Genomic DNA, 72089 nt, shown 5'->3' with positions numbered 1-72089 from the left:
TGACACCATGATCTCCATCATTGTGTCTCCATGAACTTGTCTCGCCAACTTATTACTTCTACTACTATGGCTACCGGTTAGCAATGAAGTAAAGTAATTACATGGTGTTGTTCAATGACACGCGGGTCATACAATAAATAAAGACAACTCCTATGGCTCCTGCCGGTTGTCATACTCATCGACATGCAAGTCGTGATTCCTATTACAAGAACATGATCAATCTCATACATCACATATCATTCATCACATTCTTCTTGGCCATATCACATCACATAGCATACCCTGCAAAAACAAGTTAGACATCCTCTAATTGTTGTTTGCATGTTTTACGTGGCTGCTATGGGTTTCTAGCAAGAACGTTTCTTACCTACGCAAAAACCACAACGTGATATGCCAATTGCTATTTACCCTTCATAAGGACCCTTTTCATCGAATCCGATCCGACTAAAGTGGGAGAGACAGACACCCGCTAGCCACCTTATGCAACTAGTACATGTCAGTCGGTGGAACCAGTCTCACGCAAGAGTACATGTAAGGTCGGTCCGGGCCGCTTCACCCCACAATGCCGCCGAATCAAGATTGGACTAGTAACGGTAAGAATATTGAACAAAATCAACGCCCACAACTACTTTGTGTTCTACTCGTGCATAGAAACTATGCATAGACCTAGATCATGATGCCACTGTTGGGGAACGTAGCAGAAATTCAAAATTTTCCTACGTGTCACCAAGATCTATCTATAGAGAAACCAGCAACGAGGGGAAGGAGAGTGCATCTACATACCCTTGTAGATCGCTAAGCGGAAGCGTTCAAGAGAACGGGGTTGAAGGAGTCGTACTCATCATGATCCAAATCACTGGAGATCCTAGTGCCGAACGGACGGCACCTCCGCGTTCAACACACGTACAGCCCGGTGACGTCTCCCATGCCTTGATCCAGCAAGGAGAGAGGGAGAGGTTGAGGAAGACTCCATCCAGCAGCAGCACAACGGCGTGGTGGTGGTGGAGGAGCGTGGTACTCCAGCAGGGCTTCGCCAAGCACCGCAAGAGATGAGGAGGGAGAGGGGTAGGGCTGCGCCAAGAAGGAGAGGAACTCGTGTGTCTTGGGCAGCCCAAACCTCAAGTATATATAGGGGGAGGGGAGGGGCTGTGCTCCCACCTAGGGTTCCCTTCCTAGGGGTGGCGGCAGCCCCCAGATCCCATCTGGGTGGCGGCCAGGTGGAGGGGAGAGGGAGGCGCACCGGGCATGGGCCCTAAGGCCCATCTTCCCTTAGGGTTTGCCCCCCCTCCTCCCCTTAGGCGCCTTGGGCCCTTGTGGTAGGGTGCACCAGCCCACCTGGGGCTGGTCCCCTCCCACACTTGGCCCATGCAGCCCTCCGGGGCCGGTGGCCCCACTTGGTGGACCCCCGGGACCCTCCTGGTAGTCCCGGTACGTTTCCGATAAAACCCGAAACTTTTCCGGTGACCAAAACAGGACTTCCCATATATAAATCTTTACCTCCGGACCATTCCGGAACTCCTCGTGACGTCCGGGATCTCATCCGGGACTCCGAACAACATTCGGTAACCACATACAAACTTCCTTTATAACCCTAGCATCATCGAACCTTAAGTGTGTAGACCCTACGGGTTCGGGAACCATGCAGAGATGACCGAGACAATTCTCCGGACAATAACCAACAGCGAGATCTGGATACCCATATTGGCTCCCACATGTTCCACGATGATCTCATCGGATGAACCACGATGTCGAGGATTCGATCAATCCCGTATACAATTCCCTTTGTCTAGCGGTATTGTACTTGCCCGAGATTCGATCGTCGGTATCCCGATACCTTGTTCAATCTCGTTACCGGCAAGTCTCTTTACTCGTTCCGTAACACATCATCCCGTGATCAACTCCTTGATCACATTGTGCACATTATGATGATGTCCCACCGAGTGGGCCCAGAGATACCTCTCCGTCACACGGAGTGACAAATCCCAGTCTCGATTCGTGCCAACCCAACAGACACTTTCGGAGATACCTGTAGTGTACCTTTATAGCCACCCAGTTACGTTGTGACGTTTGGCACACCCAAAGTATTCCTACGGTATCCGGGAGTTGCATAATCTCATGGTCTAAGGAAATGATACTTGACATTAGAAAAGCTTTAGCATGCAAACTACACGATCTTGTGCTATGCTTAGGATTGGGTCTTGTCCATCACATCATTCTTCTAATGATGTGATCCCGTTATCAATGACATCCAATGTCCATGGTCAGGAAACCGTAGCCATCTATTGATCAACGAGCTAGTCAACTAGAGGCTTACTAGGGACATGGTGTTGTCTATGTATCCACACATGTATCTGAGTTTCCTATCAATACAATTCTAGCATGGATAATAAACGATTATCATGAACAAGGAAATATAATAATAACTAATTTATTATTGCCTCTAGGGCATATTTCCAACACACCAGCCGTCGCCACAGTCGTTGAGCTAGAGGTCATAACCACGGTGGTCGTTGAGCCGAGCGTCGGCCACATACCGGCCTTGAAGATTGCCACCCTGTTCGGCGGCTCATAGGGGTCCAGAATACTGTTGTTGTGGGCCGTCCTGCAGTTGATACATTGAATTGGTCTCACCGGTTGATGATTCACCATCAGAGTAGATGGCCGTCTCACCACCAGACACAGATCCTTCCTCAAATTCCGCCCCATGGATGAAACCAACAAAGGCATGCTTCACAACGGCTTGAAACTTGGCGGGTCGTGCACGCTGAGCCGTCTCGATGATGTCGGTGCAAGTGTTTGGCTCAGGGTCCAATTCGCCGATCTTGCCGATGAAGACGTGGATTCCGCCAAAGGGACCCGGTACCCGTACTCAATTGAGCCGGCCTCGGGGCCCTAGCCTGCGTCGTCGATGTAGAGTTTGCCGCGACGACTCTTGGTCATCCGGCCCACAGCGTATCCCTTGATCCCTGGGAAGCTACCCTTCAAGAACTCGAAACCACCATGCACTGGCCCCACGGTGGGCGCCAACCGTTGTGGATTTAACACGGCAGATGCCCTAGCAAAAGGACTTAGATGTGGAGCCATCGCAACATAGTTAGTTTTAAGGGGTTAATCAGGGCAAAGGACATAAAGGGTTTATACTGGTTCAGCCCCTCGCAACGAGGTAAAGGCCTACTCCAGTTTGGGGTTGTATTGCTTGGGTTTCGATTACCAAGGAGCGAATACGCTTGACCTAGTTCTCGATCTCTAGTTTCTTGTTCTCAACCTGCCACCGGGTCACCCCTTTATATACACAGGTTGATGCCCGACGGCTTACAGAGTCCCGGCCGGCTCATACACAATGTGTCCGACTCGGCGACTAACTAAGCGTGTCTTACAATACAAGTTATACATATGGCGGCTCATCCTCTTGGGCCTCAAGTCGCCTCTGGGTCTTGGGCAGTCAATAAGCTTGCCATGACCCGCCATCTTCATCTGTAAGTTGCCAGTGGTACAACCCGGCCCCTCCTAGGCGGGTCATACCCAGTAGTTATATCCCCAAAACTTTGGCTTGCAGGATTTCTACTATGGTGTTGTTGGGGATATTACTACTGGATGTAAACCGGCCAGGTGTAGCCGGGTTAACTCCTTGAAGATTAGAAGCCCATGAAGATGCAAGGATGATGGCGCTTCACAAAGGCCCAAGGCCCAAAGGCGGGTTAAAGCCTGTAAATGTAAACCGACCTAGTCATGTAACTTGTATTGCAAGATAGGAAGAATAGAGACCGAACCGGACATGTTTATGATCCGGCTTCAGGACTCTGTAGCCCGGCAGGCGTCAACCTATGTATATAAAGGGACGACCAGGCAGCGGTTTAGGGAGAGACAACAACTCGAGAGCCAGACAAAGCGGATTCGTTCCCTGGCCTTCGAAACCCTAGCAATACCAATCACAACTAGACGTAGGCTTTTACCTTCCTTGAAGGGGTCGAACTAGTATAAAACTCCACGTGTCCCCTTGTCCGGTTTAACCCCTTTAAGCTAACCCGTAGCGATGGCTCCATGACTAAGTCCTTTCACAAGGACATCTGCCGTGACAAACCCATGACAGTTGGCGCCCACCGTGGGGCTATCGCACGATGGTTTTGAGTTCTTGAAGGGCAGCTTTGATGGACTTAAGGGATACGTTGTGGGCCGGATGACGAAGAGTCGTCGCGGCAAGCTCTACATCGACAATGCAGGATGGGGTCCCGAGGCCGATTCAATCAAGTACGGGTACCGGGTCCCCTTCGGTGGGATTCACGTCTTCATCGGCAAGATCGGCGAACCGACCCCTGAGCCGGACATCTGCACCGACATCATCGAAATGGCTCGGCGTGCAAGTTCTTCATCGGTTCAGCCCGTGACAAGGAATTTTTTTGTAGGTGTAATCCATGGAGCGAGATACGAGGACGGGCCGGTGTCCGATGGAGAGACTGTGGTCTGTTCTGATGACGAGTCTTCTGGAGAGACCGAATCGCTTTATCAATCGCAGGACGGCCGGATTGATGGAGGATCCGATGGCAACAGTATTCCGGATTCCCCTGATCTGCCAAACCGGGCCGCCATCTTCATGGCCGGCACACAATCAGCGCCTCATTCATCGGCTGCCACAGCAATACTCTCCTGTTCAACAACGGCCACACCAGCAGGGGTAGGAAGCTCTGCGCCGCCTCTAGCCCAAGTCCTATCTGATTTGTTCGACGCTTTGGCAACGTTGATGGCTGCAGAGGTGGATGCAGCAGCCAGGGATCAGCACAATGCGGAGATTGCAAGGGTGAAAGATCAGATAGCTCAGGCTAAAGCGGACCTGGCGACAGAGAACGCTAGGGTGGCTACAGAACGGGCTGAATTGGAAGCACAGGCCTACCGGATTAGGCTGGATCAGAATGCTTCCGAGGAAGTCATGATAAGAAGGTACCGATCGCGTCTCCCGTCGGTTTATGAGCCGCAAAATCTCTTCAACACACCAGGAGCAGGAGGTGGTAACCAACCCATACTAAATCGGGCGGAGGCACCGGGAACAGGAGCGCCGGTTCAACCGCGCACGATGGACCCGCCTCGCCAGAACAACGTTGTGCCACAGTATGTGCCAACACCGCCCGGGCATTATTCCAACCCGTTGGACAATATTGTGGCCGCCGCTTCACGCCTGGCAGCCCTCTCAACCGACGGCGAGTCACCAGTTGCGGTTGAAGCACGTCGGGCCAGGGATCTCCTTCAAACAGCGCTAAATCAATAGCAGGCATACTCACACAGCCATGAGAGGATTCATTCCACTCCCCGTCTAAGCCGGAGCTATAGCAGACACGTTGAGGACGAACCGGCTGTGTCCAGCAGTGCGCGTTGCCGAAATTCACGACGAGGAAACAACCCGGCAGGGGGAGGTGCTAATGCGCAGGATGTTGTGGACCATGGTCGTGCACGTCGGGAGGCCGAGTTAGCAGCTTGACATGGAGCACGACAACATACTCCGGTTCACCCTACCGCTTCAGTAGAGCCAGGTGTGGTGTTCAGTTCCTTAGGGGTGCCGTGTCTCACCCCGCTTTGCGTAATGTGAGACTGCCCAAGGACTTCAAGGGACCTCGTAAGGTACCAAATTACACCACCGATTTACAACCAGAGGCGTGGGTGGAAAGCTATGAGATGGCAATGGAGATGTTAGATGTGGATGAGGCAGTATGTGCTAAATATTTCACCATGATGTTGGAAGGAATAGCTCGTACTTGGTTGAAGAGCTTACCAACTAACTCTGTCGGATCATGGGCTGAATTGAAGCACCGGTTTATCCAGAACTTCAAAGATACTTGTAAGCAGCCAATGTCAATCATGGATCTGGCCGCTTGTGTCCAAGAGGAAGGGGAGTCCACAACCCATTAGGTCAAACGGGTCTCAGTGATTTTGCACTCGTCAGATCGTATCAATGCAGACACCGCAGTGTTAACATTAGAGGGCAATTGCCGTTCCTACCGCTCAAACAAAAATTAGGAAGGCTCAAACGTCACTGCAATGATATGTCGACGCTCATGGCCGCTTTGGTTAAGTACGCCAATTCATATAATACCAAGGACCCGGATTCAGAGGAGGACAAACCGGGGAAAGGGAAGAAGAACGGCAACGCCAAGGGTCAGCAGCATAATCCGGCTGGCCATGGGAACAACGGTAAGCGCAAGGCCAACAGCAGCTTGGACTTTGTTGCTAACACCAATGCCCAGGAGAATGGCCAGCACCGTAAGGGCAAGCAACCCCAGAGGGGTGGAGGTTCAGGCCCCAATTTGGAGCGCCTATTAAATCAGCCCTGTCCAAAGCATGGATCAAAGGAGAAGCCAGCATTGCATCTTTGGAAGGACTGTTATATCATGCGGGATTTCAAGAATTCCAATATGTTCCAGTATGATAACGGCCCGCCCGGCGGTTCAGGAGGTGGTTTCCATGGGCCGGGTTATGGAGGTGGTGGTTCCGGTTTAGGGTTTCAAGGCAACCAAACCGGACACATCAATCAAGGGCACCAAGGCAACCAGGGAGGCTACAACCATCAGGGGAATCAGCAGCAACAGCAGCAGTCAGGTTATCAGAGCAATCCCAAGCAGCTAAATAGCGGGCAATATCATGTTTTCACTACTAGTTTGTGTAAGCGTGATCAGAAGCTTCACAAAAGGGCGGTAAACTCGGTTGAACCGGCAATGCCTTAGTATTTACGCTGGTCAGAGCAACCCATTTTATGGAGTAGAGAGGATCACCCACCCCGGGTTGCTAATCTGGGTCACTTGGCCCTGGTGGTAGCCCCGCAAGTTGGGGGATACAAGTTTACTAAAATGCTCATGGATGGGGGAAGCAGTATCGACATTCTATATTATGACACATTCCGTCGTATGGGGTTGACAGATAAGAATCTTAAACCATCAAATACGGTCTTTCATGGTGTGGTGCGTGGTAAGTCTGCATATCCTGTTGGCAAGATAGCCTTAGAGGTAGCTTTTGGAGATGATTATGATTCAAGGTCAGAAACATTGATGTTTGAGGTGGTAAAGATCAAAAGTCCGTACCACGCCTTGTTTGGACGGCCGGCTTATGCTAAATTCATGGCGAGGCCATGTTATGTTTACCTACAGCTTAAAATGCCAGGTCATAAGGGTACTATCACAGTGCATGGAAGCAGAAAGATCACTTTGGAGTGTGAGGAAGGTGATGCGGCTTATGCTGAGTCGGTTTGTGCTACGGAAGAATTGAAATTCTATAAGGAGCAAGTTGATCCGGCAGATATGACCTCTTTGAAAAAGCTGACTACAGAGCATGATCCGGCGTTGAAGTTCAAATCAGCTACAGATACTAAAATGATTGATTTTGTTCCTGGTGACTCATCCAAGCAATTCAGCATCAGCGCTAACCTAGATCCCAAATAGGAAAGCGCGCTCATCGAGTTCATCCGTGAGAACCGGGACATCTTTGCATGGAAACCTTCTGACATGCCAGGTGTACCGAGGGAACTCGCTGAGCACACACTTAACATTGATCCTAAGTTTAAACCGGTCTGGTAGTTTCTCCGCCGCTTCAATGAAGAAAGGCGTAAGGCTATCGGGGAAGAGGTAGCTCGTTTGTTGGCCACCGGGTTTATTGTAGAGGTTTTTCATCCAGAGTGGTTGGCTAATCCGGTGCTGGTTCTCAAGAAAAACGGCACTTGGCGTATGTGTGTGGATTACATAGATTTAAACAAGGCTTGCCCTGCAGACTCCTTTGCTCTCCCTCGCATTGATTAGATAATTGATGCTACGGCAGGTTGTGACCGTCTATGTTTTCTGGATGCTTACTCTGGTTATCATCAGATCAAAATGGCAATTAAGGACCAGGAGAAGACAACTTTCATAACTCCCTTTGGAGCCTTCTGCTATGTCTCCATGCCCTTTGGACTCAAGAGTGCCCAGGCAACTTATCAGCGCTGTGTTTAGAATTGCCTTCATAAACAAATTGGCTGCAATGTTCATGCATATGTGGATGATATTGTGATAAAATCCAAAAAGGAGGAAACATTGATAGACGATATGCGAGAAACCTTTGACAACCTCCGGGTTTACAAGATGATGCTCAATCCGGAGAAGTGTGTATTTGGTGTCCCGGCAGGCAAGCTCTTGGGTTTTCTGGTGTCAAACAGAGGCATTGAGGCTAATCCGGAGAAGATTTCAGCAATCACATCCTTGGCTAAACCGGTGTGTATCAATGACGTTCAACGTCTGGCCGGCCGGATTACAGCCTTGAGCCGGTTTATCAGTCGCCTTGGAGAGAAGGCCATCCCTTTATATCAGATGCTCAAGAAAACAGATAACTTTGTCTCGAGCGAGGAAGCTGATAAAGCGTTCGAGGATCTGAAGAGGCAGCTAGCTGAACCGCCCGTGCTTGCAACACCAATCGATAAAGAGCCGTTATTACTATATGTGGCTGCTAATGCCTGGGCTTTTAGCGTAGCTATTGTGGTAGAGCGCAAGGAGCTTGGCAAGGAATATCTGGTTCAACGTCCGGTTTATTATATCAATGAGGTGCTCATTGAGTCAAAGCAGAGGTATCCGCATTGGCAGAAGCTGGTGTATGGAGTGTTTATGGCAAGCCGGAAGCTTAAACATTATTTCCAGGGCCATCCCATCACAGTGGTCAGTTCAGCTCCTCTGGGAGATATCATTCAAAACGGAGAAGCGACTGGCCGGATTGCCAAGTGGGCTATTGAGCTTGGACCTCATGGGCTCAAATATATACCCCGCACAGCGATCAAATCCCAGGCACTCGTGGACTTCATCAATGATTGGACAGAGTTACAGGCACCTGAAGAGAAACCAGATAATACATATTGGACTATTCATTTTGATGGGTCCAGACAGTTGGAGGGCTCGGGGGCTCGAGTCATACTAACTTCCCTACGAGGTGACAAGTTTTGTTATGTCCTCCGTTTAATGTGCCCTTGTACTAACAATGCAGCTGAATATGAGGCTTTGCTTCACGGTCTTCGGATGGCTAAGGAGATGAATTTAAGCCGAGTTAAGTGCTTTGGTGATTCAGATCTAGTGGCTCAACAGGTGTCTGGCACTTGGGATTCTAAGGACCCACTCATGGCTGCATATCGGCGAGAGGTGGATACAGTGGATGGTCACTTTAAGGGTTACCAGCTGGACCATATAGACCGACGGAAGAATGAAGTGGCGGACGCTTTAAGTCGTCTTGGTTCCCAGCATAAACCGGTCCTGCCAAATGTCTTTCTTGATGTATTGCATAATCCGTCAGTCAAGGTACCAACCGAAGAAGATTTGGCCATTCCTGATCCGGAGGCTCAATTGTTGGCAGCTTTGCATGCCATACCGGATTGGACAATCCCATATCTGGCATACATGAACCGGGGCGAGTTACCAGACGATGAAACGTTGGCTCGTTAGATAATCCAGCGTTCCAAGTCCATGACCATACTCAACGGGGAGTTACATCGCTATAGTGTTTCAGGAGCAATTCAGCGTTGCGTTTCTCCTCAAGAGGGTTGTGAGATTTTACGAGAAATCCATGAAGGGGATTGCAGTCACCATGCCGGTTCAAAGTCTTTGGTTGCTAAAACTTTTTGCCACGGCTTTTACTGGTTGACGGCACATGTAACACCCCGGATGTAATTTACCTTATATGTATCCCAACTCTTGCCGTTTCCGGCGCTAAGTTATTTTATTTTCCTCGGGTTCAGGTTTTTGTCTCCGTGTGTTTTTGCCTTTGTCATGCATCTCATATCATGTCATCATGTGCATTGCATTTGCATACGTGTTCGTCTCATGCATCCGAGCATTTTCCCCGTTGTCCGTTTTGCATTCCGGCGCTCCTATCTCCTCCGGTGGTCCTTTCTACCTCTTTTCGTGTGTGGGGATTAAACATTTCCGGAGTGGACCGGGACTTGTCATGCGGCCTTGGTTCACTACCGGTAGACCGCCTGTCAAGTTTCGTGCCATTTGGACTTCGTTTGATACTCCAACGGTTAACTGAGGGACCGAGAAGGCCTCGTGTGTGTTGCAGCCCAACACCCTTCCAATTTGGCCCAAAACCCACCAAAACCCTCTCCATCATCTAGAGCGTTCGATCACGATCGCGTGGCCAAAAACCGCACCTCATTTGGACTCTCCTAACTCCCTCTATGCCTATATATAGAACCCCCTCCGAAATTCCCGGGTCAAACCCTAACCCTCTCCCTCTCCTCGCGCGGCCGGACGAAATCTCGCCGGCCGGACGTGTCCAACTTGCAGCCGCCGCCACCCCGCGCCCAACCGCGAGCCGCCACGTGGGCAAGCCGCGCCCACATCGCCGCCGGCCCGCCCGAGCCCGCGGGAGGCCCTCCCAGCCCAGTTCGACCCCGCCGCCCGGCTCGCCCGCCTCCTCGCGCCCGAAGGCCGCCGCCTCCGCCGCCCAGCTCGTCGCCCCGCCGCGCTGCCCTGCCGTCCGGCCATCGCTGCCCACCGACTCCGGCCATCTGGAGCGCTGCCACGGCCACCAGAGCAGCGCCACTCACTGCCACGCCCTCCTTCTCTTCCGGATCCGGCAAGTCCCATCCCTCCGGCGAGCTCCTTCGACTCCGGCCACCTCATCCCGCTACTCCGGCGAGAAGCTCCGGCGAGCTCGAGCTCCTCCTCGGTTCACGTGCAGATCTGGATCCGCTGCTACAGTAACCCTAGGGGTTGACCTCGATTTTTCCCTAAGTCTGCATATTTTTTTGCATTGTTCATCGCACCGTAACTCCGCACCCGTAACTCCGTTTTGGGCGTGTAGCATATCAAAATATTCGCCTCAGAGAGTACATCATTTCATATCATTGCATCATTTTCATTTGAGCTCATCTTGATGCCCGAAATTCTGTTGTAAGAGAGCTATTTGAGATAATTGTCAGATCTGCTGCATCAAATAGCTATTTGTCATTTTTGCCATGATTAATGTGTGCATGATAGGCTCCTGAGCTCTACATGTGTTTTGTTATATGCCATGCCATCTTTACAAAGGTGCTATCCATGTATTTTTTTTGATATGTGTGGTGACTAGCACAAGCTTGCAAAGTAGTGCATTCGTTAATGCTGATTTCAGGGACTTAGAATTTCTCCAAGTCCTTGATCTGTTTTTATCAATATGCTATATGTTCATGTTGTTTCCTAGTGATCCGTGCCTCTTTTGAGGATGATAAGTAAGGATGATTTGTTAATATTGTGGTTCTCTATCCATCCATGTCTTTGTTTGCAATTATGGAGCACCCTAGCTGGAGTCAATCGAGCTCTACTTTTGCTATTTCGTGAATCCTGGCAGATTGTTGACTCGTTAGCGATTTTGCCGAGGATGTTGTTGTTGATCTTGCATGCTATGTTGTTGTTCTTGCCATGTCTAGCTTCTATGATATGTATTCTTGATGGGTGTATGCTTATGTTGTCATGCCATGGTTCGTAGTGAGTGCATCAAGCTCGTGAACATACCTACTCGTTAACAGATTTGCATGCTCCAGTTTTTCACTAAGTCTGTAATCTGATTATGTTTTTGCCATGTTCACATGCTTGCAATTGTATTTTCTGATCCCTTTTGGCTCAAGGTCACTAAGGGACTTTTGTTAAGTGCTTTGAGTAGCTTAATTTCATGCCTTGGTTTTCCATGTTAAGTTCCTGTAGCATATAGTTTTCATGCTCCAAAGTGTGCTACCTGATGTTAAATTCCAGACTTGTGTTAATTTCACTAAGTCTGAAACCTGTTTATCGTTTGCACTTTTGCCATGCTCGTTTGAACCTGTTAATAGATGAATTGGTTGTAGATCAGTGTTCATCTTTTGTCAAGCATCATGAGTGGATCCCTGCCATGTATTTTTGCAATGTTTGAGTGTTGTAGCATAATTATCTTGATGCATTTAGATGGCTACTTGCTGTTTATCGCAGACCGGTGCCATATTTGTTTTGCTTGCCATTTCCAAACCGTGCATCCGATTACGGTGATCTTTATATCGATTTCAACCAAAATCACCTCACCTTTCCAGTGGCACTCTTGGATTTCCAAGTTTAGGCCAGGTTCAATCATTCCTTGTCAAATCTTGCATATGCATCACATATCGCATTCCGCATAGCACACCATGTTTGCATCATGTTGTTCGAGATTTGCACGTGGTTGATTGTGTTCCTTTTGCTTGTTTGTCTTGTTTGGGTAGAGCCGGGAGACGAGTTCGCTAACGAGGAGCCCGTTGAGTTTGCTTACGAGGATCAAGTCAACTCTGACAACTTTGCAGGCAAGATGATCATACCCTCGAAATCACTTCTATCTTTGCTTGCTAGATGCTCGCTCTTTTGCTATGCCTATGCTACGATACCCGGATTTTTGCGTTCCTTACGCGGTTGGGTGATAATGGGAAACCCTTGACAGTTCGCCTTGAATAGAACTCCTCCAGCAATGACCAACCTTGGTTTTACCATTTGCCACCTAGCCTCTTTTCCCTTGGGTTTCCGGAGCTCAAGGGTCATCTTTATTTAAACCCCCCTGGGCCAGTGCTCCTCTGAGTGGTGGTCCGACCGAGCAGACTGCGGGGCCACCTCGGGGCAACTTGAGGGTTGGTTTTACTCGTAGGATGTCTCATCTGAGTGTGCCCTGAGAACGAGATATGTGCAGCTCCTATCGGGATTTGTCGGCACATTCGGGCGGTGTTTGCTGGATTTGTTTTACCATTGTCGAAGTTGTCTTGTAGAACCGGGATACCGAGTCTGATTGGAATGTCTCGGGAGAAGGTATATCCTTCGTTGACCGTGAGAGCTTGTTATGGGCTAAGTTGGGACTCCCCTGCAGGGATTTGAACTTTCCAAAGCCGTGCCCGCGGTTATGGGCAGATGGGAATTTGTTAATGTCCGATTGTGGACTACATGAACCTTAACTTAATTAAAATGAACCAACTGTGTGTTGTAACCGTGATGGTCTCTTCTCGGTGGAGTCCGGGAAGTGAACACGATGTTGGAGTAATGTTTGATGTAGGTTGTACTTTAGTTCTTTGTTCGTTCTTTGCCTTCTCTTCTCGCTCTCTTTTGCGAACAGGTTAGCCACCATATATGCTAGTCGCTTGCTGCAGCTCCACATATTACCTTGCCTTACCTATAAGCTTAAATAGTCTTGATCGCAAGGGTGCGAGATTGCTGAGTCCCCGTGACTCACAGATTACTTCCAAACCAGATGCAGGGACCGATGATTCCGTTCCAGATGATGCGCTTGAGCCCAAGTGGGAGTTCGACGAAGACTCACGCCGTTACTATGTGTCCTTCCCTGATGATCAGTAGTGGTGCCCAGTTGGGGCGATCGGGACCGTGTCGCATGTTGGGGTTGATCTTTGATTTTGGTACCGTAGTCGGACCATGAGTGTATTGGATGATTGTAATGTTATTCATGTATTTGTTTGACGTGGTGAGTGTAAGCCAACTATGTACCTTTTTCCCCTATTATCTATTTACATGTGTTATTGTGAAGATTACCTTACTTGCGACATTGCTTTCAATGCAGTTATGCCTCTAAGTCGTGCTTCGACACGTAGGAGATATAGCCGCATCGAGGGCGTTACAGCACATGCTGATGCAGAGGATTTAGTCAAGAGATGTGACGGGTGTCAAAAATTCGCCCGCCGTGCGCACATTCCAGCTCAAGAGTTGAGGATGATTCCAATAACGTGGCCGTTTGCGACTTGGGGGCTTCATATGGTTGGACCCTTCAAGCGATCCAAGGACAAAAAAACCCACCTGTTAGTAGCAGTTGATAAATTCACCAAATGGGTGGAAGCAGAGCCAGTCAGCAAGTGTGATGCAGCCACGGCGGTTCAATTCATCAAGAAGGTGATATTCTGGTTTGGTTTTCCACACAGCATTATAACTGATAATGATACTAACCTGTCAAAAGGGGAGATGGAAGAATTTTGTCAACGTGAGCACATCCGGCTCGATCTAGCATCGGTGGCTCACCCCCAGTCTGATGGTCAAGCAGAGAGAGCAAATCAAGAAATTCTACGAGGTATCAAACCTAGGCTTATGGTTCCTTTAAAGCGGACACCGGGTTGTTGAGTTGAGGAGCTACCTTCTGTGTTATGGAGCATCAACACCACGCCCAATAGGTCTACGGGTTACACACCTTTCTTCATGGTTTATGGAGTGGAGGCAGTTCTTCCTAGTGACATCCGTCACGACTCGCCCCGTGTGACAGCCTATGTTGAAGCTGATAATGAGAAGGCACGTCAAGATTCTCTGGACCTGTTGGATGAAGAGTGTGATCTTGCAGCAACACGATCGGCGATTTATCAGCAGGATCTCCGACGCTATCACAGCCACCGGGTTAAAACCAGAACCTTTCAAGAAGGCGATTTGGTGCTCCGGCTCATCCAGGATCAGACTGATATGCACAAGTTATCCCCACCTTGGGAAGGACCCTTTGTGGTCAGCAAAAATCTGCACAATGGGTCTTACTACCTCGTTGATGTTCGAGAGCACAAAGAGTCACGTCAATCGGAGGAGGAGACCAAGCGGCCATGGAACATAGCTCTCCTTCGGCCCTACTATACTTAAAGCCATAGGCTCTTCATCTGTACATATTTATGACAGTGTATATATCATATAATAAACCGAAGCCTCCGTTATAAGCGGGGTATCTGTTCTTTTTACATCCTGTGTGTGCTTATACGAGTTAATTGAGAAAGCGGAGTTTTTGTTAATCTGGTCTTCAGCAGCTGCACGGATATAAAGAAAATCACTAGGGGCTTGGTCATATTTGAACTACATCTACACCTCTTGATCGGTTTTGAAACCACGAAGGGATATCACTAGGGGGCTTGGTTGTTATCACACCATAGCTACACCTCTTGATAGGCATTTAAGCCACAAAAGAAACATATGTGGAGCCAAAGAGAGTGTTGCACAAAGCACAGACTCAAACATGGACACACACTGAGCACAGCTCACAAAGTTACTTGGGGGCTCTTTTTGCAAAGCAACAAATAGTTTGAAAGGACCCTTGTAATTGGCTATCAAGCCACGGCTTGGAAGCCTGGTGTATTCACCTAAAAACCCGGGTTAACCTGCCTTCATCAAGTAAGCCACTCCTGTCTAGGTAATCCTGGTATGACCCATCAAATGTTTGACATGTCAATCTTTTATAGACCCTGCACTTGTCAAAGTTAAAACGATGATTGGTTAATTGGAGGCGCGTCTTAAAAGGCTTTGTTAAATGGTTTAACTCAAAGGCCTGGCAGCCCATGAAAAGCCTCGATTTGGATCCTGGGAGCTCGTAAAAAGCCTTGCATATTTTCCTTTTTGAGTTTTATTTGTTGAAGTTCATAAGTATATTTTCATAATCCAGCGTCCTTGACCTGGCATGCTTTTCAACTACAAGTTGTCGGCACATGATCAGTTATAAACCGGTGTTTATTGACCCGGTCTGGTTTGACTAAATCACCAGTGTTATAAAGAAAACCCGGTAGTTATCCCGGTCTGGTTTAATATATAGACCGGCATTACAAAGATGGGGTTATCAATGTTCCGGATTGGTATTAACACCTTTGCCATATACACCGTTGGTCAATTAATGAGGTATGTTATGCACATTGCTTTTTGTACAAACACTTCGATTATTTCATCTATGTATTGTACACTTCCTAAGACATTATGACCCGTTTAGCGGTAAACCGCTAGATACTTTTAAGTTGTTGTACCCAGGAACACAACTCATCATGGGTTATGCATAAGTATATCCCAAAAAGTGGCACAAGTTTTCACGAGGCATTACATGCTCGATGGCATGGCAAATAACGGAGTTTTGGCTATCCTATTACAAGACGCTTTCAAAGCGGCTCCAATAGCATAATTGTTTTTCACAATATCGGCACATAGTGACCAGTAAACCGGCGACCGGTTTAGGATGCTTCGTCTGGACGGTTTGATGGTTGAGGGTCAGTTGGTGTGGGCATTTCTTCATCCCTCCCCAGACGATGGAAATCAACCGTCGACCAATCGATTCCAGTTAAAGCTTGAAATACTGCTTCCTCATGGATAAGATTGGAGGGGTTAATATCAGGAGCATAAGTGTGCTTACGAATCGGAGGCACAAGTTCTTCAACTTTGTGGATGTGAGTCGGCTGTCTTTTCCCTTCAGCGTCATAAACCGTTTGAAAATGGGACAAATCTATATCATCGGCCAGTTTGCTGGCTACTGGCCGCATCTGTTTGGTCAGCCGCCGGAGGTCATCGTTATCAAAGTTTGAACCGTCTTCCTTCACACCTGGGTATCCTTTAATGATATCATCCGCTTCAAGGTCTGGAATCCAGGCTTTGGCTCGAATAAGTGCGGTTAAAGCTCCTGACCTGGCAGCTGCCTTCTTCAATTCGGCAATACGGGCTGGTAACATGGCCAACTTCTCAAGTGTTTCTTTAATCAAAGTTGGGGCCGGTTTGTTGTAAGCTGCCGTGCAAATAGCCCGCTGAGACCCAGAGTACAACTGTTCAACCAATGTATATGCCGCTTTGAGCTTCATCCGCATGTCTGTACCAAGATGAGCGATCTGAGTGCCTGCCAAAGATTTTTATCAACGTTCTGGTCAGTGATAAGGTTCATTGACTTGCGCAAAACACATAAGCAGACACTTACCAAAGATAGCAGAAGTCATAGTGTTGATTTGCCGTTTCAAACCAGCTAGTTCATCTACAACTAGTTTCAGGGCTGCCTCGGCGTCTACAGCTCTTTTGGTTAACCCGAACTTTTCGGATTCCCAGTTAGCACGATCTTTGGTGAAAGTTTCCTTCAGCTTTTCCATTATGTCCAGGGCTTGGGTCAGCTCCTCTTTGGCTTTTGCAGCCTCTGCTTGTTGTGACTTTACATTCTCTTGCAAGTCAGAGTTTCAGGCATCTTTGCTTCTCAGTTCAGCCTGCAACATTGAAGGTATATTAAGCAACAGGTTATATATGTTCTAAGTATAAAGCGTATAACAAGTTATGCACTTCATACTTGGGGGCTAATGCATGTTCGCTCTAAAGTGCTGCATTTTATATAAGTCTCCAGAACAATACAAGCATTATCCTGGACACTTGGGGGCTAATGTGCGTCTGTTCTAAAGTGGATGCATGGATTAAAACCCGGATTAACTTGCCCAGTTAAACCGGCCTTTGGGGGCTATGCTACACAAAGTTATATGATTGTTAAAAGATGAGTCTTGGTTACAAAGACCCGGTTTATGATTAACATCATAAAACGGCCCTTGGGGGCTACTTGGGCTACTATCTCAGCTATGAATCAATAAACAAAGGGAGATGAAATTACCTCATATCGCTCTTTCATCAAATTCGCCAAACCGGCTTCATAGTCCCGGTTTGAGTGCAGACGGTTCAAGAAGCCAGAGTGAAGTTCTTCAGCGTTGAAATGAGCATAGCTTGATAAATCGCTGCTCCATTTGCCTTTTCCCCTAGCAGCTTGCTCTTCTTTGGCACTATGTTGAGCCAAGATGACGGGATGGCCGGGAGAGCTATGGCCCATTCCAGTAATGATAACATCGTCTCCTTGACCTTCGGTATGTTTGGCTGGTGACAATGGAGTATCAGCATTTCTCACCGGACTAGCCCAGTTTGGCTCTGCCGGTTCAACGTCAGGTGCAACAGGTTCAGCGTCAGCTGGTTCATTGGTGTTTTGGCCTTGAAGGGGCGGTTCGCCAGAGGCGGCTTCAGGATGAAGGCCCTCCGGTTCACAAGTTTGTTTCGGTTCACCTCTGGGTTCTTCTTCAAAAGGGGCCGGGTCTTCGGGCGGATTGGTGACCCGAGCTTTCTTGCTGGGTCTGGCTTTGGCCCTGCAAACAAAAATATAAAAGGGTTAATATCTTATTCAAGTTCTATGATGCATTGAAGGAAAAGGTTTTACAATTTACCCGGCCACAGTTTTCAGAGGAGGGAGTTGAGTTGCTGTCGACTCGCCAGATGATGTGGGAGGTGTCACCTGATAATTTGAATCAGACGGATTAAGAGGTTGTCTGAAATAACCTGCCTTGGGGTAAGAATGGTCAGAAGTAGGAGAGACCTCAGACCGGCGCTTCCGAACCGGGGTATCAGGTAAACCGGCTGAAGTGACCTGTTGGCTACTGTGCCGGGTTGTCCGGCGAGCTTCATGCTGCTGAGTCTTCAAAATAAATGTTGGATCCAAGTGAGCAAGAGGATGAGAAAAGCTTACTTTCCGGACTGCTTGGCGGGTTTTTTGTGTTGGCATAGAGTCTGAACCGGAGAAAAGGGTAATTACCTCTACATCATCAGCTTGACTGTCTTCTACGTCCTCCTGAGAAATATCATTGTTAATGAGCTTCATGCTGCTGAGTCTTCAAAATAAATGTTGGATCCAAGTGAGCAAGAGGATGAGAAAAGCTTACTTTCCGGACTGCTTGGCGGGTTTTTTGTGTTGGCATAGAGTCTGAACCGGAGAAAAGGGTAATTACCTCTACATCATCAGCTTGACTGTCTTCTACGTCCTCCTGAGGAATATCATTGTTAATGAGATGCATGAAAAGAGAGCCAGGTGAGTCAAGTTCTACCTCAACTTCCAGATCATCAGTGTCATCATCAAGCTCCATATTGATCCAGTCAGCCGTTTTCCGTTTTGACGTCCGTTTGACGGCTTTGGTTTTGGGGCGAGATGGTTTGACCGCTTTGTCCCCAGTTGGTTTTGCCGCTTTTTCTATGGTTTTCCGTTTCCAGAAGGGGTCATCACCCTATAAATACATACACAGAAGAAGGATTACAGGTTGCACAAGATAAAAATATTAGAGATGAAAAGGAAGTATAATGCTTACAGCAGGCGGTTTGTTCTTCACATAGAAGGGACTCAAACCGGTTTGACTACAGATCAGTTTCGATTCATTCAAAATCTTCTTTACGCCTTCAGTGACTTCTTCATCAGATATTTGAATGTTGCAATGGCGTTGAGGGTCTTCAACCTCACCGGTGTACTCACACATTAAACCGGGACGCCGGCTTAACGGCAAGATGCTCCAAGATATCCAATAGCGCACAAAATCCACACATGTTAAACCGTTGGCCATAAAGCCTTGGAGTTTGGCGAGTTGAGGGGCATATTTCGCCCTTTCTGTGGAACTTAAGCGTTGCGGCATCGGATGGGTGTTAGAAAGCCAGTGATCACGAAAGCCTGGGAGGGGATTTTCATCTTCAGGCAAAGTGTCTCTGCAATAGAACCAAGTTTGGTTCCATTCCTTTGGGTGTAGTCACAAAAGACCGGTTGATGATGACGGCGGCGCTCAGGTGCGGAGACGTCGCGAGGAAGAAGAAGGGATGAAAGGATAGCAGAAAGAAAAGAAAGGGGTCCTCTGCCCCTATTTATAAGGCGAAGCGATAAAACGGCAAGTGCGGGAATCGAGGAGCCCAAAAATGGATAAATTAATAAAGGTGTCGCCTCGGTGACTGAATACACATTAAATGAAGGTAATCTTCAGCATCAACGGATAGATGACGTCAGGGCGGTTTATCATAATCGAGAAGTATGACGTCACGGCGGTTTATAAGATCAAGGAGAAGATATGAGGGAGGAATTTTTCTAAGTGTTGAAGATTGACATGAACAAGTTCAAACCAATCTAGGGCCTAATGTTGGGGATATTACTACTGGATATAAACCGGCCAGGTGTAGCCGGGTTAACTCCTTGAAGATTAGAAGCCCATGAAGATGTAAGGATGATGGCGCTTCACGAAGGCCCAAGGCCCAAAGGCGGGTTAAAGCCTGTAAATGTAAACCGACCTAGTCATGTAACTTGTATTGTAAGATAGGAAGAATAGAGACCGAACCGAACACGTTTATGATCCGGCTTCGGGACTCTGTAGCCCGGCGGGTGTCAACCTATGTATATAAAGGGACGATCCGGCAACGGTTTAGGGAGAGACAACAACTCGAGAGCCAGACAAAGCGGATTCGTTCCCTGGCCTTCGAAACCCTAGCAATACCAATCACAACTAGACATAGGCTTTTACCTTCCTTGAAGGGGCCGAACTAGTATAAAACTCCACATGTCCCCTTGTCCGGTTTAACCCCTTTAAGCTAACCCGTAGCGATGGCTCCACGACTAAGTCCTTTCACAAGGACATCTGCCGTGACAAACCCATGACAGGTGTCATGATTCAGCATATCAAAAGCCTTTTCAAAGTCCAACTTCAAGAGTATGATTTCCTTTTTGTTCTAGTGACATTGGTGAATGTATTCATATGACCAGGCCAAACAATCCTGAATGCATATGTTATTGAGAAAACCATATTGATTCTTGTGTGCCATTCTTAGAATGTGCTTCTGCAATATGTTGGCCAATAATTTAGTAATAATCTTAAGAGTGCAATTGAGCAGTGAGATAGACCTGAATTCAGTTGGGCTTGATGTAGATTCCTTCTTGCGAATGAGGTTATGAAAGAGTAGTTAATACTCTGTATATTCACTTGGCCATAGTAAAAATCTTCAATAAGCTTATAGAAATATGTGGCAATGATATCCCAACAGCTTTTGAGAAAGGTTGCATTGAAACCATCTGGCCCAGGAGATTTATCTACAGGCATTTGTCTGATGACTCTGTAAATCTCTTCTTTAGTAAATGGGACTTCCAATTCAGATAGGTTTTCCAAAGGTTGCAACAGGTGTGCAACTGGAATGGGTTTGTAGTTGGTGCACATGCCCCCAATCTGTTCTTGAAGGATCTGTATAAAATTGTTGCCTTTGCATGGTGATCATGGTGCTCATGGTCAAGCTCATCTTTCAATGTTTCTATGCAGTTGTTTCCGAACTTAATTGTAACTTTGGCTTGAAATATTTGGTATTTGCTTCCTCCACTTTGATCTGCCTACTGGTTGCTCTTTGTTTCTAGTATTTCCTTTGGTGATCTAGAATGTTTTCTAGATGTGTCTTGAGGATGTCTCTGCCATTAGATTCCTCAACAGATAATGCCCTGAATTCCTCTATAATGTCATGGCATAGGATCATGAAGTTTGTGTCTGTTATAATCTTTTTTAGATCCGATAGTCCTTTTGCCCAATTTTTAAACCCTTCCTCGGCCTCTTGAATTTAATAGCAATTATCTTTGCACTGTTAATTTCATCAACTATTTGTGACCAAATTGATCTGACAACATCTTTGAATTGGTGGTGCTCTAACCAGAAATTCTCGAATCTGAAGATGTTTGATTTAGGTACGAAAGATCCAATTTGGATTTTGATTGGAACATGGTCTGATGTATTTTTAGCTAGGGGAAGTGCAAATGTGGCTGGATACTTGAGTGTCCATGCTTCTGATGTGAAACACCAGTCCAACTTCTCTAGTAAGGGTGCTTCTTGCATGTTGCTCCATGTGAATTTTCTGCCTTTGAGTGGAATTTCAATCAGTGCCTATTTGTTTATAGCCTCATTGAATAGGGGCATACCATTAATGTTGCCTTCCTCTCTACTTCTGTTACGTGGGTATCTAATATAGTTGAAGTCACCCACAATAAGCCAATTGATATCATCTTGCATATGAAAGTTCTGGAACCAATTGAGGAAGATGATTCTTTCATTCTGTTGGCATGGCCCATACACATTTGTTAAGATCCACTTATCACCATTGTGAGAAGATAAGAATTGGATAGATAAAGAGATTTTTAAATTGTTCATCAAATTTTATTTTGGCCTAGTTAACTGGTAGCTGCTAGGTTGACTCGCGAGTAAGGGATTAATAGGGTAATCGGCAAGTTAATCAATTAATCGGACGATAAATCGGTTTATTGGCTAGTCGGTGACCCAATGAGTATAGATTAATCAACAAGATAACTGAACTGGTTAATCTGACGAATTCTTGAATAAGATGTATGATCGTCGTGCATGAATTTGCATGGATTTAGGTATCAAGATTTGAGCATTGTGGTTGAGGAGACTCGAGAGGGCCGAATGAGACATGCCCAGCGCTGTCCGCGGGCGTGCAGGGGCTCCGATTAGATAATCCTTGTCCTAGATGCTCTAATTACTGCAGATCACGGCCATGTGGTCAGGTCAAGAAGGGTGTGTCACTGTTTGATCCATCCATGGATCCCTGGAGCCCACACCAGTTATTCCCCCTCCCGCTCTCGTTATGCTGCGGTGCCGCTGTGCCTGCACAAGCTGCAGCAAATGGCCGCAGTAGTACATCTCTGTGCAGGTACTACTACTACGAGCGTACATACGAGTATAATTTTGCCTGTGTTGCACCAGACTCTCCAGTACTACTACGAGCGTACGTACGAGTAGACATGTAGCCAGCGCGCCAAGAGTTTAAACTTTGACCGCTTGGCTGGGTCAGTCGGTCTTGTCAAGATCGTTCACCGATGCATGTTTCTCTGACGGCGGGAGTAAATCTGGCGCAATGATGAGCGCAGGGTGGGACGTGCGAGCACTCGCTGCCGCCCACCGGCCGTATCCGCCCTTCATTACGACTTTGATGTGTAACTACCACTGATCTACTGCTGCCGCTGGCTTCTGGCTCGGGTCATCATGGTGAGATCCTGTGTCTCGCGCCAACAGTGGCGCGTCATCATCATATCTCCCGTTAAGCGCGCGTAGGGCAGCGATGAAATCACTGCGAGCAGGGAGTTGGGTGCACGAAAGGAAATGCGGGGATCTGATCGTACTTTTCAGCGCGGCTCGACCGGCCCCGGCCGTGCACCGATGGCGGTAATGACCGCTTGGTGTTTTTTTTTTCCCATTTGGTTGTTGGGGTGGAAAATCCTTGACGGCGTGTTTGGTTGGGGGTAATTAAAGCCACAGAATGGGAATTGAAGGGGTATGAGACTTTAAATCTACTGTTTGTTTGAAGGGATTGGAAATTCACAAGGAAAGAGGTGTCGGATTTGAGACTTCAACTCTTATCGTTTTATTAAGAGGGAAGGGGGTGGGAGTTGGAAGGGAATTATTTAAGTGAGTCAATTTTAACCGTTCATCCTAACTTCCTTTGTCTAGTCCCGTCTCAGTTCCCACGAACCAAACAAGAGAGTATAATTTCTTCTCAAATTCTCACACATAACTCCTATCACGCACAAAAAAAAATTGAAAATTGGGAATAAAATGACTTATCCCATGTCTAATTTTGACCCAACTCCCATTCCCGTTCCCAAATATTGCCAAGGGGAATTTCCTTGCTCATATGGGATCCCCCTCCCACCATGTGAAATACCTCCGTCGCCATGTGGACGCCGGGGGTGGGGAAGGGGGGGGTGAAGTGGTAGATGAAATCGAGTAGGGGATTCTCACCAAGTGGAATAAAAGCAACCAACTTTATAGTTTGAGTAGGGTTGTCTTGACGATAAATGTATTGCCTAGTCTCTTTCATCAGACCGGTCCATTGGTTGCATTGCCTAGAGCATGCACTTCTACATGGTATCAGAGCCAAGAGGTATTGGGTTCAAGACCACGTTTAGGTCTGAGAGAGCCACACATGAGGAGTGTTGATGTATAAATGTATTGTCTAGTCTCTTCCATCAGATCGGTCTATTGGTTGCATTGGCTAGAGCATGCACTTCTACATGCTCGGAGGGGGACGGGCTGACGGAAATCGTTGGTTGTGGCTTGGAGAGGTCGAGGATATCAGGACGTGGAGCAGGCACCGAGGGCCAAGGTGGCTGAGATCGCAAGGAAGAGACAGGGGAGGGCGGAGGGCGAAGGCGGAGGAACTGAGGCAGAGGCGAGACGGCTTCTTTTTTCGAGCAAAAGAGGCGAGACAATTGAGCTTGTGTCATCGCATCGTGAGAAAGCCTAGGCGAATTCTCCTGGTGTGCAGAGGTTAGGATGAACGGCCCGGGGATTTCGGAAGTATTGGGCCGAGAAAGCCCTTTCCATGATGTTAACAAACAGGTCGCCTGAAAATCCGGGGTGGAGATTATAGGCGGGTGTCGTACCCTGGGAAAGGACGGGGATCCCCGCAAGCAAATGAGGCATGAATCTGTGAGTTCCTATCGAGAGCTTCAGAAATGCAGCGTGCATAAACTTATGCAGAGCGCCTTGGATCATTGGGTATCCGAGGCTTCTTTTTTAGGGAAATTGGGGATCTGAGGCCAGCGTGTGGGGAAGTCCTATAGAACGCTCTTTTGTGTCAAGTTGTTGGGGCTTCGCACACAGCGTCCAGTTGGCGGGCTTTCTAAGCTGTTTTCTGTTTCGACTGTAGCAACACGATGCGATGGAGCACTGGCTCCAAAAAAGGTGCCTTCATGGGGTACCGAACATAGGATGTCATCCTGAGAGAGAAGGCGATACAACCAACTGAGCCAACAAGCTCTGTTGATTATAAGACAACGCAAACTATTAAGAACCGAACTCCAGTGCAGATTTGAAAAAATTCTGAAATTAAACGAAATTCTTTCTAAGGTAGTGCAAAAAATTAAATGTTGAATTTTTTTTCTGAAAATCATAAACACTTTTCTGAAACGGAAACATGTCTTGTAAGTCCAAAACAAAATTACAAAAATTGAAAATTCTATGAAACTCCTAAAAATGGAAACATCAACATTTTTAAAAACTTGTAAACAAGTTTTGGAAATGGCAACATTTTTTTAAGTTCCGCATAATTTTTAAATAACCTTCCAAACAATTTTTGAAAAACATGGAAAAAATAAAACTCTTGCAAAAATGGAAACATGACATTTTAAAAAAAAATCTGAACTATTTTTTAAAGCACGAACATTTTATGAAATTCCAAACAATTTTTGAAAAAGTTGTGAATATTTTGAAGAAAAACATAGCAAACAAAATTTGAAAAATGATCACTTTTTGAAAATTGTGAACATTTTTTGAACTCATGAAAAATGGACATTTTGCTAACAATTTTTGAAACATGAACATTTTTTAAATTTTGTAAACAATTGTTTATAATGGAAACATTTTTTTGAAAAGTACAAACATCGTTTGAAAATCCTGGATATTTTTCAGATTTATGAACAAATCAATAAAACACAATGATTTTTTATAAAAATAAAAATAAAATGGAAGAAATAACAATAAAATTGAAAATGCAAGGGATGAAAAAAAATGAAATAGAAACAAAAGAAAAATAAACGAAACAAGGTAAAAAAAACTGGTTCAGGAACGGCTGGGAACCTCTAGAAGGTTCCCAAAACCGGAGAAGTTGAAACGCTTAAACGGGCCGGCCCAGCTCGGACGATCGCTTGATCTCCCCTGTGTGAAACCTCGACAGCTTGACGCAACCAATAGAAAATTCCGAGCGTGGTAGCCTGCACAACGCACGCTTGGCTAGGGCCGCTCTGCATAAGGCATACGATACGAGTTGTGTTGGTTTGCGAAATCACTAATTAAGGAGTATTCCTTTTAAAGATCATTTCTACCTCCTCAAGTTGCGACAAGTAGCGTTATGCAAGTGCGCCAGGCAATTTGGGAGTTTTTTCTTTTTTTGTAAATCTGTTTATTCAAAATGTTTAATCTCTTAAATCGTGCGTCCAAATTTTGAACCGTTTTGACCGTTGGATTTGAAGCGTCGAGATCTTCAAAACTAGATCCCATGTCTAGAAGTTTTGAAGAAAAAAATTTCACGAAAAAACCAGACGAAAAAACGGCTGAAAAAACCACACCGGAAGCACATTTTTCTTTCCCTTTCTGAAAACCATTTCTGAGAGGCACGACCATGCCTCGCGCGTAAGGGGTAAAAAGAAAACACGTTTTTTTCGTTTCCGAGAGGCACGGCCATGCTTCTCACGAAAGCAAAAAAATACGGTTTTTCTCGTTACCCAGAGGCATGGTCGTGCCTCTCACGAAGCAAAATCTGTGCCTCTCGAGGAAAGAAAAAATGCATTTTTTCCGTTTTCATAAGCATGGCCGTGTCTCTCGCGAAAGCAAAATCGTGACTCTTGTGAAAGAAAAAAATACACATTTTTTCTGTTTTCAAGAGGCACAGCCATGTCTCTCGCGGAAGGAAAACCATGCCTCTCGTGAAAGCAAAATTGTGCCACTCACAAAAGCAAAAAAATGTGTTTTTTTCGTTTTTAAGAGGCACGACCGTGTTTCTCGCAAAAGCAAAACCGTGCTTCTCATGGAAGCAAAAAAATGTGTTATTCACGAGCAAAAAATATCAAATTTTTTATGAGGTCGAAAATCTATGTAAGACCGATGGAATACCGAAAAGCTAAAAACCATCTAAGGAGTAAAAAAGGTGTGCGGAAAAAATAAAAAAATTCAGAGAAAGCGCGTCACTTGATGCACTCTCAGACCACCCCATGTGATCCTTGGTGAGGCTCCCAAACGAGCGCTCCTTAGTTAGTTGCTCTCGTTGGTTTGGCAACCAGCCTGAACTGCGTTTCAAAAAAAAAAAACTGTATGAACCATCAAGGGCCATAACTGGGCCTCAGGAATCAAAACTACTCGGGCATTGCTTAACGCCGTGGAAACTGGAGTAATGCCACCTCCATAAACTAGAGTATTGCTACATCTACAAAAGATTACTCAATTATTTTTACAAACGAGGTGATGTGAAGGATTAGGATTGGTAATAGAGGGATGAAGAGGCCCACTCCAGTTGAATTTGAGAAAGGGGGGAGAATTAATTTGAAAAGTTAAGTAGAACGTTTGTAGATTGTTGTAACTGCTATGGGTCACCTCGCCTGGAACCGAAATTCTACACGTGGATGCTACGGACCCTAGCCAAATTCCCCTGATAAGGCCACCGCCAGGCTCCCCCCTCAGCCAAGGTTTCTTTTTTCGTTTTCTGTTCTCCTTCTTAAAAAAAATGTTTATACTTCCCAGTAGTCTAAACATATGTATCACAAAATACTTTACAGAAATTTTAGAAAATGTCAATCATGCATTTTTTAAATGTTAAACATGTATATATTTTTTTCTATTTATATGAAAAATGTGTACAAAAAATATACAATGTATATTAAAAAAGTAGATATAAATAAAAAATAAGCTTTAAAAATGTTGATCATTTATCTGGAAAATGCTAAAAACATATATAAAAAATGTTCCTGATGTATACCGAAAATGTATAATGTGCATTGAAAAATAGACACCCAAAAATATGTGTTCTAAAAAAGTGTTAATCTTTTATTTCAGAAATCTTGCATTTTCTCGGAACGAACTCATTTTTATGAGTCCGGAAAATTTAACCGCATGCCCAAATGTTTTCTCTAACCCCTCATTTTCCATTTTTCTCCTCTCTTTACTTTCTGTTAAAGGAAATTGAGGGAGAGAGAGGAGAGAGCCCAGCAGGCTGGCCTCTAGGGCCCATCCCTAGGCCCAGCCGCGCCCTGCCTCATCCCTAGGCTATCTAGCACCTGGGCCGCCCAATCTCCGCAGCCAGGCCGGCCCATTTGCGGCAAGCCCACGTGGCCTCACCTAACCTAACCCTAGGCCCGGCCGTAACCTCTCCCTCCCGATCTTTTCCTCGCACCCCGCGCCTTCAGGAGAGCAGCGCATCGCACCAGGGGCCTCGATCCCATCTCTCTCCGCAGCCCGCCTCACTCGACCCCCAACACCAGCGCCGATCCCCTCATCCTTCCTGATCCCCTCGGCCTCCCGTCGCCAGCGCCGCGCCTCCGTCGCCCGGTGAGCTCCACCACCAGCCGGTCCCTCCATCGCGCCTCCCTGCTTTGTCCGACCGCCGTGTCACCATGCTCCAGCGCCGCTTCGAGCTCGTCATCCCCGACCTCCTCCGTTCGGGATATCGTCGTTCCTCGTCGTCCAGTCGCCGAAGTTCACGCCCAAGGCCTACCGCAACCTCACCTTGGGCCATGTTGTTGCCTTCCTGTACTGCTGTCGCTAGACGCCAAGACCACCGCAGCACCTGAACATCGTGTCGTTGTTCGCTGCCCGCCTCCCGTCGTTTTCGCCAAGACCCGGTGTTGGGCCCTTTGAACGACTACAGAACCTGTAACCGGGATTTTTCAACAAGCCCCTCTCCGACTAGTGTCAACTACCGTCGACCCTCGAAGCCTCCGTGGACGTCAAGTCCCTCGTCGTGATCCCGAACATCTACGAAAAATTGTGCAACTAAGAACGTGAACAACTACCGTCGCCACGAGAACGACTACTTCCCACAACGAACCATGAACAACTACTTCCCCTGCCTTCGCCGAGTACCACTACTTCCCACGACGATCGTGAACGACTACACCGTTTGACCCGAACCGCTTCAATAACGCATGCTTCAAAGGTATAACCCCGAGACGACCGCCCGTGAATGAATGCATGTGTGATGAATGAGATGCTCGTGTTTGCACCGTGTCCAATTTGTCACTCGTTTCCTTGTCGCCAACTCGTGGGACACCCGAAATCCGGGAGCGCCCCACCATCTTTTGCACGCATCCGCACATTTCTCCTTTGCATCGGTATCTCAATCGGGTTACCGGAACCGGAACGCTGTCGTGGCACCGTTTTCGTTATCGTTGCCGTGGCACCCCTTTCCTTTCCACCACAGTGACAAATGCTTCATAATGCTCTTGCTAACATTTTCATAAATATTGCATAAAACTTGCTCAAGTCATTCGCATCATGATAATAACATTTAAATGTTTTAAATTGTTGTTGCACCAAATTGCTAAATGCATATGGGGATTTACCGAAATTGTTGTTTGATGGTTCCGGCCCCATTTAAATTGCTTAGATTGTGTAGTTTACTTTTGCTTCACCTCTTGCCATGGTTAACAACATTTAATATTGTTGAGTACATAAACAGGATCGATCTAAATAAGTCATGTGGTGTTTTCTTCAATATGCAACTCCGTTGCATGTTGAGCTCCACTTAATTTGTAGTGTTGTTTGTTGCATTTTGCCATGCCATGCTTCATTAAACCGGACATGCATCAATACTTGATTGTGCATCATGCCATGTTGATGTGATGTTTGTTTACTATGTTGTGTGCTTCTTTCCGGTGTTGCTTCTTCGGGTTGGTTCCGATAACGTCGCGTTTGTGAGGATCCGTTCGTCTACGTCCGTTTGTCTTCTTCATGGACTCGTTCTTCTTCCTTGCGGGATCTCAGACAAGATGACCATACCCTCAAAATCACTTCTATCTTTGCTTGCTAGTTGCTCGCTCTATTGATATGCCTATGCCTCGATACCTACCACTTGCTTATCATGCCTCCCATATTGCCATGTCAAGCCTCTAACCCACCTTGTCCTAGCAAACCGTTGTTTGGCTATATTACCGCTTTGCTCAGCCCCTATTTTAGCGTTGTTAGTTGCAGGTGAAGATGAAGTTTGTTCCATGTTTTGGAACATGGATATGTTGGGATATCACAATGCCTCTTATTTAATTAATGCATCTATACACTTGGTAAAGGGTGGAAGGCTCGGCCTTATGCCTGGTGTTTTGTTCCACTCTTGCCGCCCTAGTTTCCGTCATATCGGTGTTATGTTCCCGGATTTTGCGTTCCTTACACGGTTGGGTTATAATGGGAACCCCTTGACAGTTCGCCTTGAATAAAACTCCTCCAGCAAGGCCCAACATTGGTTTTACCATTTGCCACCTAGCCTTTTCTTTCCCTTGGGTTCTGCAGACTCAAGGGTCATCTTTATTTAAACCCCCGGGCCAGTGCTCCTCTGAGTGTTGGTCCAACCCGTCAGCTGCCGGTGGCCACCAGGGGCAACTCTGGGCTGGCCTACCGGAACCTTGGACAATCCGGTGTGCCCTGAGAACGAGATATGTGCAGCTCCTATCGGGATTTGTCGGCACATTCGGGTGGCTTTGATGGTCTTGTTTTACCATTGTCGAGGATGTCTTGTAACCGGGATGTCGAGTCTGATCGGATTGTCTTGGGAGAAGGAATATCCTTCGTTGACCGTGAGAGCTTGTGATGGGCTAAGTTGGGACACCCCTGCAGGGATTTGAACTTTCAAAAACCGTGCCCGTGGTTATGGGCAGATGGGAATTTGTTAATGTCCGGTTATAGAAAATCTGAAGTTGATCTTAATTAAAATGCATCAACCGCGTGTGTAACCGTGATGGTCTCTTCTCGGCGGATTCCGGGAAGTGAACACGGTGTTGGAGTAATGTTTGACGTAGGTTGTTCTAGGATCACTTGTTGATCATAGTTCATCGATCGTGCTTTGCCTTCTCTTCTCGCTCTCATTTGCGTATGTTAGCCACCATATATGCTTGTCGCTTGCTGCAGCTCCACCTCATACCTTTACCTTCCTATAAGCTTAAATAGTCTTGATCGCGAGGGTGTGAGATTGCTGAGTCCCCGTGACTCACAGATACTTCCAAAACCAGTTTGCGGGTGCCGATGATACCGTTCAGGTGACGCAACCGAGCTCAAGGAGGAGCTCGATGAAGACCTTGTTCGTAGTGTTGTTTCGTTTCAGCTGATCAGTAGTGGAGCCCAGTTGGGACGATCGGGGATCTGTGTAGCATTTGGGGTAGTCTTCTTTTATTTTGGATCCGTAGTCGGACCTTGATTGTATCTGGTTGATGTAATGCTTTATTCATGTAATTGTGTGAAGTGGCGATTGTAAGCCATCTATGTATCTCTTTCCCTTATGTATTACATGGTTTTTGTGAAGATTACCTCACTTGCGACATTGCTTTCAATGCGGTTATGCCTCTAAGTCGTGCTTCGACACGTGGGAGATATAGCCGCATCGAGGGCGTTACAGTGCCTATTTATAAGGAGATAGGTGAATAGGCAGACGCACAAATCGAGGAAGGCTAAAAGTAATGATTATCCAGCTAAATGGACGCCTCGATTTTCAGAAACCATTTAAGATAAGGATCCGTTACAGATGACGTCGTGGCGGGTTTCCAAATTTTCTGAAGATGACGTCATGGCGGGTTCCAGAGCTTTACAAACAGCAGAAGATGGATTCCGTCTAAGTGTTGGAGATTGATAAGAACAAAGTTCAAATCAACCTGAGGCCTAATGTTGGGGATATAACTACCAGGTATGACTCGCCCAGGAGGGGCCGGGTCAATCACCATGGCGGGTTACTTAAAAGAAGCCCGACGAGTATACAAGGCGATGGTTCATGATAAAGCTTGTAATAGGCCCAAGCCCAGAGGCGACTTAAGGCCTGTAATTGTAAACCACCATGTATGAATAAGACTTGTAAAGTAAGGCATGTAAAAGAAGTTACCGAGCCGGACACGTTGTATGAGCCAGCCGGGACTCTGTAGGCCACAGGGCGTCAACCCGTATATATAAGGGGACGATCCGGCGGCGGCTTAGGGCAAGAAACAACAGATCGAGAGCCAAGCTAGCGTATTTCGCTCCTTGGTCATCGAAACCTAGCAATACCACAACAACTGAATTAGGCTTTACCTTCACCGCAAGGGGCCGAACTAGGATAAACCTCTCGTGTCCTTTGTCCCGATTAACCTCTTTAAGCTTCCTAGTTGTGATGGCTCCACAACTAAGTCCTTTCACTAGGGCATCTGCCGTGACAATTCCACGACCCCCCCCCCCCCCAAGACGTGGACGATCTACGGTCGGAAAGCTATACTCATCTCGTGGTACGATCCAGAGGACTCATCGTTAATGAGCGTGCACGCCATGCTCCGTTTTCTCTGTCTGTCTTTTCTCCGGAGGACCACGAAATATCTGCTCATACACCCACAACTTTCAAAAGAAGTACCTCCTCCTACAAGGCACCTGCTTTAGCGCCATGGTGGCATCCGACCCTAGCTGACTTGCGGGACATTGGGGCTGCCCGTTCTCTCTAAGTTATAAATATGGCCAAAGAGAAGCAAATGTGCAAAACAGTCTTGCCACTTGACAGTGAAAAAAAAGGAAAATAAATTATTCTGATGACAAAAAGCTCGTCTAGCGACCGTCTTTTTTTCCTTTTCAGTTTTCACCGTAGCGTGTTCTGTAAATACAACATTTTCAGAAAATTTGCACAAAATTTTACGCCTAGCATTTGATTCCCTCTCGAACTCCCACGTTCGAAAAAGCAGCTAAAAACGGTTGGTGAGGCGTAGGAGAGCCCGCTTCCCTCCAAATCGCCGATACCCACACGAACGAAACCAACAGAGACGGGATCGCACACGGCTCCTCGACGGAAAAACAGGGGAGGCACGGCGAATCCAAGCCAACTCCGGCTCCCAGCTCCGCAAGCCTCCTTGCTCTCTCCTGCCCGCCTCCATGCCGTCGCCCTCGCTCCGCCTCGCCGTCGTCGGCGCGGGCGCGGCCGGCCTGGCGGCGGCACGGGAGCTCCGCCGCGAGGGCCACGCCCCCGTCGTCTTCGAGCGCGCCGCCGCCGTGGGGGGCACCTGGCTCTACGCCTCCCCCGCCCCCGCGGCCGCCGCCGACCCGCTCGGCGCCGCCGCCACCCACTCCAGCCTCTACGCTTCGCTCCGCACCAACCTCCCCCGCGAGGTCATGGGCTTCCTCGACTTCCCCTTCACCGCGGCGCGCGGCTCCGTCGTCGACGCGCGCAGGTTCCCCGGCCACGAGGAGGTGCTCCGGTACCTCGAGGACTTCGCGCAGCGGTTCGACCTTTACGGGCTCGTCCGGTTCCAGACAGAGGTCGTCGGAGTCCGGCGGGAGTCCGGCGGGAGGTGGGCGGTGACGTCGAGGAAGCTCGGGGAGAAGGGGGAGCACGACGAGGAGCTGTATGATGCCGTCGTGGTTTGCAATGGGCATTATTCAGAGCCTCGCGTCGCCTCCATACCTGGTAATGATTCTCCGCTCAACAAACTCGTAATTGAGCAGAAGAAGTAGTTTGTTGAACCTGCTATGCTCAACGAAATAGTTTGAGCAGAAGAAATAGTTTGTTCAGGCTCAACACACAGTAAAAATCGACAAATAATACTTCTAAATCGAAAAATCTGAAAAAAATAATCTTGACATTGTCCATGTCGTATCTTTTGTATGCATGCAAATTTTCATGAAGAAATGACACGTTTTGTGCTCGTGAGATGAAGAAAAACTGATTTCGAGCAGGGTAGGTAGTGATCGTAACAAGAAAAATCTGCATGTGGTACAGATCTCGAGCATGCTTTAAAAATGGGATTTAGGATACTCTGCATGTGGTACAAATCTCGAGCAGAACAGAATCTGCATCCTACGATCTAGAGACAAGAACCAGCTGATTCAGGGTTTAGCAAATTTGATTTGAACTCTTAGGCTTGATGAATTCTTGAAAGATGCCTGTCCAATGTTTTTTTGGACAATTCTTATCCAGTGTTTCGTTACAAACTTGCAATTTTATGGTCATCAGATCCACAGACAATTGTGAACCTGACAGGAAATTTGTACTTTCCAACATTGACAGGTGCAGATGCCTGGCCTGGAAAGCAGATGCATAGCCACAATTACCGTGTGCCTGAGCCATTCCTTGATCAAGTGAGTATGATTCTGACTATGATTTCTTCCCCACTTATGAGTCGTTGTGCTAAACTGTCTTGAACTTGAAGTACGGATTGCCTTGGTAGGTAGTGATCGTTATCGGGGCCTCGGCAAGTGCAGTTGACATTTCGAGGGACATTGCAAGCGTTGCGAAGGAGGTCCATATTGCCGATAGATCAGCGCCGACTTCCACTTGTGAACAGCAGCCTGAATACGACAACATGTGGCTTCATTCCATGGTAAATGCCTTTTTCCGTGGTGAGTTGAATATGGTGGCTTTATCCGTTAAAGGGGCTGCCATTACCTTGTCATAACAAAATTATGTTCTACTTGCAGATTGACCATGCACAGGGAGATGGCACTGTGTTGTTCCAGGATGGCAGCTCAATCAAAGCGGATGTCATCATGCACTGTACTGGGTATAGTTATGCAGCATATCTAAAACATATTTCTTGCACAAACCACCCGATTTTGCTACATTGGTTGAAGCTAATCATGTGTTCCCTGCCTTTGTATGTTGGCTAGCTACCTGTATGACTTCCCGTTTCTTGGGGATGATAGCACCATCGCTGTGGATGACAACTGCGTTGATCCATTATACAAGCATGTTTTCCCTATAGAAGTGGCCCCTGATCTGTCTTTCATCGGATTGCCGTGGAAGGTCAATTTGTGTCCAAATTTCTGCTGTTCAGTCTAGATGCACTTATAACTGCCTCGCAATGCTCTAGGATCTAAAACTTGGCGGCCTCTGTTTCATCCAGGTTATCCCTTTTCCACTGTTTGAACTCCAAAGCAAATGGGTCGCTGGTATTCTATCAGGAAGGATCAAGCTTCCATCGAAAGATGAAATGATGGAAGATGTCAAAGCCATCTACTCGAGACGGGAAACTCGTGGATGGCCCAAGAGATATACCCACAACTTCAGTGGTGGTTATCAGGTAGCCTAAAGATGCATGTTAAGGGAGCTAGTTAACAAAGCCTTTCTTGGCAGAAAATGACATATTTCTGTGAATTGTGGGCGTCTTGCACTGTTGCACATCAACATTGTACATTAGAAACGACTATATCGGTTATCCCCTGCTAAGCATGATTTGTTTGCAGTTCGAATACGATGATTGGCTCGCGGAGCAATGTGGCCATCCACCGATTGAAGAATGGAGGAAGCTGATGTATGCTGCTAATGCGAAGAATAAGGCTGCTCGTCCAGAAAGATACCGCGATGAGTGGGATGATGATGATCTGGTGGCACTAGCAAATGAGGACTTCAAAAAATACTTGTAATCTATGTTGTGGACTGTGATTATCATTTTATCATTTTCATTGCCAGGACGCGGTGATAGTCATTGCAGTAATTAATTTACAGGTAAATAATTTTGTATTTTGTACATGCAAGCTCAAAATTGGGATGTCCATGACCTTGAATCGATTGTGAATTACTTTTATCACCATCTGAGGATTCCATATTATCGTCCAAGGGCAATAAAAAATTTAATGCACCAGCCGGGAATCGAACCCGGGTCTGTACCGTGGCAGGGTACTATTCTACCACTAGACCACTGGTGCTTGTTGATGCAGGTAACCATTACGACTATATCTCACAATGCTAATTTTAACTGAAGCTACTTGTTCTCCTACTAGTACCACCACTGCATTTCAGTATGGGACCATTGAAGCCTCCCTACGCCGAGAGGTCAGAAGCTAATTCTGGAGGAGATACTGGCGATTTTTCAATGAGATTGATAAAAAATACATAAAGGATAATCAACATCTCATCTTCATCATTGTTTTTTTTTTTGTGAATATCTTCATCATTGTTATATGGAGATTGATAATTGATTTTTTTAGTTGGAGATTGATAATTGGTTGATTGGTATTATCTGCCATAAAATATCATTAGTTCGACGTAATAATCGGTAAGATTTTATCAAGTTAATATAGTACATTATAGCTTTACGCTCATTTTCAATCACGAAGGGCGCTACCAATGTAGAAACCTTGAGGTGATGCTTAGGGCAATTGGATAAAATAATAATTACTCTCTCTGTAAACTAATATAAGAGCGTTTAGATAACTACTTTGGTGATCTATAAACATTTTTATATTAGTTTACGGAGGGACTACATGTTGAAATTTTGCTAGTAGGTCTTTGGCTCAAAGCCCAACTAAAATTCTGAAATTATCTTGGCCCATTCAGCACACATGTGAGTGAAGTGAGTGAGACTAAAGTTTAGTCCCACCTCGAAAGTTGAGATAGAGTTGCACCTCTTTATAAGGTGAGCTCTTCTACCACTTGTATGAGCATGAGAAGAGGAGACCTACACGTGCGCTCCTCCTCCTCCACGCCTCGTCACGACGCGCCGCGCCGCTGGTTGCGGGATTGAGCCGAGCCGAGGACAGAGCTATGCACGTTGTCTATATTTTTGCTGCTCGGGAAAAATTAATGAGTCATTAATTAATAATTAATGGACGTGTTAATTACTGAACCGTTTTCGATTCGGACGTGGGGTTTACTCCAACGACCTACCCGGCCCACACTATATAGTCAGGCAGACGTCTACCCTAGCTGCCGCCGCTTCGTATGGTTTCTCACCATCGTTCCAGATCGTTGCGCCGCCAAGCAAGTCTTCTCCATCCCTCCTTTCGGCGTGCACCGGGAGAAGGGACAGCAGGCCTCCGGAACCCCGCCTCTCGTGATCCTGTACGGGAGAGGGGCAATTAGGTTTTTGGGGAGCGCACTCGCGCGACTGCTGGCAGCGACGACTTCGCGAACGACGACTTCTTCCCCGACCTCGGCAACCTCACCCTCAACGACATGGGCGACAACGTCAACGCCGGCGGTGCTGCACCCGCTGCACCATATGTTATTCTATCCTTCTTGTTCGAGATTGTGGTAGAATTCATGTTTCTAGTATGTGCCCTAGATGTGATCTGTTCATCTACTATGCTAGTTCACATGATTAGTTTAATCTCTGCTATTGCTGTCATGATCTATTTCCTATTTATTCGGATTAAATCTCGTAGTAATTTGCTCATTTTTCCAACAATCTAAAAACCTGAATATAGGCAATTTACTCCGAGTGGTTTTGCTGTGCATCTGAAGCCGCCTGCCTTTAAGGGGGCGCAATATAAGAGGTGGCGCACGAGAGCAGTCTACTGGTTTCAGACTATGGGCTGCTATGACGCCACCAAGGGCAAGCCTGAGGGCGATCTTAATCCAGCACAGGTGGAAGCTTTCGAGAAGATCGATACCCTCTTTAAAGGCGCTCTTCTGAGTGTTCTTGATGACTTCATTGTGGATTCGTATATGTCGTTTGACAACGGCAAGGTCATGTGGGCTGCGCTCGAGGCCAAGTTTGGTGCCTCGGACGCCGGCAGCGAGTTGTACGTTATGGAGCAATTCTATGACTACAAGATGACTGATGAGCGCCCGGTTGTACAGCAGGCTCATGAGATACAGTCGCTCGCAAAAGAACTTGAGTACTTCAAGTGTGTGTTGCCGGAGGCATCATTGCCAAACTTCCACCTTCGTGGAACAATTTTGCTACTTCCCTGAAACACAAGAGACAGGAGTTTTCCGTTGCGGATCTCATTGGTATTCTTGATGTTGAAGAGAAGGCGAGAGCAAATGACACACGTGTTCGAGTTGCTGAGGGAGGTTCTAGTGCCCACATGGTACAGAAGAAGAACTTCCAGCCCAACAAGTTCAAAAACAACAAGAACAAAACTCAGGGCAAAGGCAAGTTTGATACAAAGAACAAGCCATCACATTCTACCAACTTCAAGAAGAATTTTCATAAGAAAGGGAAGGGACTTTGCCATGTCTGCGGTGATCCTAATCACTAGGCTCCGAAGTGTCCTAACCACTTTGAGGAGCGCGAACATGAGAAGAGCGGCAAGTCCGCTAATGTTGTCATCTGTGATACTGATATGAAGGAATTAGGGTACGGTATTTTTCCTACCATCCTTTCAGTATTCCAAACCCCTGATTGGTTAATTGACACCGGTGCCAATGTACATGTTTGTGCTGACGCCTCCATGTTTTCTTCTTACCAGGCCACTGGGACTTCTCCCGTGCTGATGGGGAACGGGTCACATGCCATCGTTTGAGGTATTGGTACGGTTGATCTGAAGTTTACTTCGGGGAAGACCGTGCGTCTGAAGAACGTTCATCATGTGCCGTCCATCAATAAAAATCTCGTTAGCGGTTCCCGTTTATGTCGAGATGGTTTCAAGTTGGTTTTCGAATCCAATAAAGTTGTAATTTCTAAGTATGGACAATTTGTTGGAAAAGGCTATGAGAGCGGAGGCTTGTTCCGCATGTCTTTGTCAGATATTTACACTAAAGTTATTAACAATATTTGCTACAACAATGAGTCTGATATTTGGCATTCACGACTTTGTCACATTAACTTTGGTTGCATGACGCGACTAGCCAATATGAATTTAATTCCGAAAATCTCTACTATCAAAGGCTCTAAGTGCCAAGTATGTATGCAAGCTAAGCAACCTCGCAAGTCCCATAAGACTGCAGAGGCAAGAGACTTGGCGCCACTAGAGCTTATACATTCTGATCTTTGTGAGATGAATGGCGTGTTGACAAAAGGTGGAAAGAGATATTTCATGACGTTGATTGATGACTCCACTAGATATTGTTATGTGTATCTTCTGAAATCAAAAGATGAGGCTTTAACTTTCTTCAAAAACTATAAAGCTGAGGCAGAGAACCAACTTGATCGAAAAATAAATGGCTTAGGTCCGATCGTGATGGAGAGTATTTTTCCAATGAATTTGATCTTTTTTGTGCGGAACATGGTATAATCCATGAGAGGACGCCTCCCTACTCACCCCAGTCAAATGGGGTAGCCGAAAGAAAGAACCGAACTCTAACTGATATGGTTAACACCATGTTAGACACTTCTAGTCTATCCAAGGAATGGTGGGGGGAGGCACTAATGACTGCGTGCCATGTCCTAAACCGAGTTCCCACAAAGCATAAGACCATGACTCCATTTGAGGAATGGGAAAGGAAAATGCTGAAACTCTCTTACCTACGTACTTGGGGTTGTAGTCAATATACCAATTCCCAAGAAGCGCAAGCTTGGACCAAAAACCGTGGATTGTGTTCTTCTGGGCTATGCTTTTCATAGCATCGGCTATAGATTTTTGATAATAAAATTTGAGGTATCCGACATGCATGTTGGTACGATTATGGAGTCGAATGATGCAACTTTCTTTGAGGACATATTTTCTATGAAGGATATGTCGAGTTCATCAAATCAGGAGATACCTACTCCATCTAGTGAGGAATTCACTGTAATTCCTGAACCCACCATTGCGATGGAACACGTTGAGAATCCCGTTAAGGGTGACAATGAAACTCCTGTGAGGAGTACGAGACAGAGGACTGCAAAGTCCTTTGGTGATGATTTCATTGTATACCTCGTGGATGACACACCCAGGACTATTTCAGAAGCATATGCATCTCCTAATGCTGACTACTGGAAGGAAGTTGTACGTAGCGAGATGGATTCCATCTTAGCTAATGGTACCTGGGAGATCACTGACTGTACTTATGGGTGCAAACCTGTAGGATGTAAGTGGGTGTTCAAGAAGAAGCTTAGACCTGATGGTACGATTGAAAAGTACAAGGCACGACTTGTGGCCAAGGGTTATACCCAGAAAGAAGGTGAATACCTCTTTGATACTTACTCACCCGTGGGTAGACTGACCACAATTCGGGTGCTACTATCACTGGCTACCTCACATGGTCTTCTCGTTCATCAAATGGACGTTAAGACAACTTTCCTCAATGGAGAGTTGAAGGAGGAATTTTACATGGATCAACCAGATGGTTTTGTAGTACCTGGTCAGGAAGGAAAGGTGTGCAAGATATTAAAATCTTTATATGGTCTTAAACAAGCTCCTAAAGAGTGGCATGAGAAGTTTGAAAGAACATTAACTGCTGTCGGCTTTGTAGTAAACGATGGTGACAAGTGCGTGTACTATCGCTATGGTGGGGGCGAAGGAGTTATTATTTGTCTGTATGTCGACGACATATTGATCTTTAGAGCCAAACTTGATTTAATCAAGGAGGTTAAGGATTTCTTATTTCGCTGTTTTGAGATGAAGGATCTAGGAGTAGCTGATGTTATGTTAAACATCAAGTTGTTCAGAGATGAGAATGGTGGGATCACACTGCTTCAGTCTCACTATGTGGAAAAGGTCTTGAGTCGTTTTGGGTATAGCGACTGCACACCTTCTCCAACTCCATATGATGCTAGTGTGTTGCTTCGAAAGAATCGACGGATTGCTAGAGATCAACTGAGGTATTCTCAGATTATTGGCTCACTTATGTATTTGGCGAGTGCCACGAGGCCTGACATCTCGTTTGCTGTTAGCAAGCTGAGTCGGTTTGTGTCAAACCCGAGAGATGATCCTTGGCATGCGCTTGAGAGAGTTATGCGCTATTTGAAAGGCACCGCGAGCTATGGGATTCACTACACCGGGTATCCAAGGATACTGGAGGGTTATAGTGACTCAAACTGGATATCTGATGTTGATGAGATTAAGGCCACAAGTGGTTATGTTTTTACACTTGATGGTGGCGCTGTTTCTTGGAAGTCTTGCAAGCAGACCATCTTAACGAGGTCAACTATGGAAGCAGAACTCACAACATTAGACACTGCCACTGTTGAAGCAGAGTGGCTTCATGAGCTCTTGATGGACTTACCTATGGTTGAAAAACCAATACCCCATATCCTGATGAACTGTGATAATCAAACTGTGATCGTCAAGATAAACAGTTCTAAGGATAATATGAAGTCCTCAAGGCATGTGAAGAGGAGACTGAAATCTGTCAGAAAATTGAGGAACTCTGGAATTATTACGTTGGATTATATCCAAACGTCGAAAAATTTGGCAGATCCCTTCACAAAGGGTCTATCACGTAATGTGATAGATAATGCATCGATAGAGATGGGTCTGAGGCACACCGCATGAGTTTTCCATAGTGGTAACCCACTCTATGTGATCGGAGATCCCGTGAAGTAGAAGTGGGAGACAAGCTGTTGGTCAGCTGGGAGGAGAGTATCCCTATATTACCTATCCCACTCCATGAAGATGCAATACTTTCCTGATCTGCATGGCAGGTTGATACTTATCTTAATGTGTTCCAAGTGGCTTATTCGGGTAAGTAGAGATGTTGTCGTGCAGAACACCTTCTGAGGAACACATCTATATGAGTTTGACTGTTAACGTCGCAGTATGTGAGAATTGGGTGTTCTCTAATAAATTCATGAAAAGGCCCTGGAGTATGACGTATACGCTCCACCCGCGGGGAAGCCTTGCGGCAGCCCAGTATCGGTCAAGAATTTATGTGAAACTAGTCTCGCAAAAAACTTGTAGTTCAAGGCATAGTCCACTATTCAAGTTGTGATCTAGTGTAGCATAAATCTCTAAGTGGAAGTTCAACTTCACAGTCTGCACTAAGCACCGGTATATAAACATTGTTTTCGAACTAAATGATGAGATGTGCCATTGAGACTTTGTGGGGGATTGTTGGAATTTTGCTAGTAGGCCTTTGACCCAAAGACCAACTAAAATTCTGAAATTCTCTTGGCCCATTCATGTGTTGGGGAACGTAGCATAAATTTAAAATTTTCCTACGTGTCACCAAGATCTATCTATGGAGTCATCTAGCAACGAGGGAGGAGTGGATCTACATACCCTTGTAGATCGCGCGCGGAAGCGTTCAAGAGAACGGGGTTGATGGAGTCGTACTCGTCGTGATTCAAATCACCGATGATCCTAGTGCTGAACGGACGGCACCTCCGCGTTCAACACACGTGCAGCCCGGTGACGTCTCCCACGCCTTGATCCAGCAAGGAGAGAGGGAGAGGTTGAGGAAGACTCCATCCAGCAGCAGCACAACGGCGTGGTGGTGATGGAGGAGCGTGGCAATCCTGTAGGGCTTCGCCAAGCACCACAGAAGAGGAGGGAGAGAGAGATGCAGGGCTGCACCAACGAGAGATCGAATCACGTGTTGTGGGCAGCCCAATGCCTCAATATATATAGGGAAGGGGAGGGGCTGCGCCCCCTCTAGGGTTCCCACCCCTAGGGGGGCGGCAGCCCTAGATGGGGAACAAGGGTGGCGGCCAAGAGGGGATGGGAGAAGGAGGCGCACCAATATGGGCCCTAAGGCCCATATCCCATTAGGGTTTGCCCCTCCTCCATCTCTTAGGCGCATGGGCTTTAGTGGGGCTGGTGCCCTTGGCCCATGTAGGCCAAGGAACACCCCCTACAGCCCATGTGGCCCCCCCGGGCTGGTGGCCCCACTTGGTGGACCCCCGGGACCCTCCCGGTGGTCCCGGTACGTTACCGATAAACCCCGAAACTCTTCCGGTGACCAAAATAGGACTTCCCATATATAAATCTTTACCTCCGGACCATTCCGGAACTCCTCGTGACGTCCGGGATCTCATCCGGGACTCCGAACAACATTCGGTAACCACATACAAGCTTCCTTTATAACCCTAGCGTCATCGAACCTTAAGTGTGTAGACCCTACGGGTTCGGGAGACATGCAGACATGACCGAGATGTTCTCCGGTCAATAACCAACAGCGGGATCTGGATACCCATGCTGGCTCCCACATGTTCCACGATGATCTCATCGGATGAACCATGATGTCAAGGACTTAATCAATCCCGTATACAATTCCCTTTGTCTAGCGGTACGATGCTTGCCCGAGATTTGATCGTCGGTATCCCGATACCTTGTTCAATCTCGTTACCGGCAAGTCTCTTTACTCGTTCCGTAACACATCATCCCGTGATCAACTCCTTGATCACATTGTGCACATTATGATGATGTCCTACCGAGTGGGCCCAGAGATACCTCTCCGCTTACACGGAGTGACAAATCCCAGTCTCGATTCGTGCCAACCCAACAGACACTTTCAGAGATACCTGTAATGCACCTTTATAGTCACCCAGTTACGTTGTGACGTTTGATACACCCAAAGCATTCCTACGGTATCCGGGAGTTGCACAATCTCATGGTCTAAGGAAATGATACTTGACATTAGAAAAGCTTTAGCATACGAACTACACGATCTTTGTGCTAGGCTTAAGATTGGGTCTTGTCCATCACATCATTATCCTAATGATGTGATCCCGTTATCAACGACATCCAATGTCCATGGTTAGGAAACCGTAACCATCTATTGATCAACGAGCTAGTCAACTAGAGGCTTACTAGGGACATGGTGTTGTCTATGTATCCACACATGTATCTGAGTTTCCTATCAATACAATTATAGCATGGATAATAAACGATTATCATGAACAAGGAAATATAATAATAACCAATTTATTATTGCCTCTAGGGCATATTTCCAACAGTCTCCCACTTGCACTAGAGTCAATAATCCAGTTCACATCGATATGTGATTAACACTCAAGGTCACATCCCCATGTGACTAACACCCAAAGAGTTTACTAGAGTCAATAATCTAGTTCACATTTACCATGTGATTAACACTCGATGAGTTCTAGGTTTGATCATGTTGCTTGTGAGAGAGGTTTTAGTCAACGGGTCTGAATCTTTCAGATCCGTGTGTGCTTTACAAATCTCTATGTCATCTCCTAGATGTAGTTACCACGTTCTATTTGGAGCTTATTCCAAATAACTGTTCTACTTGGAGCTATTTCTAAATTGTTGCTCCATTATATGCATCCGGTATCTCTACTCAGAGCTATCCGGATAGGTGTTAAGCTTGCATCGACGTAACCCTTTACGACGAACTCTTTTACCACCTCCATAACCGAGAAACTTCCTTAGTCCACTAGTTACTAAGGATAACTTTGACCGCTGTCCTGTGATCCATTCTTGGATCACTCTTGTACCCCTTGACTGACTCATGGCAAGGCACACTTCAGGTGCGGTACACAGCATAGCATACTGTAGAGCCTACGTCTTAAGCATAGGGGACGACCTTCGTCCTTTCTCTCTATTCTGCCATGGTCGAGCTTTAAGTCTTAACTTCATACCTTACAACTCAGGCAAGAACTCCTTCTTTGACTGATCCATCTTGAACACCTTCAAGATCATATCAAGGTATGTGCTTATTTGAAAGTACCATTAAGCGTTTTGATCTATCCTTATAGATCTTGATGCTCAATGCTCAAGTAGCTTAATCCAGGCTTTCCATTGAAAAACACTTTCCCAATAACCCTATATGCTTTCCAGAAACTCTACATCATTTCTGATCAACAACATATACTCATCAGAAATTCTATAGTGCTCCCACTCACTTCTTTGGAAATACAAGTTTCTCATAAACTTCGTATACACCCAAAATCTTTGATCATCTCATCAAAGCATACATTCCAACTCCGAGATGCTTACTCCAGTCCTCAGAAGGATTGCTGGAGCTTTGCATACTTATTAGCATCTTTCAGGATTGACAAAACCTTCCGGTTGTATCACATACAACCTTTCCTCAAAAAAAAAATCGTCGAGGAAACAATGTTTTGACATCCTATCTGCAAGATTTCATAAATAATGCAGTGACTGCTAATATAATTCCAACAGACTCTTAGCATCGCTACGAGTAAGGAAGTCTCACCGTAGTCAACTCCTTGAACTTGTCGGAAACTTCTTAACGACAAGTCGAGCTTTCTTAATGGTGACATTTACCATCATTGTCCGTCTTCCTTTTAAAATCCATCTGCACTCAATAGCCTTACGACCATCGAGCCGTTCTGCCAAAGTCTACACTTTGTTTTCATACATGGATCCTCTCTCGGATTTTGTGGCCTCGAGCCATTTATCGGAATCTGGGCCCACCATCGCTTCTCCATAGCTCGTAGGTTCATTGTTGTCTAGCAACATGACTTCCAAGACATGATTACGTACCACTCTGAAGTAGTACGCATCCTTGTCATCCCACGAGGTTTGGTAGTGACTTGATCTGAAGTTTCATGATCACTATCATAAGCTTCCACTTCAATTGGTGTAGGTGCCACAGGAACAACTTCCTGTGCCCTGCCATACACTAGTTGAAGAGATGGTTCAATAACCTCATCAAGTATCCACCATCCTCCCACTCAATTCTTTCGAGAGAAACTTTTCCTCGAGAAAGGACCCGATTCTAGAAACAATCCCTTATTGCTTTCGAATCTGAGACAGGAGGTATACCCAACTGTTTTGGGTGTCCTATGAAGATGCATTTATCCGCTTTGGGTTCGAGCTTATCAGCCTGAAACTTTTTCACATAAGCGTCGCAGCCCCAAACTTTTAAGAAATGACAGCTTAGGTTTCTCTAAACCATAGTTCATACGGTGTCATCTTATCGGAATTACGTAGTGCCCTATTTAAAGTGAATGTGGTTGTCTCTAATGCCTAACCCATAAACTATCGTGGTAATTCGATAAGAGACATCATGGTATGCATCATATCCTATAGGGTGCAGTTATGATGTTCAGACACACCATCACACTATGGTGTTCCAGGCCGTATTAGTTGTGAAACAATTTCCACAATATCTTAATTCTGTGCCAAACTCGTAATTCAGATATTCATCTCTATGATCATATCATAGATCTTTTATCCTCTTCTCACGACGATCTTTCAACTTCACCCTGAAATTACTTGAACCTTTCAATAATTCAGACTCGTCATTCATCAAGTAAATATACTCAACATCTACTCAAATCATCTGTGAAGTAAGAACATAACGATATCCACTACATGCCTCAGCACTCATTGGACTGCACACATCAAAATGTATTACTTCCAACAAGTTGCTTTCTAGTTCCATTTTACTGAAAACGAGGCTTTCAGTCATCTTGCCCATGTGGTATGATTTGCATGTCTCAAGTGATTCAAAATCAAGTGAGTCCAAACGGTCCATTTGCATGGAGTTTCTTCATGCATATACACCAATAGACATGGTTAGCATGTCTCAAACCTTTCAAAAAACGAGTGAGCCCAAAGAACCATCAACATGGAGCTTCTTCATGCGTTTTACACCAATATGACTTACGTGGCTGTGCCACAAGTAGGTGGTACTATCATTACTATCTTTTGGCATGAACATGTGTATCACTACGATCGAGATTCAATAAACCATTCATTTTAGGTGTAAGACCATTGAAGGTATTATTCAAATAAACAGAGTAACCATTATTCTCCTTAAATGAATAACCGTATTGCGATAGACATAATCCAATCATGTCTATGCTCAACACAAACACCAATCTCGATGGTAGAAGGAGCGTACGATATTTGATTATATCAACATTGGAAACACTTCCAACACATATCATCAGCTCACCTTTAGCTAGTCTCTGTTTATTCCGTAGCTTTTATTTCGAGTTACTAACACTTAGCAACCGAACCGGTATCTAATACCCTGGTGCTACTAGGAGTACTAGTAAAGTACACATCAACACAATGTATATCCAATATACTTCTATCGACCTTGCCAGCCTTCTAATCTACCAAGTATCTAGGGTAATTCTGCTCCAGCGGTTGTTCCCCTTATTACAGAAGCACTTAGTCTCGGGTTTGGGTTCAACCTTGGGTTTCTTCACTAGAGCAGCAGCTGAATTGCCGTGTCATGAAGTATCCCTTCTTGCCCTTGCCCTTCTTGAAACTAGTGGTTTCACTAACCATCAACAATTGATGCTCCTTCTTGATTTCTACTTTCGCGGTGTCAAACATCACGAATATCTCAAGGATCATCATCTATGTCCCTGATATATTATAGTTCATCACGAAGCTCTAGCAGCTTGGTGGTAATGACTTCGGAGAAACATCACTATCTTATCTGGAAGATTAACTCCCACTCGATTCAAGCGATTGTTGTACTTAGACAATCTGAGCACAAGTTCAACAATTGAGCTTTTCTCCCTTAGTTTGCAGGTTAAGAAAAATCGTCGGAGGTCTTATACCTCTTGACGTGGGCACGAGCCTGAAATCCCAATTTCAGCCCTCAAAACATCTCATATGTTTCGTGATGTTTCAAAACATCTTTGGTGCCTCAATTCTAAACCATTTAACTGAACTATCACATAGTTATCAAAACGTGTATGTCAGATGTTCGCAACATCCATAGACAACGTTTGAGGTTTAGCACACTGAGCGGTGCATTAAGGATGTAAGCCTTCTAAGAAGCAATGAGGACAATCCTCAGTTTACGGACCTGGTCCGCATAATTGCTACTATCAACTTTCAACTAATTTTTCTCTAGGAACATATCTAAACAGTAGAACTGAAACGCGAGCTACGACATAATTTGCAAAGTCCTTTTTGACTATGTTCAGGATAATTAAGTTCATCTTATGAACTCCCACTCAGATAGACATCCCTCTAGTCATCTAAGTGATTACATGATCCGAGTCAACTAGGCCGTGTCCGATCATCACGTGAGACGGACTAGTCAACATCGGTGAACATCTTTATGTTGATCGTATCTTCTATACGACTCATGCTCGACCTTTCGGTCTTCTGTGTTCCGAGGCCATGTCTGTACATGCTAGGCTCGTCAAGTTAACCCTAAGTGTTTTTGCATGTGTAAAACTGTCTTACACCCGTTGTATGTGAACGTAAGGATCTATCACACCCGATCATCACGTGGTGCTTCGAAACGACGAACTGTAGCAACGGTGCACAGCTAGGGGAGAACACTTCTTGAAATTTTAATGAGGGATCATCTTATTTACTACCGTCGTTCTAAGCAAATAAGATGTATAAACATGATAAACATCACATGCAATCAAATAATAGTGACATGATATGGCCAATATCATATAGCTCTTTTGATCTCCATCTTGGGGCTCCATGATCATCTATTACAAGAACATGATCATACATCACATATATCATTCATCACATCCTTTTGGCCATATCACATCACATAGCATACCCTGCAAAAACAAGTTAGACGTCCTCTGATTGTTGTTTGCATGTTTTACGTGGCTGCTATGGGTTTCTAGCAAGAACGTTTCTTACCTACGCAAAGACCACAACGTGATATGCCAATTGCTATTTACCCTTCATAAGGACCCTTTTCATCGAATCCGATCCGACTAAAGTAGGAGAGACAGACACCCGCTAGCCACCTTATGCAACTAGTGCATGTTTGTCGGTGGAACCGGTCTCACGTAAGAGTACGTGTAAGGTCGGTCCGGGCCGCTTCATCCCACGATGCCGCCGAATCAAGATAAGACTAGTAACGGCAAGCATATTGAACAAAATCAACGCCCACAACTACTTTGTGTTCTACTCGTGCATAGAATCTACGCAATAGACCTAGCTCATGATGCCACCGTTGGGGAACGTAGCATAAATTCAAAATTTTCCTACGTGTCACCAAGATCTATCTATGGAGTCATCTAGCAACGAGGGAGGAGTGGATCTACATACCCTTGTAGATCGCGCGCGGAAGCGTTCAAGAGAACGGGGTTGATGGAGTCGTACTCGTCGTGATTCAAATCACCGATGATCCTAGTGCCGAACGGACGGCACCTCCACGTTCAACACACGTGCAGCCCGGTGACGTCTCCCACGCCTTGATCCAGCAAGGAGAGAGGGAGAGGTTGATGAAGACTCCATCCAGCAGCAGCACAACGGCGTGGTGGTGATGGAGGAGCGTGGCAATCCTGCAGGGCTTCGCCAAGCACCACAGAAGAGGAGGGAGAGAGAGATGCAGGGCTGCACCAACGAGAGATCGAATCACGTGTTGTGGGCAGCCCAATGCCTCAATATATATAGGAAAGGGGAGGGGCTGCGCCCCCTCTAGGGTTCCCACCCCTAGGGGGGGCGGCAGCCCTAGATGGGGAACAAGGGTGGCGGCCAAGAGGGGATGGGAGAAGGAGGCGCACCAATATGGGCCCTAAGGCCCATATCCCATTAGGGTTTGCCCCTCCTCCATCTCTTAGGCGCATGGGCTTTAGTGGGGCTGGTGCCCTTGGCCCATGTAGGCCAAGGAACACCCCCTACAGCCCATGTGCCCCCCGGGCTGGTGGCCCCACTTGGTGGACCCCCGGGACCCTCCCGGTGGTCTCGGTATGTTACCGATAAACCCCGAAACTCTTCCGGTGACCAAAACAGGACTTCCCATATATAAATCTTTACCTCCGGACCATTCCGGAACTCCTCATGACGTCCGGGATCTCATCCGGGACTCCACAACATTCGGTAACCACATACAAGCTTCCTTTATAACCCTAGCGTCATCGAACCTTAAGTGTGTAGACCCTACGGGTTCGGGAGACATGCAGACATGACCGAGACGTTCTCCGGTCAATAACCAACAGCGGGATCTGGATACCCATGTTGGCTCCCACATGTTCCACGATGATCTCATCGGATGAACCACGATGTCAAGGACTTAATCAATCCCGTATACAATTCCCTTTGTCTAGCGGTACGATGCTTGCCCGAGATTTGATCGTCGGTATCCCGATACCTTGTTCAATCTCGTTACCGGCAAGTCTCTTTACTCGTTCCGTAACACATCATCCCGTGATCAACTCCTTGATCACATTGTGCACATTATGATGATGTCCTACCGAGTGGGCCCAGAGATACCTCTCAGCTTACACGGAGTGACAAATCCCAGTCTCGATTCGTGCCAACCCAACAGACACTTTCAGAGATACCTGTAATGCACCTTTATAGTCACCCAGTTACGTTGTGACGTTTGATACACCCAAAGAATTCCTACGGTATCCAGGAGTTGCACAATCTCATGGTCTAAGGAAATGATACTTGACATTAGAAAAGCTTTAGCATACGAACTACACGATCTTTGTGCTAGGCTTAAGATTGGGTCTTGTCCATCACATCATTCTCCTAATGATGTGATCCCGTTATCAACGACATCCAATGTCCATGGTTAGGAAACCGTAACCATCTATTGATCAACGAGCTAGTCAACTAGAGGCTTACTAGGGACATGGTGTTGTCTATGTATCCACACATGTATCTGAGTTTCCTATCAATACAATTATAGCATGGATAATAAACGATTATCATGAACAAGGAAATATAATAATAACCAATTTATTATTGCCTCTAGGGCATATTTCCAACATCATGCACACATATGAGTGAAGTGAGTGAGACTAAAGTTTAGTCCCACCCCGGAAGTTGAGAGAGAGTTGCACCTCTTTATAAGGTGAACTCTTCTACCACTTGTATGAGCATGAGAAGAGGAGACCTACACGAGCGCTCCTCCTCCTCGCTCGCCTCGCCTCGTCACGACGCGCCGCGCCGCGCGGCAGGTTGCGGGATTGAGCTGAGCCGAGGACAGAGCTATGCACGTTGTCTATATTTTTGCTGCTCGAGAAAAATTAATGAGTCATTAATTAATAATTAATGGACGCGTTAATTACTGAACCTTTTCCGGTTATTTTGGATCGTGACGACTCGGACGTGGGGTTTACTCTCACGACCTACCCGGCCCGCACTATATAGTCAGGCAGATGTCTACCCTAGCCGCCGCCGCTTCATATGGTTTCTCACCATCGTTCCAGATCGTTGCGCCGCCAAGCAAGTCTTCTCCATCCCTCCTTTCGGCGTGCACCGGGAGAAGGGACAGCAGGCCTCCGAAACCCCGCCTCTCGTGATCCTGTACGGGAGAGGGGCGATCAGGTTTTTGGGGAGCGCACTCGCGCGACTGCTGGCAGCGACGACTTCGCGAACGGCGACTTTTTCCCCGACCTCCGCAACCTCATCCTCGATGACATGGGCGACAACGTCAACGCAGGCGGCACCCGCTGCACCGTATGTTATTCTATTCTTCTTGTTCGAGATCGTGGTAGAATTCATGTTTCTAGTATGTGCCCTAGATGTGATATGTTCATCTACTATGCTAGTTCGCATGATTAGTTTAATCTCTGCTATTGTTGTCATGATCTATTTCCTATTTATTCGGGTTAAATCTTGTAGTAATTTGCTTATTTTTCCAACAGTACATAGCTACATAATGATCCCTATCTTCAGTGATAATTGCAATGTACATATGCTTCCCCGATTAAAGTTGATTGTCTAGGTTCTGTTTTCTACAATGTAGCAATGCAAGCGCTCGTACGACAAAAGAAGTTGGTCTATGATGATTTTCGCATTAGATGATGGTTACGCAAATAAGATTAAATTGGAAGGCCCTCCAATTCTGCATTCTTATGCGTAAAAGAATTCCCTAAGGGACCCGGTGAAGTGGTTGCATCAACGCAAGATGAAGCGGGCATAGCCACCAAATTGGTCCTAGCGGCACGCTATAAGGGCGAGTTTTAGTATCGTCCCGAGCCTCTGAAATCTCATGATGGGCCTGCTCCATTGGGGTATGTGATCACAACTTATGTTATTGTTTTTGATATAAACCACAAAAGCACAACGTGGAGGCAAGATTCCTCAGGTCAATCGCAAAAAAAAGGATTCCTCAGGTCGCTCTTCCTATCAACCGGTGCCTGCACAAGTGCACCGAAATCAATGGCCCAAGCTGGACTACATTGTCAGTCGATGGTTCTTATGTGAAAGAAACCAGCAAGGTGAGTACATGCATGATTCTCAAAGATTCTGATGGTTCGATCATCTTTTCAGCGTATGAGTTCCCATTCCATTGCAAAGATGCCCTTGAAGTTGAGATAAGTGGCATACTTGAAGGTTTATGCCTCCAAGTTTGGGAAGTAGCATATTCTGAAAAGGAAAAACGCTTGTTCAGCTCCATGGAACCCCGCTTGTCCAGCTCCAACCCCTCCTCTCCGGCGTAGAAAGGGACCTGCACGACATCAACCTCTTATACCTCGAACTCTCTCAAGCCCCGGAAACATTGCCTCCCCTGCTTCTCCTCATCCGCCTCGTTCAAGCTGTAGCTCGCTAGCAGTGGCGGATCTAGGGGTGGGGTGGTGGAGGCCATGGCCCCCATATACAATTTGCAGAACTTTTTTTACTAGTGCATTCATATGTATATTCAGTACTTTATTAACTATTTGGAATGTGTTTTGACAAAAAAAAACTACTACCCTTTGTAATGTTACCCTCACGTTGATCAAATTCTAAATCCGCCACTGTTCGCTAGGTCCTCACCACCCAAATCCGAAGCTCGGCCGAAAGGACTTCCTCTGGCTAGGAGGACGCAGATGGCGTGGAGGAGCTCTTCCTGGAGAGGAGATGATCTAAAAATAACTATGCATTTATGGATGGCGTGTCGTCCTGCAGAGTGAAACGGCGATGTCAGTGCTGGACAATGATTTATGTCTGTAGAGACATGCGTGTGACAACAAAACATAGGTGCGGGTGACACTCTTCAGCAGGCACATGCATGCATCACAATCATCTAGTCAACATCTATGACGCATATGAGTATGGCAGCTACAATGTTATTGCTGGTGGCTCGAGTGCCCGACATGATGACGAAAATGAAGGTGGGATGGAATGGTGCCAGAGTAGGAGGACGAGACGAGTATATATATACAAATTTCTACAATCAAAAGGACAAGGTTTGTCGTGGCGCTGGCAAAAACTTCACTTTTTTAGAAATGGAGGCATGCTCCCGGCCTCTGCATCATGATGATGCATGCGGCCATTTTATTAACAATCCAGAAAGTATCGTTATAAAAGTCTTACAGCTCGCACACAGAGCAGAACAAAGTAAAATAAAGAAAATTACATGCGGACAAGGACAAACGATACGGTAATAAAAAGGATAAGCTCCCTAGACTCCTATCCTGTTATGCGAGCGCCATCTGAACCGGTTGAATATAACCCGAGCTACCATCTTTCATTGGTTGCACTCAGTAACCAAAGGCTCCCTGGAGTTCATAGGAGTGAGTAAGGACCACGTACGGATTCAAGTTGTAGCTCTGAAGATAACTTGCAAAAAAGTTAAAGTGTGTTGTCTGTTAAAAATCATATCATTCCTGCAGTTTCATATAGCCCATAATAGCGCACATATTACAATCCAAATATGAGCCATAGTAATCTGTTCCACCCCAACTAACCACGTCCCAAATAAAGACGCAATATCTACTGGAGGATTAATATTAAAATCTATATGAATCGTTCTCCAAAGTAACTTGGCAAGTGGACATTCAAGAAATAAGTGTTGTATTGTTTCATCATGATCATAAAAACAACACCGCGAACTGCCTACCCATCGCCTCTTAATTAAGTTGTCTTTTGTGAGTATCACTTGCTTGTGGACAAACCACATGAAAATTTTAATACGCAAAGGAATCTTAACCTTCCAAATGTGCATCGACCTTGAGAGGGGGCCAGAGTTAATCAGATCCATATAGAATGATTTCACCGTAAACATCCCATTCTTAGTGAACTTTCATTGTGTTGAATCCGGCTGGTCGGAGAGTTGAACTTCTATCAATATCCGAACCAAGTGCATCCAGACGGTCCATCTCTCACCAACTAACACACGTCTGAACTGGATGTTCAAGGGAATTGTTTGAAGGACGGTGCCTACGTAATCCTCCTTACATTGCATAATATTATAAAGGGTAGTGACGGTCAGGGGCGTCTCTCCTAACCATGTATCCTCCCAAAATCTTGTTGACATCTCATTGCCAATCGAGAATTTGACCCTATGAAAGAGCAGGTCCTTCGTTCGCATAAGTCCCTTCCAGAACGGCGAGTCAGTCGGTCTCATGGTAACCTGAGCTAGTGTTTTCGAGTGCAAATACTTATTGCGCAGGATTTGAGACCACATGTCCTCCGGCTCTGTCTCTAATCTCTATAACCATTTTCTCATAAGACATTTAGTATTAATTTCTAAGTTCTCAATACCGAGACCCCCTTGGTCTTTAGGTCGGCAAAGGATATCCCATCGCGCGAGACGGTATTTCCTCTTGGCCTCATCAGACTGCCAAAAGAAATGAGATCTAAAGAAATCAAGTCGCTTTCGAACCCCTTTCGAAATTTCGAAGAACGAAAGTAGAAACATCGACATACTAGTCAGTACTGAGTTAATCAAAACTAGCCGACCTCCATATGATATAAGATTGCCCTTCCAACAACTAAGTTTTTTTTCAATTCGTTCTTCAATACATTTCCATTCTTTATTGGATAGCTTATGGTGATGGATCGGTATACCCAAGTAACTGAATGGTAAAGCACCTAATTCACATCCGAACAATTGTCTGTAAGTGTGTTCCTAGTCTTTGGCCTTCCCAAAGTAGAACACCTCGCTCTTATGAAAATTAATTTTTAAGCCAGACAATTGTTCAAGGAGACACAAGATAAGTTTCATATTACGTGCCTTAGCCATGTCATGTTCCATGAATAGAATAGTGTCATCAGCATACTGTAGAATGTATACCCCTCCATCGACTAGATGAGGAACTAGTCCCTCTACATGGCCATGCTGCTTGGCCCTGCCAATAATGATGGCCAGCATATCTGCCACAATATTGAACAGAAGAGGAGACATGGAATCCCCTTGTCGCAACCCCTTATGTGTCTCGAAATAGTGACCGATGTCATCGTTCACCTTGATTCCAACACTACCTTTCTGGACTTGGGTATCCACTTGGTTCCTCTAGGTTTCACTAAAACCCTTCATGCGCATTGCCTGCTGAAGAAAAGGCCACTTTACTTTATCATACGCCTTCTCAAAGTCCACTTTGAAAATAACCCCATCCAGTTTCTTGGAGTGGATCTCATGAAGCGTTTCATGTAGAACGACCACCACTTCCAGTATGTGTCGTCCCGGCATGAACGCTGCCTGGCTTGCACTACTAGGGAAAAGCCTAGCATCAGCGCGGGTTTTGGGCCTATTAGTAGCGCGGGGACCGGCGCTACTAATAAGGTGCTACAGCTAACGTATAGCAGTAGCGCCTGTTGTCCCACGCTACTGCTATACATGAATAGCTGTAGCGCTCTTTAGAAAAGGGCGCTGCTGATATTATCTGCAGCGCTGTTTACTGGGAAGCGCTACTGGTAAGGCGGCGCTACTACTAAATTTCCTCCCCTCGCTACTACTAGTTTTATTAGTTTTTTCCCTGCATATTTGTTTTGTATTTGAATAGGCTTTATACAATAATCTTTAGCATATCATACACATACAAATGTAATCATAGCATATACATACAATTAGTCTCATCAAATCATGTCATCATCATAACCATCATCCAACACAAAGTGGTCTCTCGTCATCATCTCGAAAATAGCGATACAAGTCTCGATTACTTGCAAATACATTGTCATCCATCTAAACAATGATATACGCGAGAAGAGCTATCACTTTGATAGAGAGAGAGGAGGGTTATCCTTTACAATCTCGGAGTAGGTGACTTCTTGTCGATGATCTTTGCTTTCACTCGATTTTTACAGGCGGCCAACGCGTCGCTAAACTTGGTCATGGCATGTTTGTTTATCTTCTTCATTGTCGGGTCCTCATCTGGATCTTTATAATCCTTCTCATTCCGGCCCGGGAACAAGGATATCTGGTGAAACTTCTTTAGGAGGGAGCTCCTCATATTTTCTATCTTCTGTAGTTTCTCATCGTTGATGGTGGCGGTTCTCCGTACGATGCAGCCTATCTGATTGTCGTAGCATCGACGCGCTTCCTCGGGCGCCTTTGGCTCAAAATTGCCGTCGTCCACCTTCGTGACCACCAGTCTAGTAGTCCCGAGTTTGTTAGGAGGCCGTTGCCTCTTTGCTTTCGGTTCTACACCGGCTCCGCTCCCCGAGGCAGCGCCGATTGCTACCTCTTGAGCTTGCGTTGGTTTTCCTCGAAGAGGAAGGGATGATGCAGCAAAGTAGCGTAAGTATTTCCCTCAGTTTTTGAGAACCAAAGTATCAATCCAGTAGGAGGCCACGCTCAAGTCCCTCGTACCTGCACAAAACGATAACTACTCGCAACCAACGCGATTAGGGGTTGTCAATCCCTTCACGGTCACTTACGAGAGTGAGATCTGATAGATATAATATTTTTGGTATTTTTGGTATAAAGATGCAAAGTGAAAAGTAAAGGCAAAGTAAAAGGCAAAGCAAGATTAAAGTGACGGAGATTGATATGATGAGAATAGACCCGGGGGCCATAGGTTTCACTAGTGGCTTCTCTCAAGAGCATAAGTATTCTACGGTGGGTGAACAAATTACTGTTGAGCAATTGACATAATTGATCATAGTTATGAGAATATCTAGGCATGATCATGCATATAGGCATCACGTCCGTGACAAGTAGACCGAAACGATTCTGCATCTACTACTATTACTCCACTCATCGACCGCTATCCAGCATGCATCTAGAGTATTAAGTTAAAACAGAGTAACGCCTTAAGCAAGATGACATGATCTAGAGAGATAAATTCATGCAATATGAAATAAACCCCATCTTGTTATCCTCGATGGCAACGATGCAATACGTGCCTTGCTGCCCCTTTTGTCACTGGGAAAGGACACCGCAAGATCGAACCCAAAGCTAAGCACTTCTCCCATGGCAAGAACTACCAATCTAGTTGGCCAAACCAAACAGATAATTCGAAGAGACTTGCAAAGATAACCAATCATACATAAAAGAATTCAGAGAAGATTCAAATATTATTCATAGATAGACTTGATCATAAACCCACAATTCATCGGTCTCAACAAACACACCGCAAAAAGAAGATTACATCGAATAGATCTCCGCAAGAGAGGGGGAGAACTTTGTATTGAGATCCAAAAAGAGAGAAGAAGCCATCTAGCTACTAACTATGGACCCGAAGGTCTGAGGTAAACTACTCACACTTCATCGGAGAGGCTATGATGATGTAGAAGCCCTCCGTGATGACGGCCCTCTCCGGCGGAGCTCCGGAACAGGCCCCAAGATGGGATCTCATGGATACAGAAAGTTGCGGTGGTGGAATTAGGTTTTTGGCTCCGTATCTGGTCATTTTGGGGGTACGTATGTATATATAGGAGCAAGAAGTACGTCGGTGGAGCTCCGAGGGGCCCACGAGGCAGGGGGCGCACCCCCCACCCTCGTGACCGCCTCTCTGATGCCTTGGCGTAGGGTCCAAGTCTCCTGGATCACGTTCGGTGAGAAAATCACGTTGCCGAAGGTTTCATTCCGTTTGGACTCTGTTTGATATTCCGTTTCTTCGAAACACTAAAATAGGCGAAAAACAACAATTCTGGGCTGGGTCTCCGGTTAATAGGTTAGTCCCAAAAATAATATAAAAGTGGAAAAGAAAGCCCATATAGTCCAAAACAGTAGATAATATAGCATGGAGCAATCAAAAATTATAGATACGTTGGAGACGTATCAGGCATCCCCAAGCTTAATTCCTGCTCGTCCTCGAGTAGGTAAATGATAAAAAGAGAATTTTTGATGCGGAGTGCTACTTGGCATAATTTCAATGCAAATCTTCTTAATTGTGATATGAATATTCAGATTTGAAAGATTCAAGACAAAAGTTTATATTGACATAAAAATAATAATACTTCAAGCATACTAACAAAGTAATTATGTCTTCTCAAAATAACATGGCCAAAGAAAGTTATCCCTACAAAATCATATAGTCTGGCTATGCTCTATCTTCACCACACAAAGTATTTAAATCATGCACAACCCCGATGACAAGCCAAGCAATTGTTTCATACTCTAACTTTTTCAAAACTTTTTCAATCTTCACGCAATACATGAGCGTGAGCCATGGATATAGCACTATAGGTGGAATAAAATGGTGGTTGTGGAGAAGACAAAAAGGAGAAGATAGTCTCACATCAACTAGGCGTATCAACAGGCTATGGAGATGCCCATCAATAGATATCAATGTGAGTGAGTAGGGATTGCCATGCAACGGATGCACTAGAGCTATAAATATATGAAAGCTCAAAAAGAAACTAAGTGGGTGTGCATCCAACTTGTTTGCTCATGAAGACCTAGGGCAATTTGAGGAAGCCCACCATTGGAATATACAAACCAAGTTCTATAATGTAAAATTCCCACTAGTATATGAAAGTGATAACATGAGAGACTCTCTACTATGAAGATCATGGTGCTATTTTGAAGCACAAGTGTGGTAAAAGGATAGTAACATTGTCCCTTCTCTCTTTTTCTCTCATTTTTTTATTTTTATTTTTATTTGGGCCTTTTCTCTTTTTTTATGGCCTCTTTTTATTTGGGCTTCTTTTGCCTCTTTTTTTATTTATTTTATTTTTCGTCCGGAGTCTCATCCCGACTTATGGGGGAATCATAGTCTCCATCATTCTTTCCTTGCTGGGACAATGCTCTAATAATGATGATCATCACACTTTTATTTTTCTTACAACTCAACAATTACAACTCAATACTTAGAACAAAATATGACTCTATATGAATGCCTCCGGTGGTGTACCGGGATATGCAATATGACAATGATGGAGTGTGTCATAATAAACGGAACGGTGGAAAGTTGCATGGCAATATATCTCGGAATGGCTATGGAAATGCCATAATAGGTAGGTATGGTGGCTGTTTTGAGAAAGGTATATGGTGGGTGTATGATACCGGCGAAAAAGTGCGCGGTATTAGAGAGGCTAGCAAAGGTGGAAGGGTGAGAGTGCATATAATCCATGGACTCAACATTAGTCATAAAGAACTCATATACTTATTGCAAAAATCTAGAAGTTATCAAAGCAAAGTATTATGCGCATGCTCCTAGGGGGATAGATTGGTAGGAAAAGACCATCGCTCGTCCCCGACCGCCACTCATAAGGAAGACAATCAATAAATAAATCATGCTCCGACTTCATCACATAACGGTTCACCATACGTGCATGCTACGGGAATTACAAACTTTAACACAAGTATTCTTTAAATTCACAACTACTCAACTAGCATGACTTTAATATTATCACCTCCATATCTCAAAACAATTATCATGCTTCAATCTTTTCTTAGTATTCAACACACTCAAAAGAAAGTTTCACAAATCTTGAATACCAAGTATATTATTATTAAGCAAATTACCATGCTATTAAGAGACTCTCAAAATAATTTTAAGTGAAGCATGAGAGATCAACAATTTCTTTAAAACAAATCCACCACCGTGCTCTAAAAGATCTAAGTGAAGAACATAGAGCAAAATTATAACGCTCAAAAGATATAAGTGAAGCACATAGAGCAAAACTACATAGCTCAAAAGATATAAGTGAAGCACATAGAGTATTCTATCAAATTTTAATTCATGTATGGCTCTCTCAAAAGGTGTGTACAGCAAGGATGATTGTGGCATACTAAGACACAAAGACACAAATAATACAAGACGCTCCAAGCAAAACACATATCATGTTGGTGAATAAAAATATAGCTTCAAGTAAATTACCGATGGAAGTGGACGATAGAGGGGATGCCTTCCGGGGCATCCCCAAGCTTTGAATTTTTGGTGTCCTTGGATTATATTGGGGGTGGCATGGGAATACCCAAGATTAGGCTCTTGCCACTCCTTGTTCCATAATCCATCAAAAGAATTCACCCAAAACTTGAAAACTTCACAACACAAAATTTAAAGTAGAAAACTCGTGAGCTCCGTTAGCGAAAGAAAATAAAAGACCACTTCAAGGTACTGCAATGAACTCATTCTTTATTTATATTGGTGTTAAACCTACTGTATTCCAACTTCTTTATGGATTATAAACTATTTTACTAACAATAGATTCATCAAAATAAGCAAACAACACACGAAAAACAGAATCTGTCAAAAACAGAACAGTCTGTAGTAATCTGTAGCTAGAGCAAGATCTGGAACCCCAAAAATTCTAAAATAAATTGCTGGACGTGAGGAATTTATCTATTAATTATCTACAAAAATAATTAACTAAATAACACTTTTAAAATAAAAATGATAGCAGTTCTCGTGAGCGCTAAAGTTTCTGTTTTTTACAGCAAGTTCAACAAGACTTTCCCCAAGTCTTCCCAACGGTTCTACTTGGCACAAACACTAATTAAACACAAAAAGAACAACCAAAATAGAGACTAAATAATTTATTTATTACTAAGCAGGAGCAAAAAGCAAGGAACAAAAATAAAATTGGGTTGCCTCCCAACAAGCGCTGTCGTTTAACGCCCCTAGCTAAGCATAAAAGCGAGGATAGATCTAGGTTGTGCCGTAGTAATAAGATAGATCGGTGAAACTCATTTCATATTCTCTATGTTCGGAAGCAAGTTTTCTTTGAGGCAAGCAAAAGTAATCAAAAGGGCTAAATTTAATAGGACAGAAGTCCCCAAGATCAATTTTAGGAGGTATAGGTTCCTCTTTCGGCCCTTCGTATTGTACAACCAATTCATCATTATAAGCATTTTTTTTCACAAAACCTTGTGATGAAGCTATGTACCTAGGGTAGGATCATGGACCTGTCCAAACTGCCCTACCCAAGGACATCTCTAGAAGAAAACACCTTCCAATCGACTTGGAGGTGTTCCACTCGGCAGACTCGAAGACACTCGACCAAGAAGCAATCACTCGACGGCCAGGAGACCTAAAGTCACTCCGCACGCTAACGGTCGGTCATTAAGTAGCTTTTATGGTCATCATAGCACTTTATTAGGGGCGTTACCAGTAACGCCCGACCTTAATGTATTTGAAACCCTGCATAACTGAGGGCCAGAGGGGTCTGTCGAACTCTATATAAGCCACCCCCCTCCTCAGTGTAAAGGGTTCGCACCCCTGTAATTCATACACGCATAATCCAGTCGACCGCCTCCGGGCTACGAGACGTAGGGCTATTACTTCCTCCGAGAAGGGCCTGAACTCGTACACCTCATGTGCTTACAACTACTCCATAGCTAAGATCTTGCCTCTCCATACCTACCCCCCTACATTACTGTCAGACTTAGAACCACGACAGTTGGCGCCCACCTTGGGGCAGGTGTTTTAGCGATTTGTTGGAGGAGTTGCGATCTTTTCCGATCCAAATCATCATGGTTTCTGGCGGAGTTTTGGTGGAGGGCCGCGAGATCCGTCTCGGCGCGCTCACGTTCATCGCCGACGACTCCGCTTGGCTTCAGGAGGCTCTGCTCGACGTGGATGCACTCCCTGTCCGCGGGGCAATGCACTTTCGCGCATGTGTCCGCGGCGTCCTCTTGCGGCAACCGTCGACCCATTATCGGTCGGCTCCTATGTTGTCCTCCCTCCCTGTTTCCCGCCGGCGCAAGCGCTCCGGTCGGTTGAGACTTCAGCGGTGGGTGAGACACGCGGTGGCACGCCAGTCGGCCACCCCTCAAGTTGCAGCGATCGAGCCCGACGAATCTCTCTATGGCCTGTTCGACCTGTCGACTGGCTCCACAGAGACCGCATCCAAGTGCGACAGCAGTGATCCGGCGGCGGAGGTTCTGATGGTCGATGGACCGCCCAGTCCTCCCGGTTTTCCCCGCACCGACGGAGGCGCAAGTGGAGGCGACCCGTCGCGTCCCCATGAGGAATATCTCCTCGAGCCTCTCACGTCGCTGTAGAGAGAAGAACTTCGTCGCCGGAACATGGATGCACTGCACACTCCTATCATTGGAGAAACCCCCAAGGCTCGTGCCTTGGAGGACGCACGCCTGGCAAACTTGGCTGAGCGCACTCGACTGGAGAACCTCCAGTGAGCACTCGACGAGCGTGCGCAACAACGGGTTCCAGAATCCAGTCGACGTCAACTCTTTCCGCCCCCGCAGGTATATCGAACTCCGATTCAGAATTTAGTAGCTGCAGCCCGTATAGCAGAGTCGATTCAGCCTTCCCGGTCGGAGGCCGACAGAGGCTTGCTGCAGATCAGAGCGTTACTCCGGGCAGCAGGAGACCAGAATTCCGTTGTTTCAGAGTCGCGGAACATGATTCATAGCAGATCCATTGCTGCAGACACAGTCCAGTCAGCTCATAGCCCAAGATCGCCCCCGAGGCGTGAGAGACGTGGGGACCGGCGTGATCAGTATGGGAACCGTGAGCAGTATGATCACCGATTCGATCGTGACGATCGACGTCGAGTGCCCACCCCTCCCCCGAGGAGTGGATCGTATGTGCCTCGATAGCAGGATGACAGGCGCCCTCATAGTGTTGGGCAAAGGATTTCAGTCGATCCTAGGGAACCAAGCTTTGATGCGAGATCCATTCTCGTTCAAGGTTTGATCGACAGGAACGGAGCTCACCGAGAAGGTCACGACAGAGATGCACCCACCAGCAGCAGAGTACATGTTTCGGGGCCAGAGTGCTTTAGTAGAGCCATCAGGGCCATTGTGATTCCTCCCAACTTCAGGTTGGCGACTGGAGTCAGTAAGTTCACTGGTGAGTCCAAGCCCGATACTTGGCTTGAAGACTACCGAGTGGCTGTCCAGATTGGCGATGGCAATGATGAAGTGGCCATGAAGCACCTGCCTCTCATGTTGGAGGGCTCGGCCAGAGCGTGGCTGAATCAGTTAGCACCCAGCAGCATTTACACTTGGGAAGATCTCGCCCGAGTGTTTGTCACCACATTTGAAGGAACATGCAAGCGACCGGCAGGGCTAACGGAACTATGGTCTTGCGTGCAGAAGCCGAATGAAAATTTGAGGGATTACATCCAGAGATGGATCACGTTACATCACATGGTAGAGAACGTGCCTGACCACCAAGCAGTCTGTGCCTTCAAAGAAGGCGTCAAGTATAGAGAACTGAATCTGAAATTCAGCCGAACCGGAGACATGTCTCTGAATCGGATGATGGAGATTGCCACCAAGTACGCTAATGGTGAAGATGAGGATCGACTCCGGAGTGGCAAGCACAAGTCAGTCACCCAAGAAACCGGAGGAGGAAATTCCAATCGGAAACAGAAGCGGAAAGCCGAGCCAGCTGCTCCTGGGGAAGCCTTGGCCGTAACTCAAGGAAAGTTTAAGGGGAAACCCAAAGGGCCTTGGAACCCCAAGAAAGTTAAGGACCAAGACGGAAATGATGTGTTGGATTTGCCATGTCACATCCACACCAAGAAAGATGAAGAGGGTAAGTTCATTTACCCGAAACATATCACTCGACAGTGTCGGCTCTTGATCCAGCAGTTCCAGGGCAAACAGCCCAAAGATAAGGAAAAGGAGTCAGACAAAGTTGAGGACAAGGAAGACGGTGATGATGGATACCCCCAGGTCAATTCCACCCTGATGATTTTTGCTGATGTTGAAAGCAAAAGTCGACTGAAAATTATCAACCGTGAGGTGAATATGGTTGCTCCGGCGACACCCAGTTACCTGAAGTGGTCTCAGACTGCCATCACATTCGACCAGTCCGATCACCCAACGCACATTGCCACCCCTGGGAGGCAAGATTTGGTGGTCGACCCAGTTGTTGAAGGCACTCGACTGACCAAAGTCTTGATGAATGGTGGCAATGGTTTGAACATACTGTATGCTGAGACGTTGAAAGGGATGGGCATTCCGATGTCCAGACTAAGTACCAGCAACATGAGTTTCCATGGAGTCATTCCTGAGAAGAAGGCTGAGTCACTCGGCTAGATTTCTCTTGATGTGGTTTTCGGTGATTCCAAGAATTACCGCAAAGAAAAGTTGACGTTCGAAGTTGTGGATTTCCAGAGTGCTTACCACGCTATTTTGGGCAGGCCAGCTTATGCACGCTTCATGGCTCGACCATGTTATGTGTATCTCAAATTGAAGATGCCTGGTCCCAAATGTGTGATTACTGTTACGGGCAATCGAAAGAAAGCAGAAGAGTGTTTTCAGAAAGGCTCAAAGATCACTGATGCTCAGATGGCAGTGGTGGAGTTGCAGGAGTACCAGAAGACTGCAGACCCGAGTGACTTGTTGCGAGCCAAGAAGCCCGCTACAGAATCAGCTTTTTAGTCGTCTGGTGAAACAAAGCCGGTTCACATTCACCCGACCGATCTCAGTGCTGCTCCGACTCATATCTCAACAACACTCGACTCCAAATAGGAAGAAGCGCTCATCCAGTTCCTCCGTGAGAACTGGGACATCTTCGCATGGAAGCCTTCTAACATGCCGGGTGTTCCCAGGGGGCTGGCTGAGCACCGCCTACGAGTCGACTCAAAAGTGAAACCTGTCAAAGAACATCTCCGACGGTCCGCCGTCCAAAAGAGAAAGGCTATTGGTGAGGAGGTGGCTCGGCTCTTAGCAGCGGAGTTCATCCGATAGATTTATCACTCCGAGTGGCTCGCCAATGTTGTCATGGTCCCAAAGAAGGACAAGTCACTTCGCATGTGCATTGACTTTAAACATATCAATCGGGCCTGCCCGAAAGATCATTTTCCTCTCCCCCGCATTGACCAGATAGTCGACTCGACTGCGGGATGTGAGCGACTGTCTTTTTTAGACGCCTATTCCGGGTACCATCAGATCCGTCTGTATGGGCCTGACGAGATCAAAACAACTTTCATCACTCCATTCGGGTGCTTCTATTATGTTACCATGCCATTCGGCCTCAAGAATGCCGGAGCCACATTCATGAGGATGATTCAGAAGTGTTTTCTCACTCAAATCAGTCGGAATGTGGAAGCATACATGGATGATATTGTGGTCAAGTCACGGAAGGGTTCCGACCTGCTGACTGACCTTGCTAAAACCTTTGCCAACCTCAGGAGGTATGATATCAAGCTTAATCCATCAAAGTGCACATTCGGAGTTCCTGGCGGAAAGTTACTCGGTTTCCTCGTTTCCGAACGGGGAATTGACGCCAATCCAGAAAAAGTCGGTACTATACTCCGAATGAAAAGTCCTGTGCGAGTGCACGACGTCCAGAAGCTTACTGGTTGCTTGGCCGCTTTAAGTCGATTCATCTCTCATCTCGGTGAAAAGGCATTGCCTCTTTACCGATTGATGAAGAAGTCAGACAAGTTCAAGTGGACTCCTGCAGCTGACACAGCGTTTGCAGAGCTCAAAGCTCTGCTCTCCATCAAGCCGGTGCTTGCTGCCCCAATCAGCAAAGAGTCTTTGCTGCTTTACATCGCAGCCACGGGACAAGTCGTCAGTACGGTACTTACGGTCGAGCGGGAAGAAGAAGGAAAAGCCTTCAAAGTTCAGCGCCCAGTATATTATATTTCTGAAGTTTTGACCCCGTCGAAGCAAAGATATCCTCATTATCAGAAGCTTGTATATGGGATTTATATGACCACAAAGAAGGTTGCTCACTACTTCTCTGATCATTCCATTACAGTCATCAGCGACGCTCCATTGTCAGAGATCCTGCATAACAGAGATGCAACTGGTCGAGTGGCAAAATGGGCGATTGAACTCCTTCCTCTAGATATCAAGTTTGAGGCAAAGAAAGCTATCAAGTCCCAGGCAATAGCAGATTTCGTCGCCGAGTGGATTGAACAGCAACTGCCGACTCAGGTTCACTCGGAGCATTGGACCATGTTCTTCGACGGTTCCAAAATGCTGAATGGCTCCGGTGCCGGGGTAGTATTGGTCTCCCCCCGAGGAGATAAGCTCAGATATGTTCTTCAAATCCACTTTGATTCCTCCAATAACGAGGCAGAATATGAAGCACTTTTATATGGGTTGCGCATGGCCATTTCACTCGGCGTCCGTCGCCTCATGGTCTATGGTGACTCAGATTTGGTGGTTAATTAGGTGATGAAGGAGTAGGACGTCAGAAGTCCAGCCATGACTAGTTATTGCAATGCAGTGAGAAAGCTAGAGAAGAAATTCGAGGGGTTAGAACTTCATCACATACCCCGACTGAAAAATCAAGCAGCTGATGATTTGGCGAAAATAGGTTCCAAAAGAGAAGCCATTCCCAGCAATGTGTTTTTGGAACACATCCACACACCATCAGTTCAAGAGGATCCCTTCACTGAAGAAGCCCCGCAGCTAAAAAGTGCCACGGATCCGTCTGAAGTTGAAGTTCCAGCTGTGGTCGACCTGATCATGGAAGTTTTGGTCATCACTCCCGACTGGACAATACCGTACATCGCGTACATCCTAAGGAAAGAACTCCCAGAGGACGAAGAAGAGGCTCGACAGATCGTCCGTCGATCCAAGGCCTTTACAGTCATAAAGGGACAGTTGTATAGAGAAAGCGCGACCGGAGTCACTCAGAAGTGTATAACACCAGAAGAAGGTCAGATAATCCTTGATGATATCCACTCAGGGACCTGTGGTCATCATGCGTCCTCTCGGACCATTGTGGCTAAAGCATACCGAGCGGGATTCTACTGGCCAAGAACGAATGAAATAGCGAAAGAGATAGTCGACAAATGTGAAGGATGTTCATTTTACTCCAATATGTCACACAAGCCCGCGTCAGCCCTGAAAACCATTCCACTCGTCTGGCCCTTCGCTGTTTGGGGACTGGACATGGTTGGACCACTAAGAACGGGCAGGAGCGGCTTCACTCATGTGCTAGTAGCAGTCGACAAGTTCACCAAATGGATTGAAGCTAAGCCTATCAAGAATCTTGATGCTTGCACTGCTATCAGTTTCATCAGAGAGTTGATATTCAGATATGGAGTTCCGCACAGCATCATCACTGACAATGGGTCAAACTTCGATTCCGACAAATTCAGAGCCTTTTGCGCCTCTCAGGGCACACGAGTCGACTACGCTTCGGTCGCTCACCCCTAGTCGAATGGACAAGCGGAAAGAGCAAATGGCTTAATTCTCAAAGGACTGAAACCCCGACTGATGCGCGATCTCAAGCGCGCAGCAGGTGCATGGGTCGACGAGCTTCCATCAGTTCTTTGGGGATTGAGGATAACCCCGAACCGATCGACCGGAAGAACCCCATTCTTTCTGGTCTACGGAGCCAAAGCAGTTTTGCCGAGTGACCTGCTTCACAACGCACCCCGAGTCGAGCTCTACTTTGAAGATGAAGCAGAACAAGCCCGGCAGGACGCAGTCGACCTCCTGGAAGAAGAAAGAGAAATGGCCATGATCCGATCGACCATCTATCAGCAAGACTTGCGTCGGTTCCATGCCAGAAATATGAAGAGTCGAGCCTTCCAAGAAGGAGACTTGGTCCTCCGAGTGGATCAACAGAAACCACACAAACTCGCTCCTACTTGGGAAGGTCCCTTCATAGTCGCCAGAGTCCTCCATAATGGAGCGTACCACCTTTATAATGTTGATCGCCAGATTGATGAGCCACGAGCCTAGAATGCGGAGCTGCTCCGCCCCTTTTATACTTGAATTCTCACTCGGATGAGATGTAATAAGAAAAACTTTTGTAGTCTATTTACCAAAGACAAGAGCGTTATAATTTTCCCAGTGATTGTTATTGTTTTTGTTTGCGTGAGAAATCCCCCAGCGGGTGGCTTAGCTGCGAATCCGTTTCGCCTAAGTTTGTAAAAATAATTTCCTACCGAGTGTTGAGCCAGCCTCCCACTCGGGGGCTTAGCTGCGAACCCGTTTCGCCTAAGTGTTTGAAAATCCTACCGAGTGGTGAGCCAGCCTCCCACTCGGGGACTTAGCTGTGAACCCGTTTCGCCTAAGTTTGAAAAATCCTACCGAGTGGAGAGCGACCCTCCCACTCGGGGGCTTAGCTGCAGTCCAGTACTCGCCTAAGTATTTGAAAATCCTACCGAGTAGTGAGCCAGCCTCCCACTCGGGGGCTTAGCTGCAGTCCAGTACTCGCCTAAGTATTTGAAAATCCTACCGAGTGGTGAGCGACCCTCCCACTCGGGGGCTTAGCTGCAGTCCAGTACTGGCCTAAGTATTTGAAAATCCTACCGAGTGGTGAGCGACCCTCCCACTCGGAGGCTTAGCTGCAGTCCAAGTACTCGCCTAAGTTTGAAAATCCTACCGAGTGGTGAGCGACCCTCCCACTCGGGGGCTTAGCTGCAGTCCAGTACTCGCCTAAGTATTTGAAAATCCTACCGAGTGGTGAGCGACCCTCCCACTCGGGGGCTTAGCTGCAGTCCAGTACTCGCCTAAGTATTTGAAAATCCTACCGAGTGGTGAGCGACCCTCCCACTCGGGGGCTTAGCTGCAGTCCAGTACTCGCCTAAGTATTTGGAAATCCTACTGAGTAGTGAGCCAGCCTCTTACTCGGGGGCTTAGCTGCAGTCCAGTACTCGCCTAAGTATTTGAAAATCCTACCGAGTGGTGAGCCAGCCTCTCACTCGGAGGCTTAGCTGCAGTCCAGAACTCGCCTAAGTTTGAAAAATCCTTCCAAGTGGAGAGCGACCCTCCCACTTGGGAGCTTAGCTGCAGTCCAGTACTCGCCTAAGTATTTGAAAATCCTACCAAGTGGTGAGCGACCCTCCCACTCGGGGGCTTAGCTGCAGTCCAGTACCCGCCTAAGTATTTGAAAATCCTACCGAGTGGTGAGCGACCCTCCCACTCGGGGGCTTAGCTGCAGTCCAGTACTCGCCTGAGTTTGAAAAATCCTACCAAGTGATGAGCCAGCCTCCCACTCGGGGGCTTAGCTGCGGTCCAGTACTCGCCTAAGTTTGAAAAATCCTACCGAGTGGAGAGCGACCCTCCCGCTCGGGGGCTTAGCTGCAGTCCAGTACTCGCCTAAGTACGAAACACATCCCAATCCGCAAGGACGACGAGGTGCAGGTCGACTGCCACCTTCTCCTTGGGAGCTTCGCCACAAATACAACATGCGCTCCATCTCAATCCGCAAGGACGACGAGGTGCAGGTCGACTTCCACCTTCTCCTTGGGAGCTTCGCCACAAATACAACGTGCGCTCCATCTCAATCCGCAAGGACGACGAGGTGCAGGTCGACTGCCACCTTCTCCTTGGGAGCTTCGCCACAAATACAACGTGTGCTCCATCTCAATCTGCAAGGACGACGAGGTGCAAGTCGACTGCCACCTTCTCCTTGGGAGCTTCGTCACAAATACAATGTGCGCTCCATCTCAATCCGCAAGGACGACGAGGTGCAGGTAGACTGCCACCTTCTCCTTGGGAGCTTCGCCACAAATACAACATGCGCTCCATCTCAATCCGCAAGGACGACGAGGTGCAGGTCGACTGCCACCTTCTCCTTGGGAGCTTCGCCACAAATACAACATGCGCTCCATCCCACTCCGCAAGGACGATGAGGTGCAGGTCGACTGCCACCTTCTCCTTCGGAGCTTCGCCACAAATACAACGTGCGCTCCATCGCCGACCCGCAAGGATGACGAGGTGCAGGTCGACTGCTACCTTCTCCTTTGGAGCTGCGCCACAAATACAAAAGTTGTCTCGAGTGAAGAACGAGTTCCACTCGACGGAGGATTCATGAAGATATTCAACGATAAACCAAGTTCAGATAAATCCTAAAGGTTCCAGACCACAGATCGAAGTGCTCAGGCATTCAGCCCGAAAGAGTTTAATGGTTACAAAAACCACTCGGCATTCCGAGGCAAATTTAAGGTGGGGCATAAAAGTTTGTTCACTCCGCAGGAGGAGGACTGGCAGGCTCGACGAACTCGTCCAGGTCGACGCCGTCGGCGATCCGAGTGGCTGCAGCAATAAAAGTCTCCATAAAAGATCGGAAGTCATGCCTCTGGGTGTTGGCAACCTTGATTGCTGCTAGCTTATCTTGTCGCACCTCCTTGCAGTGGACACGAACCAAAGACAGAGCCACATCAGCACCACACCGGGCAGAAGATTTCTTCCACTCCTGCACTCGATCAGGGATCTCGTTAAGTCGAGTCATCAGGGACTCAAGATCATTCTGGAGCGTGGCCTCTGGCCAAGGTGCCGTGTCGATCCGTGACGTGGCGACCTTCAGTCGAGCCAAGTAATCCACAACACCGTCGATGTGGGATTCCAGTCGAAGCAGATTCATGGCAGTTTCATCTTTCACGGGAGAATTGATTGGGTCCAAACCTGGCTCAATCCGCCCAGTCTCCTCCTCGAAGTTCTGGCAAAACTCTGCATTCACGATCCAAGGATAAGTCAATTTTCGTATGCTGAGTCAACAAAAAAACATCAGTCGGAACAAAATGTATACCTTCAAGCTTGATGAACAACTTCTTGGCAAGGCTCCTCAGATAGCTCTCTAGATCGTCCCTCCTGCGAGCGATGCCTTCCATCTTCTCGTACAGGTTGAGATTGTCCTTCTTCAAGCGCGTGCACTCCTTGTTGGCTTCGTTCAGAGCAGATTTCATCTTGGTGTTCTCTTCTTCCAATTGGCCGACCGAAGCCAGTTTCTATTCAGCCAGAGCGGTTCTGTCATCAGCTTCCTTTTGAGCAGCAGCCAAATCCTGGTCCTTCTTCGCCAGAGCTTCTCTCAGTTTTTCTGCAAAGAAATGGTGCTTGATTCAAAAAGAGCAGAAGGGTACTCAAGCCTAAGACAAACCAGTCGACAAGCTCGTCTTACCATTGGCGTCGTCCTTGGCCTTTTGTAGCTCTATCTTGGCCAATTCCAAGTCAAGGTTTAGTTGGATCTGCTGTTTCTCCAAGTCAGCAAAGCAAGCTCCAAGATCACAAGATTTCTGCAATCAGGGAGGAGAAGTTATTTTACAGCGAAAAACGACAGACAATAAATACTAAGACTATGGTCGACTGCCCGCAGTCCACCATAGTCTCGGGGACTACACCTAGTGGGTGCACTTTGCGTGCCCCCACCGGTTCTGATCCCACTCGACCGACCTGCCGGAGTCGAGTGCAGGGAGTAAAAAAAGAGAGAAAGAAGAACTCAGACCATAGAACTCAGACCACAGTCGACTGCCAGCAGTCAACCACGGTCTCGGGGACTACACCCAGTGGGTGCACTTGGCGTGCCCCCACCGGTTCTGATCCCACTCGCCCAGACCGAGTAGAAGAGACAAACTACCGGTTCGGTTTACACTCAACGCGGCCAGACCAGATCGAGCGAAAGAATCAAAATACAAAGATTATAGTCGACTGCCAGCACTCCATCGTAGTCTCAGGGACTACACCCAGTGGGTGCACTCAGCGTGCCCCACTAGTTCAAAAATTCAATCGACGCACCCAGTGGGTGTACAGATGCAAAGATTTTCGGAAAGAGAGTCTTCAGATAGCATATCCTAACAGAACAAGCGGTGACCAACTAACCTGAACGTTACTTTGGAGAGCCGAGCTGGCGTCGTAGGCGGCCTGACTGGCGTCCCGCACCGTCTTCATCTTCTCCATCATAATGCCCGCCTGGCGTATGGCTTCCTTGGCAGCATTCACTTCGTCCTCTGGGACATGATGGGTCGCAAAAACTAAAGGTGGGTCGGCAGGAGCCTGAGCAGTCGACAAAGAAGGCAAGGCACTCGACAATGGTACGACGAAGGTAACAGAACCCCGATTGGCATCACCAGCGTCCTGAACGACTGGTTCCGCCCTCGGCATCGACTGTGGCACCTTGCTTGCAGGAGCTTGCCTATTTTTCCTCGTCAAAGGCCTCTCAGGCTCTTCATCATCATCATCATCGGGGAGGTCAATAATGTTAGGAGCTGTTCAAAGATCAATCTCCAAAATCACATCACCCAATGGTACACATTGCAGTTGAGTCGACCAAATAAAGACAGAATGTCAGAAATCATACCCAGATTGGAAGTGACCGCATCCTCCATTACCTCATCCTCATCCCTATAAGCTGAGGTCCCAGAAGTAGCAGCGCTGCCAGTTCCAAAGTTCATCTGGTTAAATCAAGAAAAAACAAACAACATGGGGCGTCGAGTGAATACAAAGGGAGACACTCACGCAGAAGCGACGGGGATGTCAATCTTAATCTTCGGCAATGCCTTCCGAGGCTTCTGCTGTGCAACTTTGGGATGCTTTGACACTTTTTCAGTTGGGGTTGGTGAAGAGGTTTGAGGACGCTTTGAAGACTGACCAGCCTGAGCAATCGCCTTTTCACGGGCGCTCGATCGTTCTTGGTCAATCTTGGATCGCCTCTCCCTGCGAGGAGGCGACTCGACTTCTTCTTCGTCACTTGGGTCATCACTTTTTTCGTCCCCTTCACCGTCAGAATACCATTCGCCACTTCGCTGCCGCTCGCCTCTCCTTCCAGGTCTTGCTCTTGCTCTCCGTTGGGCATTGAATACATTTCGATAAGGGCTTGAAAGAAAGCAGGAAGAATAAAGTCAGTCGACGCAGTATAGACAGATGCGCGAGTGAATTCAGATTACAATCAAAAGCTCAGAATCAGACCTTTTCTGGTTCATGGGACTGGTCGAATGGAGGAACTCTCCTGGCTCCCCTGGGGTTGTCCTTGTTTCCGGTGATGCCCGACAGCCACTTCTCCAGTGTGTCGTCATCGACCTCCTCCGGGTGAATCCGAGTGGTGTCGTCAAGACCCGAATACATCCACATCGGATGGTCTCGGGCTTGAAGAGGCTGGATGCGCTGCCGAAGGAAAACCTCCAAGAGATCCATACCGGTGACCCCGTCACGGATAAGCTGGACCACTCGTTCGACCAACACCCTAACCTGTGCCTTCTCCTCCGGGAGCACCTTCAAAGAGGAGGGTTTCCTCACTCGGTCCATGGTAAAAGGAGGGAGGCCAGTCGACTGCCCTGGCGTCGGCTGGTCTTTGTAGTAAAACCAGGTCGACTGCCATCCGCGAACCGAGTCGGGAAGAATCATGGCTGGAAAGGAACTTTTCCCTCTCATCTGAACACCAAGACCCCCGCACATTTGAATCACTTGTGTTCTCTCGTCACTCGGATTGGCCTTTTTCACCGTCTGAGAACGACAGGTGAAAATGTGCTTGAAAAGACCCCAGTGAGGCCGACAATCCAAGAAATTCTCGCACAAAGACACGAAAGCAGCGAGATACACGATTGTGTTGGGAGTGAAGTGGTGGAGTTGTGCCCCAAAGAAATTCAGAAATCCTCGAAAGAAAGGGTGAGGAGGCAAGGAAAATCCACGGTCGACGTGGGTGGCAAGGAGAACGCGCTC

At 46.5% G+C, this 72089-nt stretch overlaps 1 protein-coding gene and 1 non-coding gene across 2 annotated transcripts; one reads left to right on the top strand and one right to left on the bottom strand.

The window, feature by feature from the left end:
- Nucleotides 1-31975: 31975 nt before the first annotated feature.
- Nucleotides 31976-34776, top strand: LOC125513189 (flavin-containing monooxygenase FMO GS-OX-like 2). Its single transcript, XM_048678224.2, has 7 exons — nucleotides 31976-32657; nucleotides 33258-33328; nucleotides 33418-33570; nucleotides 33668-33750; nucleotides 33857-33992; nucleotides 34093-34269; nucleotides 34433-34776. The coding sequence occupies exons 1-7, from the start codon at nucleotides 32126-32128 to the stop codon at nucleotides 34610-34612; spliced, it is 1332 nt and encodes a 443-aa protein (XP_048534181.1). The 5' UTR covers nucleotides 31976-32125; the 3' UTR covers nucleotides 34613-34776.
- A 47-nt stretch (nucleotides 34777-34823) lies between these two features.
- Nucleotides 34824-34894, bottom strand: TRNAG-GCC (transfer RNA glycine (anticodon GCC)). The gene has a single exon. It is a non-coding gene; the product is annotated as a tRNA-Gly (tRNA).
- Between the last annotated feature and the right edge of the window lie 37195 nt (nucleotides 34895-72089).

Source organism: Triticum urartu, chromosome 1A (assembly GCF_056163025.1).
Source record: "Triticum urartu cultivar PI428250 chromosome 1A, HENAU_Tu73, whole genome shotgun sequence".
Taxonomy (NCBI): domain Eukaryota; kingdom Viridiplantae; phylum Streptophyta; class Magnoliopsida; order Poales; family Poaceae; genus Triticum; species Triticum urartu.
Note: the sequence above shows the minus strand (reverse complement) of the source record. Positions and strands in the feature narration are given on the sequence as shown.

Coding starts and splice junctions, on each gene's coding strand:
- LOC125513189 (XM_048678224.2), top strand. CDS start 32,126: ATGCCGTCGCCCTCGCTCCGCCTCGCCGTCGTCGGCGCGGGCGCGGCC. Junction 33,751..33,856: donor GTCATCATGCACTGTACTGG/GTATAGTTATGC, acceptor TATGTTGGCTAG/CTACCTGTATGACTTCCCGT. Junction 34,270..34,432: donor ACTTCAGTGGTGGTTATCAG/GTAGCCTAAAGA, acceptor ATTTGTTTGCAG/TTCGAATACGATGATTGGCT.